Below are 72,089 nucleotides of genomic sequence, written 5' to 3'. Positions count from 1 at the left end.
TATTACAATATCAATATTACATGTATTTAAACATAACTGTCCATAATACAAATTATAAAATTAAAAGAAACGAACAGTTAATATCACAGATCACAGAATCTCACGTCCGTCCCTGATCCTGGGCGCCTCTCGTCCGAGTCTTCTCGGGTCCACCACTGGGTCCTTCGGGGTCTTCCTCGTCAGGTGGTTCCACGGTGACTTTTCCGGTCGGCATCTCCAGATCCGGACATCCGGGCCCAGGACAGACATGATGTCTAGAAAGACATCACGTCCACGACTCCGTCGCGAACGCTCAATCCCGGAACTGGCTCCAACGGATCCTCCTTGGAACATCAATGTTAATTAAGGAATCAGGAACATCAAGGATCGACCATAAGATCAGGGAAATATCCCTGAATAATTTAGGGATCTGCTTCCCTAACAGTAAGAACTAATATGTACAATCCAGCTAAATATAGCTGCACATGACTCCGCATCCCTCGACGGGACTGCATTCGGGGCAGATATATTGAGGCACTGTCTTAGCATAATCCTCACTGATCCCCACACACCTAGGATGAAACCAATCCCGGCAGCTGTCGCACTGCACCATTAGGATCTGACTGCAAACAGGCACAATACTGTCGGGTCTTAGTCCCCTTAGTGGCTTTAGGTCGTTTAGGTGGTTTGGGATTCTCTGATTGTTCTGCCTTTCCCGTACCCGTTTCCGGGTTCCCATATAAGGACCTACTGTTTCAGCCGATTTAGGGCTGACCTGAGATTTATTCCCACCTCCAGGATCCTCAGGACTTAATCCTGAGTCCGCGGTCCCTAGCGGCCTAACCACGTCGCGCACAGGAGAACTATCCCCATCTCGGTCTACTGAAAGTCCGGGCAACTTATCCTGATAGTTAACTAACCACTTAGGAATTTGCCTGGCCTCGCACTTCTTAAGCTTGTCATGGTGCATGACCTTGACCTCGCGCCGAGATTTGACTACAAATATTGTGTCCGTCTTGGCTTCAATTATGACCCCAGGACCCTTCCAAACTGATTCTACCTTTTTTACCGCATTGCGGCGCCAGTATACCAAATCTCCGACCTTGAACTTGCTGGTACGGATCTTAATGTCATGCGACCTTTTCATTGCCTTCTGTGCAACTTAAAGTTTCTTCCTGGCAATGTCGTGCGCGCTCTGAATTTTTTCTTCCAGATCTCGTACATATCTGTCCACCTCACCCTCCTCCCCATTTTGAAAAGACGTGGAAGACGGTGGAGCGAACATCAAGGTTGCTGGTATATTTACTTCACGGCCCAGCATTAAACGATTTGGAGTATACCCGGTATGGCGATTGACCGCGGACAGCAATGCTCCAGCCAATGGGCCTAGGTACTTATCCCATGACTTGGGCTGGCCATCGACGTAGCAGCGAACTGTGTCCATTAGAGTGCGGTTATAGCGCTCTACCTGGCCATTCCCTGACGGACGATAGGGTGTGGTCCTGGCTTTGTGTATCCCTAACATGGCGCAAATCTTACAGAACAACTCGCTCTCGAAATTACAGCCCTGATCTGTAAAGATTTCGTAAGGATAGCCAAATCGTGAAAAGAAGTCATTGATAGCGGAGCGTGCAGTAACTTCCGCTGTTTGAGACGGAAGCAGAATACATTCTACCCACTTGGTAAAATTGTCAACCATCACCATGATGTATTCGTTTCCGCTATCAGTTCGGGGAAGTGGCCCGAGAAAGTCCAAATGTACCCTTTCCATCGGGCTTCCGGCCTGATAACTCTTAAGCTCGGATCTGTTCGGCAATGAACCTCTTTTGTTTCTCGCACATATGTCACAAGTTTTGACATATAACTTAAAGTCCTTGGCCATGCGCCACCAGTAGAACTGCTGCTTAAGACGTTCTTTAGTTCTCTGGATTCCCTGGTGACCTGAGGACGGAATGTCATGACATAAGTGCATGACCTCGTTTCGGTGACTCCACGGCACTAGGAGCCGACGGGACGGATCCGAGTCATCGGGTTTTCGCCAAACGACACCTGACTCGTCGAGATAGAAACAGTCTCGTTCCAGAAGATAGCACTTCTCTTCCGGACTGCAAATAATTAGGTCACTTTCGGTAGGTAATGCCCCAGACTCTAAGTACTGTCGCAGGTATACTATGGCTTCATCGTTTTTCTGTTTCTGAGAAATATCTGCGGAACTGTAAGAAGATAGCGAAATCCCCGCAGTATCACCTGTTAACTGACAGACTTGAGGACTAACTGTCTCAATCATGGGATCGAACTCGACACCCCACTGACATTCATCTGAAAACTGGGTAGTGCGGACGCACTTGCAGTCAAAGTAGTATCTTCCCAAGAATTAGAAACAATGGCCTGACGGAGAGTGGAATCTTCGACCCTTATTCTCGTCGAGTACCCCTGGCATGAATCGGGTATGTCCCAGGACAGAGCGTCGACATTCACGTTTCTTTCTCGGGCGGTGTACAATCCGCATGTTGTACTGGCTCAGTTCTTCGAGCCATCGAGCGATCTAGTTCTGCGGATGCTTGAAGTTCATTAGCCAGACCAGGCTATGGTGATCGGTCCTGACCGTGAAATCGCGACCCAACTGGTAGTGGCGGAATTGTCTTGTAAACTTGATAACCGCCAACAACTCCTTACGAGTGGTGCAATATCTGCGCTGTTCTACGGAACGCACAGCACTCCCATACCCTATTGTGCTTTCTTTCCCACCCATGATTTGGCTTAATTCCCCGCCTACGGCATGATCCGAGGCATCAGTGTCCAGGATGAAATGACCTGTATTGTTCGGTATCGCTAGTACTGGAGGTTTGGTCATTAACTGAATGAGTTCCGCGAGAGCATTCTGTTGTTCTTCGCCCCACCGGAAACCGCTTTTTCCGGTAACTGCATACAGCGGAGCCGCAATTCTGGAGAAGTGAGGGATAAAACTACCGTGATAATTGGCGAAACCGAGAAAGCACTCTACGCCCTTAACATCACGCGGAACAGGCCAGTCACGCACTGACTCAATGCACTGATCCCCCATTTCAACTCCGTGCTCGCTAACGGTTCTACCAAGGAACTCGACCTTAGTCTTAAACAGTTCGCATTTCCGAGGCTTGAATTTGAGACCATACGCTCGGAACCGCTCAAACACTTGTCTTAAGTAATCAAGGTGATAATGTGCTGAAGATCCTAGAATTAGGTTATCGTCTAAGAAAGCTAAGGCAATCTTCCAGTTAAGTCGGTGCAATACCAAATTGATAGCTCGAGCGAAGGTCGCTGGGGCATTGCACAGACTGAACCCCATTCTCGTAAATTCGAACAAACCATACTTTGTTATGAAGGCAGTTTTCCTCCGGTCTTCCGGAGCTAATTTGACTTGCAATTATCTGCGTTAGCGTCAAGCTTAGAGAACCAGCGGTTTCCCGCTAGCGTGTCCATGCACTCCACGATGAGTGGCAGAGGGTACGTGTCCTTGACTGTCACCTTATTCAGTGCTCTATAATCCACGCACCAACGGACGCTGCCATCCTTCTTCCTGACCAGAACTGGGGCAGACGCCCAGTCTGACGAAGACGGCTGGATGACTCCGGCTTTTAACATCTTATCAAGATGACCTTCTTCCTCCCCTTGAAATACAGCGGGAGTGCGACGCATCCGCTGTTTGACAGGAGACGCGTTACCAGTGTCGATTTGGTGCTCGATCTCGGAAAAGTTTTCGAGATCCAGGTCATCTACTGCAAAGACGTCGGCAAATTCTTTAACGAGCTCCGCAGCCTGAGACCTGACTTCCACAGGCGCGGTCTTGCCTAACTGTTCTAGGAGTGGGGCGATATGCTTATTACTATTTCCCCCCTCGGCTGACATACGACGCACTGTGGGATCGGTACCTCTAACTGACAAAGCAGGAACGGCTTCCCCTACCTTGGTACCAGTCTTAAAAATATGGCTTCTGTCGGTCAAGTTAAGGATGCATAGCTTGGCTTTATTTCCTGAGGCATTGCATGTCCGCGAAGCTACTATAACAGGCGGAAATATGCTAGCTGGTTCCAGCATAAACTCTGGCATATCGGAAGCAAGGACGCACTCGATAACTTGGGCAGTGTGCGGAGGGACCCGCACTCTGCGGACTGAAACCGCATCGAGCACTGGCACTGTATCTTCAGAACTTAGGGCAAAAGGCGTGTCTGTGCCCTTAACCCTTAGAGTTCCTGCTTCGCATGAAACTTCTGCACCATGTGTGCGCAAGAAGCATTTCATCTTGCAAAGGGCCAACATAGAGCGGGTGAACAAAATCATAATCCCCAATGCGTAATTTGAGATTTCCGAGGTACTGGGCGGTCATACCAGCCCCCTCGCCAGCAAGCCTAACATTAGTGTCTCTAACAAATTCGGGCTGCGGCCTCAAGGACTTGTAAACTTCACTTGAGATTATTGTGATGTCTGCTGCTGTATCTATAGTCGCTTTAATATGCTGACCTCCTATGCATATTGGGATGCGCCACGCACCTGAGCCTATGCTATAACTACCTGATCTTACTGAGGGAATAACATAAGTGGCCTTTATAGTTGAAGTATCAGCAAAGGTCACTCCATTACCACTAGTCGAGCGCTCCTTAGTCCTTGTCTCGGCACATTTGTTCAGACACGGGCACAGGGACTCCGGGTTGCTCCTACGCGGACAATTCCGCCGTATGTGCCCCGGTTCTTTGCACTCATAACAAACAACTGCCCCTGAACTCTTTGAGCGCCCTTGACTCGCTGACTTCCCCCCTATAGGGTTACGTGTAGGGCTACGTCCCCTACTACTCTCCCTTGAGTCGCATGTGGAACCAGTCTTCCGCTCTACCGACTTATCTCGGCTCCCGGAGTCCGAGAACTTGCGTCGGTAAGCAGGCGGTGAGCGGGAATCTCTCCGACCCTCAGGGTCCCGCTTTGAGGAAACGGACCTTACAGCACGTGGACGACGAACCACTGCTCGGCGGCTTAACTGGTAAGTTTCTACCCTTTTTATTGCCTCCGCCAAAGTACATGGGGGATTTTTGATCAACTGTTGACCCGCCTCACCATCACTGCAACCAAGAGCAAATCTAACAATGAGCTGCTCCTGAAATATTTCAGGCGAAGTTCGGCCACCAAGGGCTTCTGGGCAGTGTCCATGACTCTATCCGCCCATTGTTCCATTGTTTCTTCTGGCTTTTGGGCTATCGAGCTAAATTCCAGCTGTGAGGCTGCCCTTAAGGAACTTTTCCCGAACCTCTCCTCAATTCGCAGTACAACTTCTCGGAAACTTAAGAGGGCCCCCCTGCGACGCAAAATATCAAAGTACTTAAGTGCTGCCCCCTCCAATGTCAAACTTAGGGCAAACAAACGATCGGGGTCACCCCAGTGGTGATATTCAGCAATTGTAGAGAACTTTGAATAAAATGGTCCCCACTCTACATCCCCATTGTATTTCATCCACTTTATTTCAGCTGGAATATTCCTGCTCACGCTACTCCGAGTTCCAGGGGGTATTAAACTCGGATATTGGGATGTATCTGCAGTAGTCATTAATGTGTGACCTTGAGGTACCCAAGACCAACCCCCTATTCCAGGTACAAATGACGGTGCTCCCCCTAGTGCCGCCGACTGCCTTACCAACCCACCATAGTAGCCAGAGCCCTGACTACCCAAGTTAGCTGCACTAGAAGACACAGATGCAGTTGGTGCCGTCACTGGCACACCCATATCCCCAGCAACATGGGCCCATGCTGGTATGTACAGGATGCCCCCCCATTCATAGTGTTCCCAGATAAGAACGAGCCAAATGATATAGTACTCGGCAAACCCGAGCCAAGACTACTCTAGTCTACTGAAGAAAGTGGCTGACCTTGAGATGCGGAAACAGACGTGACCTTAGGGTTATGGTTAGGAACAGATTCGGAACTAGGTAAACTAGCGAGGGGCTGCTCAACGGGAGGGCACTGCACAGGTAACGAACTAGGACCCCAGGGACGCCCCTGGCTACTAGTCGTTACAGACGGACTGGCAGTGACCTTGAGCTCCTGTTGCTCAGTTACTGACTGCAGTTTGTCTGATTTCATCATTCCCGCCAGCAATTGAGTTATTTCGCTTAACTAAGTCCCCATGTTTGTTTCCATAGACCCCATCTGAGACGTCATGTTAGATTCTAATGAGCCTATATCCCCCGCAGGGCTCCTACGTCCTGACCAAGGCTATCTACTCTGCTGTTTACTGAACCAAGGTCACCCTGAACTTGGGAAATATTTCCCTGAATCTGACCAATATTCCCTCGGAATTGACCCATTTCCCCTTGGATTCTGTCAACGACCCCCTCCAGGATAGTCTGTCGTTCCTGGAGCAGGGAATAAAACTGCTGGAAACCGGGCGTTTCCAAAGACCAAAGACCCATCAGCTCCCTGTGTAAGCGACATATCTCCGCCCTCATACCGGGTGACGTTCTCTGGGGCACCCTCCCCCTGAGGCATCGGTGTGCTACACACACCCGGAGCAAATCTCACGCTTCCGGGAGGCGGAACTTTCCGCGAACTGCGTTCTCCCGGGGTAATCCCCAGACCCGCTTGGTCATTTCCCCCAACATGAACGTCCCATTCTCCACTAGGCCTCCCTCCCCCTGCCACAGGAACTGAACACATGGTCCATCTCGCCCGGTATCCTCAAAACGGCAAAAATACAAACTTACATGAATTAAGCGGTTAATCCGCTAAACAAGAAACGCACGTATAAACGTATATACAAAATAAAATAAATACTGCTACATTACATCTCGGAGAGATATCCAAGATGGCGACGGGCACTAACACGTGCAGGTAAGGTTTACCCCGCAGTCAAACTAAAGTACCCTGCTCGTAGCGCCATTATAGCGTTTCTCTATATTATCTACTGTTACTCTAGTGATGGCGGAACAGAGAACACACTATGGTAAAATAATCCGCTATTTATTAGTGCCCGCAGTTATAATTACAATATACAATAATGGCGGAGCTGACAGAGACACGTCTGTTCTCTGCAGCAATACAACAGAAAAGAGAGCGAGGATAGGTATACGTCACGACAGGTGCTGTGACATATGCCCTGTGATCGGAGGTAGCAGGGCAATTCGTGCCCAGTACCTCCAGAACCACCACATATACATAATTTTCTTGCATGTTGACATAATTTTCTTGCATGTTAACATAACTTATCTTGCATGTAGGGGGCAGAAATATGCCACCATAGACTTCGATTGCCTCTGGAAAGTTGTTTTCCCTGTTTATTTTGTCCAAATGTCATGATTTGAAAACGAAAGTATATTGCAAATGGCGATTTTTATAGGGGTCTTGTCTTTATACATGCCATGCTTTAAATAAAAGCCATTCAAAGACCATTCACGTCCAGTTTGCTCTGCATTGATAAACATATTTCTGCAATGATGGTTTTCACTATTAGAATTAAGCAGGTGCATTTTTTTGATATATATTTTCTCGATAAATATATATTTTTAAATATTTGTTTTCAAATAGTACTTTCTATCTGTTAAACATGGATATATTTATAAACTGTAAAAGTTTTAACTTTATACCTCACATGATATTGGAGCTATTGTAAAAATAAATTGTTGGCCATGTTGATCTTTGATGAAACCTTAACCCAATACATTCTAGCAATGTTCATCTCTTATGTAAAGCTACATTGAGCTTATTTGAAAGAGGGCAGGCCGGGCAGCCTTAGGAAAAATCGGCTTACCTGAAAAAAAAATAAAAAGGGAAGGAAAGAAAGAAAGAAAACCAACGTCCAACAATTTTCCAAACTCGAAAATCCTATTTTTTGGGGGGGGGGGGTGTGGTGGTGGGTTCCAACTTCTTTGAGAACCAAAGTTTTTACTCACCTACCTACCTAATCCTTGTTGTCCCCGTGGCCACATAGGGCAAGAACTATCAAGACTTACTTCTCCACTTCTCTCTATCTTGAGCATGTCTCTCCAGTTCTTCCCTTTCTGCAATATTGTAGCCCTCTCCGATTTTTGTTAGTCTGATATTTTCTGGAGAGGACTACAATTCCACAGGATACGGCCGACTGCAGGCAAAATACATGCTTTGTTTTACATTTAACTTACAGATTATAATTAAGCAAATGTCGGAGTTACTAAATGAATGTGCTGTATGGAATCGCTAAACATCGATAAATAACACTCTTTTCGTAAACTCGAAACAGCGATATTTATGCCTAAAATAAGGTAATTCCTACAGAGATTCCGATACCTAGATTTCTACTCTCATCGACTTCCCAAAACAAAAACAATCAAGATCAGTAAATATGGTGGTTTTGTTTTGCCATAACTAGGAACGGGTGTTGCTAAAACGCGGAACGGAAAACGGAACGGAAAGCGGAACGGAAAACGGAAAATATTATTTTAGATTAAATCATTTAAAATATATAAATTTCTCAGAAACGATATATTTTATACATATTTAATCCCTCCTTAATGAATACAATTCTATTTAATCATTCTAAGTTTATTTACAGACGGAAAGTGTTGGAGGTTTCAATGATCATTTCTATAAAGGTTATGTCTGAAAAACATGGGGGGGGGGGGGGGGGGGGCAATATTTGCTATCTTAATGAATCATGGTAATTGGTGAGAAAAATAAAATGTAAGCAAAAATCTTCTATGATAAGATTACTACGGAAGCCCGTTGGTGCCACGTACGAAAAATATTTTATCTGGCGGCCGCCAGATAATTATGTGATGGCCGCCACTTATATATTTGGCGGCCGCCAAATACATGTAATAAGTGGCGGCCGCCAGATAAAATATTTTTCATACGTGGCACCAACGGGCTTCCATAATATCGTCCTTACGTTGAATGAAATTAAAGTAAGACTTTTTTTTGGGGGGGGGGGGTGCTGAATGACTACGTAAAACATTTAGAGTTTGTTTTTCCGCTCAGGTCTGATAAGTTGATACTACTTTAAGAAAAAATTAAACATGCTATTAAATTCCTTTGCAAGAAATGTTTTCTTATGGTGCAGCTATTCATATTTGAATTTCTCAATATGCATATATGCCATTCATGGATTTAGAGGGGAGCAAGACCACCCCCGTCCTTTTTGTGACCAATACATGTATATCTGTGTGACTGAGGGCACCTACGCTGACCCCAAACTGTCCCCTCCCTTTTCAAGATTCCCGGATTCGCAAATGCATTCATAATGCATATGTCAAAACTAGTTCTTTAAGTTTTTGTCTTTACCGATACACGTATGTATACGTACTAGTAGTTTTTTTTCCTTCCGCCTATTTCACAACAATTCAGATTCTTTTTGTTTATAAATGAACATTCTTAAAAAATGATTTGAACGAAACGTTTGACAGATGGATAATAGTCAGTACCAGGGACGTAGCATCCGGGGGGGCCTGCCCCCCCCCCCCCCACTTTTTTCCCCAACAAAACCTTTACTATAGTAAATGTACATTGATAGGATGGTTGTCCCCCCCCCCCCCCACTTTATAACCATAGTATAGTGATAGCAAGGATTGTAAGGAAAAAATTGAAAGTGATAGTAAGTTGGCTTTGAAAAAGTTGACACCCCCCCCCCCTCTACTAAATAGGATTTTCGAGTTTGGGCAACTTTTAATTTTCGTTTTTTTTTTTTTTTGCTTGTCAACTTTTTCAGATAAATAATTTTTTTTTTCTCAGGTTGGCCCCCCCACTTTCAAAAACGATGCTACGTGCCTGAGTACATACATAACACAGGATTATTTCATTGACCATCGATTGTACATGTTATGAGGGGTGCATGATTAACGAATATATATCATATTTTACTTTAATTTTTCATTAAATATGACTTTAACATATCAGGAATATTGCTTTTTTATGTCTATTTATTCATATCGAATCAAACTTCCTTTTCCGTTTTCCGTTCCGTTCCGCTTTCCGTTCCGTTTTCCGTTTTAGATAGAGTAAATAAAGCACCTTCACGGATTAAAACTGTTTCTATATAGAGATCTGTATTTGTATGGATGCTTGCAAGACAGCTAATAAATATATTCAAAATCAAAGGATGAATCTTATTTTTTCTTCATAAGAATTAAGTTAAACAAACAAACTTAATAATTAATGTTGAATAAAAACAGACAAAGCATAGAACAAATTATTTATTTTCAAGAATATTTATTTTAGAAATTGACTCGACTCCCACTTAATTTTCTTTCAACTATGCCAATCCCGAATAAATATGGCTCGACATGTCCAACAAGATTAGGCCGGAAATGGGTATCAAATTGCAGCTCCAGCCTCTAGTGTAACAAGAATAGATATGGGTTACCCCATATCCAAAGATATTCGACTGTTAGATTTAATATGTTTAACAGTGTTTATAATGACGTTAATAAAAAAAAAACTGCACTGTCTAATTATGGAACTGTTGTAAATATCGTGATTCCATAGCATTACGGTCACCCAGTCTCCTAACAAACAGTACACATAGGCCTACATGTACCTGTAGCCTTGGTCTACACACGTGCAATGGAGCTGTCACACGCATCCAGCGAGCTCGGAGAAACACGTTTTGTTTTGCCGAGAAGTTACGGTGTCAGACAAAACTTTTCTTTTCTTAATTAGATCATATAAATACGAATTCTGATTAATAAAAATTATACAATCCCTGTTGAACTTTATTACCGGCCGCCAGGAGGCGGTCGGTTATTTGATATGAAAGTTTGAAGTAGCTGTGCGTTTCTGCGGAGATAACAATCTAATAAAAATATTTAACATTCATATCGCCGGTGAATCAATATTAAACAAAGATTGTCTAAATGTTTAGGAAAAAGCACAATAATCGTAAGATTAAATTTTATAATTTTATACAATCCTGATTGATAAACTCTGACATAACTGAAGTGCGGAGAAAATTAGTACGAGTGTTAGGCATAGTCTAAAACAAAGACCGCGTTTTAAATCAACAATTTTACTATCTCTTTTTAAAACAGGATTTGCTGTATTTATTTAAAATGAAGTGTATATTTAAACATTACCTATGGATATTTTTCAAAAATATGATGAAATATTGATTTCTTAAAAGCACAGAATCTTATGACATGTTGGTCCAGGAGACTAAGATATAGAGCGCGTTTTACAATGTGCCAAACATTTTCCCGCCACATCTCAACATTAAAAAGAGAAATGTAGTGGTGGATCTAGAAGGAGTTGGGGGTGGGGATGGTAAACATCCTCTAAGAGAGAGCGAGGAGCCCCACATGTTATATATTTGTTGCGTTTTTTTTAAGGTAAAACTATAGCTAAGTTAAAACTTTAGTTTTGTACTTTTTTAATGTAAAAACTACTTAAACAGCAAACTTCCACCAGAGTTCGTTAATTTGTACCAAACTGAGTGCAGAGACGCAGAGGACTATGCATAGTTTAATTTCTTATACATTCAATATTGTACATGCACAATACATGAAGAAAACCGGCATTGTCGCATGCATTTTTTTTCATGTCACGAGGATATTTTAACAGATAAATATAAGAAATAAAAAAAAAAACAGATAACGCAAATTCCAGTTTCTGAAAGGAACTTCAACAATTATATAAATTGGTTTACGGCCGATTTTTGACGCTTGCGTCAATATGTTTCTTGTATAGTTTGTTCTAACATTTGCATCTGCAACAACTTGTGTTTAAAATGGCCGGGTTGGGAAAATCAGGACCGGGTCGGAAAATTCTAAACTGAAAACATGGAAAACCTTTTTTGTTTTGAAAATAACTGAAATATACTAATATATTTGTCGCAGAAATTACTTACATTATTCAAGTTCTATATATAATGGTATGCTGAACTTCAACACGAACCCGAATCTCCAACCCATGCAGTTCTCGTTTTGCCACACTTACCCTACAGTTTACAAAGTGTACACACGAGCAGGCCAGGGATTGAAAATTCCGTCATTTAATAATACACACACACACAGAATGATTAATTTTTTCTTTAAGAACAAATTGTATGATAATTAACGGACTATAAACATGTACTTAATACAATTGTTGATATAGTATTATCAATTCATTGGTGAAAAGATATGAATCGAAGAATGACCTAATTATTCTCTGTTATCAAACACGTAAAAAAAAAAAGGCTGAGGAGGGAGCGAGCGTAGGAATATTGATATTTTTTATTTGCATTTCGGGGGGAAAGTGACTTTCTAATGAAATTTTGACGTTATTTTTGATTTCTTTAACGTATGACATACACAACTTTACTCTTATCATGAACAATAATGTTGTATCTACTTATCATGATGGAATTATTTTGGTCGGACCAATATGTGTGAGCTGCCGCTGAATACAGTTATATATCTTGCAAAGATAGTATGCATTGATCGAATATATAGAAAAGAAGCAGAATCTATCGTCTGAAAACTTCACAGAAAAGTATTAACGGTTACAGGTAAGGGATCGTATCATTTGTATCCAAAAATTTGCTTATGATTGCAACTCATCTGCAAAACAATGCGCCGAGCGTTCCGGAAATACTTGCATATAAACAGTGGTAAAGCACTGTAACCTGGTAAGTGTCCGAGAGGAGTAACGTTACGGTTATGCAAGCCAAAAGGCTATTTTTAGCTTAAATTTGGGAATTTTCAGTTGTAATATCACACTTGGTGAATATGTAATAGAAGAAATATATATTTTGTTTAATTAAAAAAGTCAAAGTCTCTGAGAAACTAAGAAACTTTGGGGTGGAACATGGGGGGGGGGGGGGGGGGGGCACTAAGCCAAACTCTTGAGATTTTCCATTTTTAGCTCACCTGAGCCGAAGGCTCAAGTGAGCTTTTCTGATCACATTTTGTCCGGCGTCCGTCTGTCTGTCCGTCCGTCTGTCTGTCCGTAAACTTTTCACATTTTCGACTTCTTCTCAAGAACCGCTGGGCCAATTTCAACCAAACTTGCCACAAAGCACCCTTGGGTAAAGGGGATTCAAGTTTGTTCAAATGAAGGGCCACGCCCTTTTCCAAGGGGAGATAATTATGAATTAGAGAAAAATTAATGGCATTTTTAAAAAAATCTTCTCAAGAACCACTGGGCCAGGAAAGATGAAACTCATGTGGAATCATCCTCAGGTAGTGTAGATTCAAGTTTGTTCAAATCATGACCCCCGGGCCTAGGGTGGGGCCAAAATGGCCGACCCAAGTTTTACATAGGAATATATAGGAAAAATCTTTTAAAATCTTTTTCTCCAGAACCACTGGGCCAGGAAAGACGAAACTCATGTGGAATCATCCTCAGGTAGTGTAGATTCAAGTTTGTACAAATCATGACCCCCGGGCCTAGGGTGGGGCCAAAATGGCCGACCCAAGTTTTATATAGGAATGTATAGGAAAAATCTTTTAAAATCTTCTTCTCAAGAACCACTGGGCCAGGAAAGATGAAACTCATGTGGAATCATCCTCAGGTAGTGTAGATTCAAGTTTGTACAAATCATGACCCCCGGGCCTAGGGTGGGGCCAAAATGGCCGACCCAAGTTTTATATAGGAATATATAGGAAAAATCTTTAAAAATCTTCTTCTCAAGAACCACTGGGCCAGGAAAGATGAAACTCATGTGGAATCATCCTCAGGTAGTGTAGATTCAAGTTTGTTCAAATCATGACCCCCGGGCCTAGGGTGGGGCCAAAATGGCCGACCCAAGTTTTACATAGGGATTTATAGGGAAACCTTTTAAAATCATTTTTTCAAGTACTTCAAAGCTATGATTAGTGATATTAATATGGAATCAGCTTCAGGTAGTGTAGATTCTAGTTTGTTCAAATCATGAACCCCTAGGGGGGTTAAAATTTACCCCCCCCTCCCCCCCCCCCAAATAAACTTTCAGTTCTGATCTGATACGCGTTTTTTCCTAGCCAATGTGCTCAGGTGAGGGCTGTGGCCCCTGGGCCTCTTGTTGAATTACATTCTTTCAAGGAAAAATTCACACCTGTTCAGCCATTGCAAGCATTCTTATTATATTTTTGTTCAACTGAATCTGTAAATTGTCAGTTGATGCAGACTTGTCAAAATTTTTTAAAACACTGGTAGACATTTAAGTTTTAACCAGGTCCAGTACAATCACTAGATTTAGCTACGTAGGTAGAATTACTTACGGAGCTTTATTTACCTACGTCAGATAGCTTTATTTAGCTATTTCAATGTAACTTTTCAAAATTTTTCTTTTTATGTAAAAGAGACAAAAAAATCGCAATTAAATGACTATTGTTATTTATACTAGGGAGGTTTATAAAATGAAATTGGTATACAGATATATCACATGAATATCTAGGTCAAGTTCTGTGTTGGGTACGTTGCACCATTTTTGACAGAGTTATGTCCCTTGGACCTAGAAAAAATTCAATTATTTGCAGTTTCCGTTCATTTTCTTTGCAACTGTAGTACATACTGAAATGAAATTTGGTATACAGATATATCACATGAATATCTAGGTCAAGTTCTGTGTTGGGTACGAGCGCACCATTTTTGACAGAGCTATGCCCCTTGGACTTAGAAAAATTTCACATTATTTTAGGGGTGCAACGATACGCCTACCCCACGATACGATACGTATCACGGTATTCAGTTCACGATACGATACGTATCACGATACAAGACATAGTTGGTTAAAAAGTTGGAAGTTTGTCATTATATACTTAAAATTAAAAAGTTTTATCAAATGTTCATTTCACTAACACTAGGAAAGTGATAACATCCTTCGACCTGTTAAATATGAGACTGGAAACAAGTTTAACTGCTGTTCTGCAGTTTCATTGACCTCATGTTTCGTGCGGAAGCCATTTTTAAATTGTAAACAAGGAACCAAACAGATGATTCTGATAATTACGGACAGATTGAACCGAACAGTGATATCAGTTTCACATATCATGAAGTTGAACCGAACCGTGGAGAAATAAACTGCGGTATACCGTCAAACTGTTTATCGTTGCACTCTTACATTATTTGCAGTTTCCGCTCATTTTCTTTGCAACCGTTGCAAATACTTAGTGTTTTCCCTTTATTTCAAAGTAAAGGGTTACAAATAAGTTGTAACAGGCTAGGGGCTGAGGTTTATGAACAAAAACTCTGTGGACCTAACAACAAATTTTTATTTCAAAGCAGCATTTTTGTCAAGTCAATTGGCCGGTAGCCAGTTCTTAGGGAAAACACTGAAATTTCATTTCAGTATTACTGAAATGAAATTTGGTATACAGATATATCACATTAATATGTAGGTCAAGATCTGTTTATTTGCAGTTTCCATTCATTTTCTTTGCAACTGTTGCACCATACTGAGATGAAATTTAGTATACACTCAGATGACTATCTAGGTCAAGTTCTGTTTTGGGTACAATCGTGCCATTTTTGACAGAGTTATGCACTTTTCGACTTGGAAAAATACCAAATTGGGGGGGAGGGGGCATAAGCATTTTACAAACATCGCATGTTATTTCCGAGTCGGAGATAATTCGGTTATTGTTTTAAATTCTGCGATAACTTTGAAACGCAATTGATTTAAATTGTGTAATTTACAGGAAAGTCTTCTCTTTATATAAAGTAGCAAAACAAATAGAAAGATCTTTTTAATTTTAGATAGTCAGAACTTATCAAAAGTACGCCATATATCACTTTAAAAAAACAATCCAAAGCAGAAATAGGTTAAATATTGCTGCGTTTGGACAATTTAAAGCAAAACATGTAATTCCATTGTTTGGTTAAGTTAACTGTCCTCTCTAATACGTGCTGTGAGGCATGGCTGAGTATGATTACTTCACATTGTGCTGAATAATTACCGACCTATTAATGTGTTAACCGGAACTGGACTTCTTTGTCATTTCATTCAAGGAGTATTAACTGTCATACATAGCCCCAAAACTTTCAGAACTTTGATTGCCATTGCGCAGAAAAAGACATTTCTTCAAGAGGGAATTTTTCATGAATTGTTTTCGGATGAGTTCAAAGTTGAAAATGATCACTGCATCAAAATTATATTTTCTGCACACCCTGAGAAAAATGATTTTTTATAGAAATTAATTGATTTGGTTGCTAAATAAAGCTACCTCAGGTAGGTAAATAAAGCTAAGTAAGTAAATCAAGCTTAACGTAGCTAAATCTAGTGATTGTACCAGACCTGTTAACATGACACATATATTATGCTCATGAATGCCCTGTTTACACACACAGTAGTTTAACTTGAACCTGATGTTATTGAGATTATTATGGTGATTCAGACTGGATGTGTAAGAATATTCCAGTGAGTTTAATTTATTAAACTAAAGCTATTTAAAAAAAATAATAAAATAGACATTTAAACTGTACACAATGCTGGTGTGTCCAGGTTCCTTTAAAATTTCATCATTTTCCTGGCACTACAAGTCCAACAAATTCTTATTTGTAATATTTAAAATGTGAAATTATACTGTTCTTCCTCAACCAAGAAAGCAAATCTCCTTGAAACAATATTTTGGGCCAAGCTTCAAAAGTATTTTAAAATATACATGTATAATTTTTAAAAATCATGTTCAAAAGAAACAAAAAAATTAGTTTTTTTTAAATTACCTCATTTAGCTTTCTTCATACTGCTCTACAGAATTTAAAGTGGTATAAGGTTAGCTAATTTTCAGGCTGTACAGTAAATTTTTATTTTATTGCCATTTTCAACAAGTTTCAATGTTTGAAAAAATTTTCACCTCAGCATACCATTTTACAGTTTACTTCAAGATAGAAGACAAACATGGCCACTGCTTGTAAGGTACCTAAACTCTGCCTGGAGAAGTCCAATTCCGAACCGAAGGAATCGTGTTCTGGGGAAGACGAAACCCAAAAAGATGAACCTAAAACAGCCTTCCCTCCCACTGACGTCATCCTGGAGGTAGAAGGAATGGATATACACCTCAATAAACAGGCATTGGCAGATCACTCATCCGTGTTTAAGGCCATGTTTGAATCTGAATTCAGCGAAAAAAACAAAGATAGGATATCTTTACCTGGAAAGAAGTATGGAGATTTTGTGACTTTTTTACACACGTTTTATTACCCTGGCTTCCTAGCTCCTATTACTGGTAAGTTTTATTAAAGTTTGTTTGATAGCCATGACTTGACCCTATTGACAGCATTACCTGTCACTTAGAGCTACACTGCTGGATTACTTCTCTGTTTGTATTTCTGTCTGTCTGCTCATATTTCTAAATTTTTGTACATTGATGAAAGGGTAAAACTAGAGGTGCTGTGAGCAATGAGCTCACCAAATGAATAAATGATAACCCACCTCCTAAGGGTTATAATGGCACAGTCCATGTTTTGACATTTGCCCTGGGAGACCTGAAATAACTGTTAGATCAAAAATTAAAATAGGAGTTGGAGAACTGCATATTTAGAGTTGGGATAAGAGATAGGTACTCCAAAGCGTAACAGACAGACGTACAGATGGACAGACAGACATCCTGACTACTGTATACTCGCCTGCTTTTCATGCGGGAAGGGGTGGGGGATATAATAAGTGAAATAGTCTTTTAGTCTTTTGGGGACTTGACTTCCAGAGAAATTGCCATTTGGTAAAACAAACGAATCAGTAATTTTTTATCTTCCCACTCTGGTAAAGTTCCTTTACTGGCTTTAATTTTAAATTAGCAAATGAAGAGTGCATTACATAGGAATAGATGACATTTGGACCCTTTTGAGATTTATTTGGAATGAGTCTGCCATTGAAATTGACAGTTTTACTGAAAATTATCATTAAATAGATTAATAAATATCATAAAAATATTTAAGTAATATGAGCTGCATTTTTTGAGATTTTATTTTTTTTTTGCTGTTAAAATGTGCTATTTTGACAAATCTGTATGTAATTAAATGGTTTACAAGTGTTTTGATTCATGGAAATGAAGAATTGGTGATTTGTTTGACTTTTTTGTTTACTTATTTTTTTTTCTCCTTCATTCATAGTCATTAGCAGGGTTTCAGATTGAAATAAGTAACTATAGGACATATGGCATATTTACCAGAAAAGTTATAAGCCATTCTGTCCTAAACTTCATAAAACTATAGGCCAATAGAAAAGTTCAACTTACTCAGATTTCTCTCAAACTTTTACAAAAAAAAAAAACCCATTTATTTACAAAAAATATTCAAAAATGTTTATTAATCCTTTTTTAATAAAGTGGAAAATTATATTTTGGTTCTTTTTTAAACAAATCAATTATTTAATTTATTGAAACAGAATGGGATTTTTTTAAATTCCATTCAATGGGTGTTTTACTGATATTAGTCCTACCTTTCATTTCATTTATTTCTTTTTATTTTATTACAAGTTTTAAAAATAGTTATCCAGAAATTAGACTTGTATTTCTCATTACATGTATACATGTAATTACATTTACAGATTGCCTGGACAAAAAAATGTTTTCCTTTGTATAGTAAATTTTGCATTATTGTCGTTTCCTGCTATTAGGCTATTAGTCCGACCCTATGTTCAACCATGGCGGTAAAAATATCAACATGACATGGATCCCTTCGATGTTTTAAACATTCATCACTACTTTTATGCTCATTACACTTGGATTTGAAAATAAAACAAGAGTATTTTTTGTCAAGATCTAATACCCAAATGTCATTGGCTGATTGAATATGCAGTTGCAGAAAGTAGTGAAAAAAACCCAATCTGATCTGAATGGGGAACTGGCCTTTACATAGAGAAGTTAATCGGCCATTATGTCTGTTCAATGTTAAACTTATAGGCCATTTTGGCAGGTCAATTTGATTTTTTCCTGCCATTTTGAATTTTTATCGGCAAGTGGCCGATGGCCAACGCCAATCTGAAACCCTGATTAGTTTTGAATTAAACTTTAACTTAGGTAGAAGTTAATTTCAGCTGGCCTAAGCAAAACATCATATGAGAAATTTCATTATTATACTTTCATGTTAAATACTACAATCTGATTGGTTTAGATGCAGTTGACAATCCGTTCTATTACCCTCAGCCATAGCAACACACCTGGCAATGGGTAACACAACAGTAATGTCACATGCGTGGAAATTATGCGCGTACGGTTCACCGTAGAATTCTCAAAACGTCAGTTGCGCGTTTGAAAGAACCGGAATAAACTTGACGTCAATAAAAGCTTGCGTCCGATGTAGCTTACTTGAAAACAACAAACGACAGACGAAACATGCTTGCAAGTGCAAGAAATAACGAACCTTTAGATGAAAAAGAACTCTTACATTATCAAATTAACAATAAAGAGGTCAATAAATCTTTTTCAATGTAGCGGGGAGTTTGAATGCTTTCTAAACGTGAACGTAAAGACGATCGACGATTTTTTTTGCTGACATCCTAAATCAAGAAGACATTCAGTATAATAAAATAAATGGTGCCTGTTTTGGAGGGTAACAGTTGAAATTGACACCCCTCAAAAACCATTGTCAACCTCCGCTGACCCGTCAGTTGACAATGGTTTTCCTTGGGGTGCCAATTTCAACTGTTACCCTCCAAAACAGGCACCATTTATATAATGTTACACTCAACTACATGCAATACTTAGGCCAAGCTTTAAAAATTCTTTATTTGCAATTGCCGACCTATAATTTACAGACTGGGTCGGTAGGTAGGCATTCTTTTTTTTTTTTTTTGAAAAAAGAGAAAAGAATATTTCAGATTGTTTGTTAGATAATAAATAATAAAGCTTTTCATAGGTCTACTAAACACGAATAAGCTCCACTATTGTTATAAACCACTGAAAAAAAGGAGTCAAAATTAGAAAAATGAAACAGTTTCAATATCCTGAAAAAAATTCAAAAAAAAAAAAAAAAAAAAATTAATTTACTAAAGGGTTAAAAAAAAGTTTGGGTCAGGTACATTTTCAGTTAGTCAGTAGGCAACTGCAAACAAACAAATTTTTATTTTAGGTCTTATGTAATATTTCTGATGATGTAGGGCAACTAATTAACTTCGCCTCAAAAAGAATAGACAATGTTTATTCAGCCTCTACTTCCTTTTGATTTATTAACAGAACAAAATGTACTGAGGATAGCGTGTCTGGCAGATGAATACCAAATCATTGACGTCAAAGAGAAATGTGAATCATTTATTCTGGAAAACTGCAAACGTGCATGTGTGGAGGTAGACTATCGCATTAAAACAGAAACGGTTGTGGAGTATGCTTCGTATGCAGAGAAACATAATATGAAGACTGGGGGTCTTCCTTTGATTATAAAACTTTGTTCAAAGTATGGGACAGAAACCTTGAAACAGGCCAATTTTGAAACAAAAGTTACAGCTGATACACAACGAAAAATTCTGGAAGTACGATGCAGTTTCCTGGAAAAAGAATTGGCATCTACTTTAGAAAAAGGTAAATAATTCATACATATACAAGTTTTAATGTTTCGAATGAAGCATGTTATGTGTAACTGGATACAAATACATTTCTTGATTAAAATAACCTGACATTAACATTAAGATCCTCACTAGGAATTCTTTTGCCTTTTTCAGGTGATGGAAATATTTTAAAATCACTGGAACTAGCCTGGGCAACTCAAAATGAGGCCAAACTGGAAAAATACGAAGACAGCCTTGTGTCCACTTGCAGACAAATTAACGTAGAAACTGTGGAAGGTCTGAATGGGACCATTAGCACGGGCACACTGTTAGATTACATCATTGCTGCAGAACGATTTAAATTGAGAACTCTGTTATTCCTAGCTATTGAGCTAGCCTCTAAATGTCCAACTTCAATGTTAAAAAAGGAATATAAATACATAAAAATTTCAAGTCTAACAAAATCTAAAATAGAATCCAGAAGGCTGCAACGACTAGAAAGTAAATGTTAACCAAAAAAAGGAAACAGCAAGTTATGAATAGATAACATTTCTAACCAATCCTAGGTAGCGAGCAGCAATTTTTGTCAAAGGATCATTCTGTTTGCAACAAATCCTTTTTTTTTGTACAATTGAATCCTTTCTTCTGAAGTGGAGAGTCATATCTCCCAAGATACTGTTATGCAAAAAAGAGAATGTAGTTAAATCACTTCTCTATTTTTTTTTTTTTTAAGAAATCACAAAAGTATGTAAAAGCGTGATTTTGATGTATTGATGTTTGCTTACAAAGTCTAATACTGTAGATTTCAAAGGCTATAGGGGGTAAGCTTTTTCAAATAGAAAAAGGTAGGGAAAACTATATTTTTGATACTAGTAACTATGTGGAATTGTAGGGATAATTTGTAAACATCACTAGAATATCTTTTGTTTAAAGCACATCATATTATGTTTTAGATTTTTTCATTAAAAAATATCAGTATTTGTTCATTTCATTACTTGTCCAAAGTCATTCCTTTTGATAGGATGTAATTAGGTCACCTGAGTCAATTAGGTGACCGATTTACTGCTCTCTGATTTTGTCAATCATCATATTGTTCGTTGTTTGTCGTCAATTGGTCGACAACATTTGAATATTTTTAGCTTCTTCTCTTGAGACACTGAATTTGGACATGTAGCATCTATGGATGAAGGGGTGTATTCCGAGTAAATTTGTGAAATTCATGGACCTTACCCCCTGGGGCTTGAGGGGTGGGATTATAATCATCAACATTAATGAAATCTCAAAAAAAGTATTCTTTACTCCAGGACATCGAGCAGTCTAACTGTTGGTACGACTGTAATGGGCATGGAGCTCTCTACAAAAATTGTGAATTTTAATGGCCCCAGGATCAGAGGTACTGGTACATTTAGCAAGACTATAATGATTATATTGTGAAAAGGCATTAATTCTTCCCTAATCTTCTCTGTTCTTGCGTACATGTATTTTGCCGATTAATGAAGTACATAGATATGATATAAAGTAAAAGGCCGTTTCCAAAATTGTGAAATTCATGGCCTCTCCATCAGGGGTTCTGGTGAGGGCTGGGTTAAAATGTTTATTTGGTGAAAATGCATTAATTTTTTTTTTAAAATCTTGGTGTCAAACCAATGAACTACTAGAACATGTGTACATAGTCATGATGAGGAAGGGTGCCTTCACAAAAATTGTGAATTTTATGGCACCTGAGCCAGAGGTACTCATACAATTGCAAGGCTATAATGATTATATTGTGAAAATGCATTAATTCTTTGACTGAATTCTTCCTGGGTATTATGCCGATAATCTAAGTACATAGTTATGATGAGCAAGGGTGCATTTTTCAGAAATGTGAATTACAAGGCTATTAAAAGGGATAGGGGGTCTAATGATTATATACTGAGAATGATTTTAAAATGCTTTGAAATGCTCCTCGGTATTAATCAAACATTTGTAATGAGCAATCAGCAAGGTTGCTATTTCCCAAATTGTAGAATGTGTGGCCTGTGGGTCAAGGGTTGTTGTCGGATTGAGCATTACTCAATTCAAATGATGACCATTTTTGAACCGATTTCATGATACGACGGGTGATCAAAAAGTTCACGAACTAATTGAATAACTTCCATAAAGGAAACAATATTTGGTTTCTGTGTTGATTATATTTTACATTAGTCCTCTCCAACATTAATGAACATCAGCCACTGTTCTGCTCATGTGCGAATCACGTGATATTTGTGGTCACGTGACCCCCTCCGTAGCGTTCTGTCACAAAAGTTGAAAGATTTTTCCGAATTTTATATTTCTGTCCATGTCAGTTAATTTTTATAACAAGAACAGTTCATTCGTCAGAAATCGTCAAATCTCGGCAACAGAATGGGTGGATAAGAATATCCTTTCCAAAAATAAGCATGGCAACCATTAAAAACACAAATCTTCTGTTTTGGGAGAGAGGTTTATTCAAGGTGGATAGCGAATTGGTGCCTCCTTTTTATCATATCTAATATGTTTAAAATCTAAAGTAAACGATATCTTGGGTTTTTAATAATTATATTTTTGTTCAAATATTCAACTATTTTTCAAACTGTAATTTGGAGGTCTTTGATAGCAAATTCCTTAATTAAAAACACATATCTTTTCAAACTTGCTTTCACTGGGCAACATGACAGGTATCATTTTTAACCATCTGCCTTCCCTCACTAAAACGATCAATCCAATCATTGATTGAATTTATAGGAAGTAATTGGTCTAAAAAATTGTGTACAAATTTTTATATGCTACGGCAAAGGGCTTTCAAAGATATATAATAAATTGTACAGTCGTTTGTTGAACGAGTGAAACTTTGACAACCATTTTTCTTCACAAGTGACCTACATATTGACGTCATTTTCATATTGTGACGTCACAAACAAGGAACAAAACTTTATTCGGCATATATTTAAGAAATAAGGTATCATTTTTTGAGTGTTATTGGGATGTAAAACGGGTTGGTCACGTGATCAAATCCCATAAAGCCCGAAGGGCTTTATGGAAGATTTGATCATGTGCCAACCCGTTTTACATCCCAATAACACTCAGAAAATGATACTTTATTACTTATATTTACATTTGTGACTTATTCATACTTTAGATTTGCCTGATTGTGACTTTTAACGTGTGAAATGCATTATTTTTCAAACCCAACGGCATGTATGTAATCCACTGAACGCGCGTCGACCCTTTATGACGTCACTGAGAAATTACGTCGAACGTTTATCCATACGAACATCTATGACCTCTTGACCCCGTACCTGTATTTATACAGTTATAAAAACGCTTGCTTTCAATAGTATTATATAAAGGAAAACATTTGCAAATGTAAATATTATTTATAGAACTTGTGTATGGCTATGTGTGTACCAAATTTTATTCTAATCTAAATTGTGGTTTTGTAGATAAAGAAATAGTTCACGAACTTTTTGATCACCCCTCGTATATTTACGCGAGTTTCATTTTTGGAATGTACAATTTTTGTTGGTTAATTGTGTGACTTTGCCTTACTTAAAGACAACATTCGTTGAGGTGAGCTCTGTAATCACTGATTACCTATGTTGAAATTTTAAAGAAATTTGAGAATTGTTTGTTTATAAAATAATATTCAGTGATATGTGTGCATTACTGAATAGAACTTACTGTTGTCCTCATAAGCATGACCAGTCAAAAAAGAACAAACTCGTAAAAATCTGTTTTAATGCAAGGGACGTAGCCAATTAAATTAATGTATATTCTTCATTCTCATTCATACTATTTTTAACGTTATTGATAACCATTTCTCCCAAGAAGTGCGTAGTGGAAATAACTCAAATAATGTAGGAATGAAAGGGCATCGCAGTTAATGAAGATGAAATGCACCATTTAAGTACAACATAACATTTTACAAAAAATCATTACCTAAAATGTTCTTTACCTAGGGATACTTAATTCCGAGTTTCGTCAAAATTGACGCAGTGATTTTAGAGCATAATGTGAGGATGCTAAACTAACGACTTATTGGACAAAAGAAAACAGAGAGATTTCATTCAGAGAAGTTGAATTAGCTAATGTAAGCAAACATACAATATTTTTCAGTTGATGTTTTAATATCTCATTTTTATATCTTAAAGATTTCGGCTTTGTTTAGCAAGATAGAGACTAAATTAATTACATCTCTATACAATTCGCTTACTATTTCAAATTACATTTTTAACATGCATTCAATCATCGCCAACAACCTCAAAAAATAAATAAGGAATTATGTCTCATTTATTATTATGGTTAAGTTAAAGCTTTTCTTAAAATTAATAAATGTGTTTCTATATACTGCGCCATTCTCTATACAAAGTACAAAAAATATATACTGAAAGGAAAAAGAAACGCAGGGTAAACCTTTGAGGTGAATTAAATTTGTTTGTCTTAAAATATGTTTTAGTTTTCCTATCTAACTTTTAAAATCATCTTTCAAAAAGATATAACCAAAGTCCAATTGATTTTGTCTAATAATTCATGAGTTATTGAAGCTCAAATGACGATACCCCCCAAAAGTGAAAATCAAAAACTCTCATTATCTTCATTGTCTCTCGAGTGCATCTGTCAGAGCTTTATTTCTCCTTTGCATGGAATTTCATCAGAGTGTTTATCTTTCAAACCCTGGCTATATATGGCATGAGTAATCACGCAAACAAATAAGTCAAACGACGTGCGCATGCGCCAGTGAGAGGAATACAACAGTAAGTTCACTGGCTCAAAAAACCAAATTGCGGAATTTTTTTCTTTCAAACTTCGTATGAATGTAATGATTATAATCGTCTACTGTATAATTGGCTGTTTTTGTGGTAGAAAGGTGGCGATTTAAGAGATGGCATGACGAAAAACCCGCTCGTAACAATAAACATGGCTCAGTTTCGCGTTAACGTCATCGTCACGGTTGATTGAAAGCCATTCCAGACCCTCTCTGACAAGGGGTAACAAGTTTTATGGGGGAAAATTTAAAAGAAACTGCATAGTAAACCGTTGTTGCCTTTTTCATTAATTGGGCAATTCGAAAACAAGACCCCATTGAACTTCCGTAAACTGTACCAAGATTTATGGCACGCCAAATTCACAAAAATTAGATAAACCTAGTTTCACAATTGATAAACTAGGTTTATCGACTGTAAACTATAGTTTACAAACCGTAAACTATAGTTAACGATTCGTTAAGTATAGTTAACGATTCGTTAAGTATAGTTTTCATCTGTAAAACTATATTTAACGGTCGTTAACTATAGTTTACGAATGCTAATCTAAATTTATCTGTCTGAATAAAGCGTTAACAATAGATTTTGTTGATAAACATAGATTCACGTTTGTAAACTATAGTTTACAATCGTAAACTATAGTTAAGAGTTGTTAATCATAGTTTCACAAATCGTGAAACTATATTTATCATATCGTTAACTATAGTTAACGGTTTGTAAACCATAGTTTACAAATCGTGAAACTGTATTTATCAGATAATCTATGTTTTGCAATCGCAAATGATTGTTTTCGATGTTAAGTATAGTTTACGGTTGTGAAACGTAGATTTCCGCGTTAACTATGGTTTACAGATGTAAAATATAGATTAACGTTGTTAACTATAGTTTACAGTCCGTAAACTATAGTTTACAACCGATAAACCTAGTTTATCGACTGTGAAACTATGTTTTGCTCATTTTTGTGGATTTGGCGTGCCATAAAGATTGCAAGAAATTAATAATGTCACTTGATATTGAAAAACGATATGCATACCTCATATGCATCAAATAATGCAACAAGATTTGTTGACAAACTCGTCGTTATCGAAGAAGAAGGTATGGTTTCCATACAAATTTTGCCATGTGATTTTCTAAAGAATGAAACTGGTGTATAAGTTGAAAACTCATGCTTTTTAAATAATTGAAATTCAATGCAGAAAAATCATACAAGTCATTTTTCTCACATGTGTTTTTAAATGCTAATTATGACGTCATAAACATAAGCATTTTCCCGTATTTTCTTAAAAAGTTGCAGAAGACACCAATTTTCAATGGAATTTTCTTTCAGATAACATTGTCCACAGGCATCGCCCACAAACATCTTGAGATATGTGATTTGTTATTGAATTTTGCATAAAATATCAAAAAATTAACGTGGGCGACGGCTGTGGACACTGTTTTCTAAAGGAAAATCACCCTTGAAATGTGCCATTTTGAGGCTTTTTCTGTTGAAAATAGAGAAATGCTTCACATTAATGACGTCATATTTGCAGAATGGTAAACCTTCATACCATATTCTTTCCTGATTTATCAGAATCATTTATTTAAGTAATATTTAAGCCAGTTTCAAAACTTTTTGATGTCATTACATTTTTAGGGCGCAATAAAGCTAAAACCATACCTTCTTCTTGCACGTGTTTTGGGCTTTTTAGCGTTTTCCCTACGTGACGTCATAAATCTTAAGGTTGAGTAATTCTGAATACTGATTTTGGTGCACAGGAACTAAATTTCTCTTCTGACCAATTTTCGTAATTTTCGGTCATGTGGTCAATTTTTTTTTCGAACATTATGCTACCCTGCGTTTCTTTTTTCTTTCAGTATAGTTTTTAATGTATTTTCATACTACCATGTATTTACATTTGAATATATGTACACTATGAAGTGATGACTACTAGTATAAAGGCTGCCTTAATGAATTATAGAAATAATTACATTTCTTTGCCATGATACTTATATCCATAGTACACCGCACCTTTGGCCACAACTAGGTCGGCATTTTTTGGTATTACAACAGTTCGCAATTTAAACTTTTTTCGCACCGTTTTCTGCACTAAAGGAGAATTCGCATATCCACCAATTACACACACGCATTTAATTTCACTGCCCATGTCATCTTTGAATTTAGTATCGATTGTTTTTTCAGTGATATCCAACATTGGTTTAAACAATAATTCCATTACTTTAACTTTCAGACGTAGATAAAATTCGTCATCCTTATTCACACAAGTGATGGAATCAGTAGAAGTTCCTTTACCTTTAAGGTATCTTTCTATTGAATCTTTCAGAGGAAACTCCTTTTTTATCAATGTCTTCAATCCCGAGGGTATATGTAATTCCACATCTTTATTACTGAATGTGGACTTGTGTGTCTTTGCACGTTCAAATGAGAGAAATAAATCTTGAAATTCTGCATTGTGTTGTTTCTGAAAATTTCCCATTTCATGGTGCCCAATAATTATGTTCATCATATCACGGAATTCCTGGTCGACCCCTTCTTCTTTCCATTCCTTTCGATATTGATTTCCAACCACACGGTCTGGCTCTTCTTTTCGTGAAACAAGAACAGTCAATTCACATGCAGCTGTAATTATAATTCTTATAAATGTTATTTTCATTCTTAAAGAAATTTCCAAATGCATCGAATTCAAAACAGAGGCACGTACACATAATCGTAAATTCATGAAATCTGCTTAGAAACCATTTACAGAAAGGAATAAACAATTGTTATGCAGTACATGTATTTTATCTTGCATATTGTATATAATAACAATTTTCAGGTGAACTTTATCAAAATATTAGCAAAGAAAAGAGCAACTATTGATTAAAAATCTACTTATAAACCGAATTCATATTTATTTTTAGGGAAATAATATACATATTCTTAAGAAAGTAATTAAAAGTGAAATTCCTGAATGATTAATTAAAAAATATATATGTCGCTAATTATAGAAAGATTATTTTTTATATACTTACTGGATCCTATATCCAGAACAGCATACTTTGTTTTCTCTTGAAATGATAAATGGTCAACATTGAAGTTCAGACATAAAACATCCGCCTTCACTTCATGTAAGAATGGAGAAACCACCTCGGCTTTGGTAACTATCGTCCAATTTTTTATCTATGTAAATTTTAAAATATCTTTTTATTAACTATTATATACTTAAAATTTTTTCTTCTACTAGTTGATGTAATATATTAAAGTTTTTTTTTATCTTACAGAAAGGGGAAAATGAGTAAACAGAAATAAATTAAATGTAGACGAAAAAGAAATCTATTTATCTATCCCCCCATTTATTAAAGTATGTTGTTTAAACCATTTAAAATTTGTTTTCAGTTTCAGTATTTTATGATGTGAAAGCAAATAACCTCTGAACTATTCAAGGATGTTTCAAGTTTTTCTTCTAAATCAGCACCTTTCCAATAACTTGGAATGGTAATGAAATATTCAATTTCATCTGGTTTTTTTGCATTAGCTGCTTTCTGGTGATTGGCTTCCTCATGGACTTGCTTTGCCACAAAATTTATTATTTTGGAATATTTTTCACTATCACTGAATTTAGGATTTGCTTGCAAAAATTTTATAAAAATATGGTAAGTTTATTAAGATTTTATGAACATATGCATTTTATGAAAAAAGTTACAAAACATTCAACTTACAAATCGATAAATTGCACTCCCTCTTACCTCACCAATCTGTTCCATTTTATGGATAAAAGTGTAGTCTTTAGCTTTCATACTTTCTCCTTTTTCGGTGAATTCCCTGATTGCATCGTAACCAAAGATTGTTTTTTCTTTTTCTTTTTTCAAAATAAGAATAGATGTTGGCTGTTTTCTTGTGGGGTTTCTCTTGTTTTCATATGTCTGAACTCTCTCGTCTCTCTCATCCTCCTCAGCTTCCTCACATTGATCCTCCCCATTAACATGGACAATTCGAGTATCTTCTTGATCTTGTACAGCCCAACCAAAGTACGATGAACTAATTTCTATTGAAACAATATATTTTTTTCCCTCACGGAATTTTTTATCTGAAAATATACATTTTAGAGATCAAAGCCATTAGAATAAAGTTGTACACATATTCTAATCGAGCTCTTAGTACTTCAAAGATGTCGACGGAAGTTTGAATGAAAATTTTGGGTAGAGTACCTGCAACAACAAGAAAGCATATAGAAACAAAGTGATTATTTTTTTTTTAAATATATATGACTATTGATCACTTCTAGAAAATACACCTCCTTCCTTTAGCATTGCATAGTTTCTTCTCCTTAATTTTACTCCTATTCTTGTATTTCAACTACTGTGTACTTTCAATAATCTCCAATACCCTTTGTTGCCATATAATATCAGTTTCAAATATTTGAATTTCCGACAACCATATTTGGTTAAACTAAAATACGGCTGTCAGGGGAAAATCCTGGTTAGAAGAACTAATTTTCTATCTCTGAAAGTGGGGGATGAAGGATATGGAGACAACGAACAGAATTCAATATCAAAGTCCATAAAACAATACAAAAACAGGAGTAGAGCAAACACGGACCTAAAAACATTTGAGGTAGGATCAGGTGCTATGGAGGAGTGAGCATCCCCTGCCAACCGGTCACACCCGCCGTATGCTCCTTGTTATTATCATGAACGGAAAATGATAAATTGTATTTGCTGACAAGGTCATTGTATCGACCATAGAACTTACGAAATGATGACTGTAAACGCGATTGCTGATATTCTTGTCGCATCAACTTGCTTGTCAATAATTTACCTCGTTTTAGAAATTGTTCATAGTAGAGCATGCACTTGCGTGTCGAATCAACTGAGAGATATAAAGGATACCAGGATATATCGTATCGACGTAAGAATGGAAATGACCATTGTTAATTGTTAATACGTCGTCGATATATCTAAATGTTGAGTTGAAGGCCGCAGTGTTTTCTTCTTTTCAGGAATAAGATTTTGCATAAACTCCGTTTCATATGAATACAACAATAGGTCTGCTAATAAGGGAGCGCAATTGGTACCCACGGAAATTCAAATAGATTGTTGAAAGATCTTGTCTCCAAAAACCACATAGATATTGTCTATCAGAAACTAAAGCAGCTTTTTGATGTCAACATCCCAGTATTGTGTGTGCAATCAGAATGTGTATTTTTTTTTCTTACAAAATAATTTTGCAAATGACGATGGACAAGGTAAGTTAATTTACGAGTTCCATTTTTATTGAAAAAGCAGCTGTCAAAAAGACAAAAAAGCCTGGGGCCCGTTTCATCAAAAGTCGTACGCCTAGTAAAGTCGGGACTAGCACGAAGATTTGCATTTCATTAAAGAGCGTATCGTTACGCCTGACTAAATTTAGGCCAAAATTTTACGTCTACTCATGGGTAGGCGTAAGTTAGGGCGTAAAGTTAAATTAAAGCCTTTTTATTAATTTTAAACAATTTAGCGAGTTCTAAAGAAAAAGTGCGGTTCTAAGAAGAATTTAAAATGCAAACAATGCATTATTTAATTACACATATTATGAAAAGTGGGGGGGGGGGGGGTCTTACAACTACTTGGGGACATAGTGATTTGAGTAATAACGTATCTTAATATTTTAATAAATTTCTGATGAGAAGAAAAGCTTGTCTTATTAGAGATTTTTTCGATCACCATTTGTTACGTTTTGACAATGCATTCATACACATTTGATGGTATTGTATGTACAAGGTATTGTAATTCAGTATACATGTACATACATGTGTATATAACTATATTTCTACACCCCGCTTGAAAAGCGGGAGGGTACATGTAAATACTATATAGAAATCGGGATGTCCGTCCGTCCATCTGTTACACTTTGGAGGTACCCATTTCTATCCGCAACAAAAAAAAAAACAAAAAAAAAAAAAAAAAAAAAAAAAAATCGGTTTCAAAAGCATACTGATCCTCTTTCTGATAATTTTCTACATTTAAGAAAAAGTTTCAAAAAAAAAAGATTAACCCATCTTAAAACCAAATATTTTTTGTATGTTTGAAGAGACTCGTCCATTTCTTATTTACTTCTCGTCCACATGCGTGGATCTAGAGGGGGTCGGAGAGAAGTTTCAGAACCTCCCGAATTTGCATTTAACATTGAATGTACAGAGTACTCAGTTGAGGACGAAAGTAATAATTTTCTAGGAATCTGGGACAAGTGAAGTTCCCGGCGAATCTAAGACGGAACCCAGGGAGGGAGGGGGCATAAACAATAAGAGATTTTAAAATGGGGAAATATATTATTGCTTTTATAATATCGATGTAAGACGGTGATAATTACACAGTTAAGTTCAAGAATGAATTATTCCTAATTTTTTTTTCTAAGACAAACATTGAGGCAGAATACATCTTTAATTTTCATGATTTTGTTTAGGATTAAATTTTACATACATTGTAGTGTAAGATAATCTGAGCGCATATAAAGCACATATAAGATGAAAATATATAGTTTACATGTTTTTGATTTCCTGCATAACTTACATTTTTAATGAAAACAAAATAAAGAGCAGCTGTAACTTTATTTTAAAGACAGAGACCACACAAGCAGAGAATTTTTTTTAATATCTTTGTAGTCATCCTTCTCTCTCTCTCTCTCTCTCTCTGCGTACTTTTAAAACTGTGCATTACATTTAATCTGCAGACAGTAAAGACTTTTTTCTATAACTGCACGACCTAGAGTCTAGTATTTTGTAATTATATGATGAACCTTTGAGTCATTTTAATAAACAATAACAATTTATGTTATTATGATCTAAATTGACAAAAATTTAATAAATTTAGAGAGGATTAACTTACATGTACCTTAGTAGTAAACGTGTAAAATTTATTTCTTGACTCAAAATGTGTACAATGTACATAAAATTATGTAAACCGTTTGCATTTTGTATTAATTATTTTTTGCTTGCATATACACTTCTCATGAAAATTTTAAAATCTTATTCTGTCTCAAACTTAATTTTTAGTATTTATCAGTAGAATCAGCATTTATCTAAAATTGATTATCAAAGGCGAAGTCATGAACCTGAATCAATTTCGGGAAGAGAGGGAGATTGGCTGTAATTAAAATTCCAAAATAAATAGTTTTGCTTAATTCCAAAATAATGTACGGTCCTTTTCTTCCTTTCAATTTATAAGACTTTTATTATTGAAATGTTGTAAAAAAAAAAAAATAAAAAATAAAATTGGATTCTTACATACGTGTCTCCTAGATGACACTATAACCCCATGCATGTTTCAATTAGTGCAAGTATTAATTAATCTATAATTTGTGTTATTCTGTACTTTTACGTGCTAAAATTTATACATGTTTGTAAGCATTGGGCAATGTTTATGTTTTTGCGCATGCGCAGTGCTACGTTGTCAAGGACTTAGTCCTGTGACTAGGCGTATCTTTTACGACCAGACTTACGCCACTTGGTGAAACGCAAATTACGCCCGACTAAATTTTGGCGTAAGCCCCGGAAGTACGCCTAAGTTAAGGCTTAACTTTACGACTTTTGATGAAACGGGCCCCTGGACTTTAATTTATCGTGGAGAATGGTTGTGTATAAACTTAAAGAGTTGTAAGTTTTAAAGCTGTTGATTTTGGTTAAATCTTGTGCCTTCAAAACTGTCCAAAAGTACTTTGGAATTTTGAAGTATCCACACCTGATTCACACCACTTCTCGAATATATTGTTGCACAGTACTCTTGAAGATTTTCCTTCACTACTGTCAATATCTTAGTGAGGAGTAAAGAAAGAAGCTTGGTAGAACATTTACTGGAACCCGCTATGTATCTTTGTTTGTAAGGATGTTAAATTAGGTTTGTCTATTCGTCCGTCTGTCTGTTTGTCTTTCCGTTTGCCTGTAACACTTTCGTTCCAATGCAATATCTACGAGGGGTTATCAAAAAGTTCGTGGACTGAGGCTATAAAATTAGTACTATGTAGTCTGTGCTTTCAAAGTTTATATGGAACATAAAACAAATAAAAATAAAGAATTGTTGAAATTTTTACCTTGATACGTTCATTATTTGCCAAATTATTATAAAATAAAAACGACATTATATGATCACCCGGCGCTGTCGCCGTTTCGTTTCATTACGTCCGAAAACGTCATTGATTTTCAATGTCCGCTTCTTCTACCTCATGCACTTATTTTAATGAGATACCCTGGAGCTGAGTAAGGACTTAAGCCCGCCTTGTTTATCATATGACTTTACAAGGTAACAGCGGCTTTTAATGAATATAATATTCCAAATTTATTTATACATTGGGAGAAACCTTCGCTTGATTGTGCCAGCATATTTTCCTCTCGGGAGTTCAATATCTAGAACACTTGATCAGCGTCATTTTTTTGACGTGATTGATTTTTCACACCTTGACTACAAATTGGTATTAACTGTGCATCCCTTTTCTCTCTACCTTTTTTGACATTAAAAGTCAAGTACTCTGGATGCATATTATTTCTTTGTAGCCAGTTTAAACATTTCTTAGGTCTATACCAGCTTTTTCAGGGGCAAATCTTTATAGAATGTTGGAAAAGGAAACCCCTCCCCCTTTTTACGTCATTTTCAGGGCCTTATTTGTTTGGAAACTCCAGATATAATTTACGATAACATTTCATAGAACTTCCAGAATAAAGTAAAAATTTCATATTTCGTGGAATAGTTGTGTCCCAACACTTACCTGAATTAACGGGATATTTGGATGTCAAATGTTTATACATGTATCAAAAGAGTTTCTCTCAATTATACATAGGTCGCCAAAACGTCGTGTTCGAGGTTGCGCCGCCTGGACATACCATTGCTTACAAAAATATTACTTACTTATCAAATAATTAAATTTATGATTTATGGTTTATTTTTAAGATAGAAAAGATGATGCTTACTAGATATTTCAAAATTCATTGATGTACCTAAAGCGGTTTTAATTTTACGGCGCTAGCCCACGAACTTTTTGATAACCCCTCGTAGAGAAAAGTTATAGAGCTTTTGCGATGAAGTTTTACACAACAAATCCTTAAAACCTAAGAAAGATCCCTACTGATGTTGAGGTCAAAATGTCAAGGTGGAAAACTCATATGTCTGTACGCGTATGTGTGTTAAACTTGTAAACTAACTTAAGTATTTTTTTTTTTAGATATCTTGTCTTTGTTCTTTATATAGGTCAGCAATTTGTCATTGGATGGCTTTATGATACTGAAGAAAAATTGACTCTTAGTGGTTTAATACCCTACTTATTTTAATGATTTTTTAGCTAGGCCTATGTAATTACGAGTTGATGGACATCAACTCAGTTATGTTCTTACAAATGTTGACCTAATTTTAACCAAATAACACACCTCGTTTATTCAGTTCCTTCTACGATAAATTGTATCACATCTTGAAAAACTCTACATAAATAAAAGCGAACATATATATTGAAGACATGTCAATGTTTCTTTTTTGAAAGGAAATTTATTTTAAGTATAAACAATAAGATTTTCATTGACATGCCTTATTGTGTCGGTCCGACAAAAAAGATAGTGCATTTTAAACCGCCGAAGAATGAAAGTGTATTTCGTCACTTCTCATATTCCTATATGTGTATATATGCCTTGTCGATTTTTAAAATTTTTCAAACTAATTGCATAAAATATTGGTTAATTTTTCTGTGCCAAGTTCGTTGGGGTTTATACAAATGACATATTAGGCCTAACATAGAGATCGAACTACTTTTTCATATTCATACGCACCATGCTACTTTGTTTTGTAAACAAAAACACGCAAAATCGGCAGCACAACAGTGACTTCAAAAGAAATTGACGGGACTGTGGAGGTTTACCAGGAAATTTTTAGAAGGTACGTAAATGTAAATACATGTACATTTAAGTATAGTTGCACGTGTTGCTCTGAAATATAAACTTAGCCAGTAGTTTAGCGCCACCTTGTTTTCGCGGCTTCAGGGCCCTGATTCTATATGATTTTTTCTTTTTGTTTTGTCCGCATAAGTAGCTTCCATTGTGGTAATGAGGCAACTGCCTCACTAGAAATATTATTTCAAGTCTTTGAAAACACACAAAACACCAGTCGTGCGACAGGACATGCCATAGAATTTTCGACTAGATTTCCACTTTCTTGAGAGAATCGGTCATGTTTTAGTGAAAATCGAATGAATATTTTTCTGCATGCAATGAAACTAAACGAAATTATCCAAGATAATATTTCTACTTGTTGTATTACACGAAAAATACGATGAGAACGAAGCATCTGTTGGAACGACGCCATTTTTATTTTAGCCAGGAGTGGATCAAAATCCACCACAAGCACCTGTTCATAATAAATCTGGAATAAGTTATTCTAATTGATTTATGTTTACTCATATCGCTTCAGAAAAATATAGACAACTTTTTTAATGTAACTTAACAGGGTGAAACTGTCTTATTTATTAATTTTCATAATAAAATAAAAAAAAATATTCATAAATGGGAATATGTGAAAAAAAAATTACACATGTTCTGGATGAGTACAACGGCATCCTGTGTCATAATACTGTTGAATTAACAATTTGAGATGTAAAAAAAATAAAGATCAGATCGAGATTTTGATGATCTTAAAGATGATTATGTTGATGATGTCAAGGGCTCAAAAAAAGAAAAAGACAAAATTTTCTTGAAAATATCAGGTTCAAAGAAAAATTGTCAAAGCAAGTCTCAGCTATTTCTTGCATTGCAGCAGATATGCATCAAGCATCAAACAATTTCTCAGAAGATAGTAAAGGTAGACAGTGTACGTGTTGCTACTGCACTTGTAAGCATTTTGTATACAGAAGTGATTCGAATTCCTACAGAGGATTGGAATTCAAGTGATCTTAATTTATTGCTTTGGAAAGATGATGATTTACATTTAAGATGTTATAATAAATAAAATACCTTTCAAATCTTCCATTTTACTTCTATTTTATATGTTGTTTTAATTAGAATTTAACATTTGTTATTTTTCTAGAAGTATAAACCACAAGGGTCAGAGCATAAAGGTTCCTGGGAGGATTTGTTTACGAAACCTTTTTCACTGTTTCTGGAGGTTTGTTGGTTAATTTCTCATTCCGGAGAAATTTAACTTCATCACTACCATGTTTGGGGTTCCCTAATGCCAGATGACATCTCCAGGACAGCAAAGAGGTACTTTTAAAATGTCATAATAAATAAAATACCCTTCAGATCTTCAATTTTACTTGTTATTTATATGTCGTTTTAATGATAATGTAAAATATTTTATTTTTCTAGAGGTATACACCACAAAGGCAGAGCATAAAGGATGGCTGGGAGATTTGATAAACTTACTGTTGTAGGAGAACAATTTCAAGCATTGATATATATTAGAAAATTGTGCTGTCAGTCTTTTGTATGTTGGAGGACAAGCTTCCCCTTGAAAACTGGAACAAATGTGAACTGAAGAATGTGTACATTCATATTAAGAACTTTTCCTTGTAAAATTACCTCTGGGAAAAGTTTATTTCATATCAATTTATTGTGTTCATTATCTGGTTTAATTTTATATTTGTAATTGTTTTGAAATTGCATGGCAAAACACATTTTTGCTCACCTGAGTCAAAAGCTTAAGTGAGTTTTTTGATCCGATTTCTTTGTTATCTGTTGTTTTGTAAACTTGTTACAACTTAATTTTTGTTCAAATGATGCCCCTTTCCCCCTGGGAGCTTGAGACCATTTTTAAAGTTAAACTTTTCAAAATGGAACTGATATCTTCTTTTTTTCAATCCGAGATACTCAGGTGAGTAATGTGGCAGACGGGCCTCTTATTATATTAGATATGTACATTGATTCACAAGTATGTACTTTGTAGCGACATCAATTAGAAGCAATATCATTTTTAAACCACAGTTTGATAGCAGAAATTTTATTTTCAAGAAAATGTTGGAGGCATATGTTTATATATATTATATTAATTTCATGTTTGTGAATTTCAAAACCGATTTTAGCTACAATTTACATTGGAAAAAAATGCAGTTGTCCATCTTGTGTCTCTATTGTGTGTCATGAAAGAAAAATCTTACAGCTTTTTGTGATATGCAACAAATATTTCACCGTGATCATGTGTTTTTGCAACAGTTGTGAAGTATATATGCTCAAGAATATAATTATTAGTTTTCTCCTAACTGTCTCAAAACTGTGTTAGTACTTTGATTACTGTAGCATTTATTTGTAAATCAGGGTTCTGTGTAAAACCTCTGATTAAGATTACACAAATTTTCATTCCTAATGCTCGTTACACTTGTGAGAAAATTATGAACAAAATTGTGACAGCGACTTTCTCTTTCTAAAAAGAAAATCATTTTCTTGTATTTTACTGTGTATTGTGCTTTTACACATTCAAACTGGAAGACTGCAATGTTAAAAAAATCTTATATGATAAGTATAACAATAGTAATTGTCAAATTGATTATGAAAAAAATTTTTTTTAAGGGATATTACTTTTGCTGTATCCACATTAAGGACATTCAGATACTGTTGTACCATGATAGTTATGAAAGAGCGTTTCATTTCATTTGTTAAAATAGGGTAGTAATACACAATAAATGTATAATTATAATGTAAAAAGAAATGCTTTTCTTATTATTTCACATAACATTATTTGTTTATGGAATTTAATGATACAGTGCATCATCTCATGGAATTGACATCAGAAATCAAATGGAAGTCTAAATTTCTGCTATTTTTAAATGGCAATTTCATTTCTTTATCAGTAAAGCAGTGTTCAATTTATAAGCTTGAACAACCATCAACTCGTATCAGTACTTTGATTTTTTAGTATAAACTTTATCATATATATTTTTTGGACGGTATTTGAGATCTAATCAATTTCTCATGATGTGTTGTCATTTTGTTGGCGATGGAGAAACTGTTCATTTAGAATCTGAATTTTAATTTTCCACATACATGTACACAGTAAGCCTACCTTATATCTAAGATGCATCTTCTTATCATAAGGATGTTTGTATTAAGACCAGTTAGATCCCTGCTATTATTATTATGAAACTTTTAAAAGATTTTTATTCAACTTATAAGCGAACCCTTGATTTATTTCCACCCAACTTTCTTCTTTGGGAAGAAGATGACAAAGTTGAGTCTTTTCTTTCACCGTGACATAATTGAACAAATATTAGTCTACATTAAGATTGAACACCTTCACACTTAAGTTTCTTTTTTCACATCTAGTGAGTTTTCAGAGGAAAATAAACGTATGTTGAGCTTTTTTCACTGTTACTGACAATTTTTTTTCGAAGAAAGGAGTTTGTTCCTTCATCAATAAAATAAATTAGTCAATAAACCTACGGTAAATATTCTGAAAAGAAATAAAAATTGTAAAAACTGAAATGTTAGGTGGTAATTGAAGACTGTTAAGGAAAGATTTCTTTGAATCAAAACAGAATGCATGGATAAGATATTGCAAAGTCTTTTCAGTATGAGTAAAATACGATAGGAACAATATGAGTAAAATCAAAAACAAACACTACATTTGTACCCTTTTTAAATCTAATTGTTTAACTTCTTCTTTTAGATGATGTTTTTTTATGATCTTATGAAGTTTCTAAAATGATCTTATTCTCAGATGTATCCAATTATCCATGTTATAGTTTATTTTCTTTTGAAACCCGATCATAGTCAAAAGGCTAGTTTGAAAAGAAATTATCTTACAAATCCGAAGAAACTTGTGAAACTTGTCATTTTAATAATGACCCTTTCTGCTTTTCGGATGAAAAGAAATTAAGATAAAATAATAATAATTTTACATGCTAAGCTTCTGCAAATCAAACTGGTATATAATGATTTTGAAATGTAAAAATCTCTCTCTTTATGTCCCCATGGAACTGTGCAAAATATGGCGAAGAAAAACATTTAATTTTTATACTTCTCAGGAACTAAACAAAAGCTACTTCTGCTTGAAACAGTGGTATTGTTTTCTCTTTTTTGTATCATGATATTCTTAGATTATTCGTCAATAGTAAAAAAAAAATAACAAAATTTAAACTATGCCTTATACATGTACACATCAGAAAATAAGGAATCGATTTTATAATTACACGTAACTTAAGAATTTACATTTGAAGCGAAAAAAAATACTTAAATAAAACTTAATATATATCTACCTTTTTTCATTGAAGACTCTGGAAATTCTGCATCTTTATTTTGTGAGTGGTATGACTCACTTTCTTCTTTTCCTGCAAAAAATATTCCAACATAAATGAATACCTAAAACATTTGGCTCTAATGATAATTAATATCAATCGATAATTTAGTATACAACACTGTAGTTATTTTTTATATATCTTAATGAAAAAGGTGGAGGTAACTAACAGTGATCGTTCTCAAAATATCTATAAACAATAAAAACCTGTGAAGAGTTCATTAAACACGAATCCTTGGAATTTCCAGGGGTGGGATCAGGTTCTATAGAGGAGTAAGCATCCCCTATTTACCACACACCCACCAGTCGAGAGCTCTTTGTATTGGTTCGGTGGAAGGAACATTTCGTATTCATATTCAGTGTAAAAACAAAGGCTTAACACTTGTTAGACAATATCTATGTTGTTTTTGGAGACCAGGAATTCTAAAAATCCATTGGAATTCCAATGGGTACCCATTGCACCCCGTAATTAGCAGACCTATTTTTGTATTCATATGAAGCAGACTTTGTGCAAAATCTTATGCGTGAAAAGAAGAAAAACCTTTGCTGGGGCCTTCAATTCAATATTTAGATATATATATCGACAACATTTTAAAATTAACAATGGTAATTTTCATTCTGATACCGATACGATATATCTATCCTGGCGAGATTAAGGTAAAAGATACTACAGAGTCTGATACATCTGTTTCAATTTGGATATTTACTTGAAAAAGACGTTAATGTTAATTTAATAACCAAGTTGAAAAAACGTGATGACTTTAACTTTTCTTTCATCGACTTCCCTTTCTTATGCAGCAATAAAACTTCATCACCTGTATGCGGAGTTTGTGTATCTCAGTTGATTCGATACGCAAGATTATGCCCTAAGTATGAACAATTTCCAAAATAAACTTGACAAACAAGTTGATGAAACAAGAATAACAGCAGTCTCGTTCTATGGTGGATACAATGACCTTTTCAGGAAATACAATTTATCACTGAGTTAAATGCTGACTGACGTTTTTCATATTCCGGAGTACAGTTAAGGTGAGCGATGGAAATATCGACAATATTTTGTTATTAAAAACGTATTTATAATCGGGACGGAGATTATTTTTAGTACATTATTAATATCGGATAATTGTAATTATGGTTAAAAACAATATATTAAAGACAATAAGATTTTATATTTAGACTTGTCACTTGACGCGACAGTCACGTGATTTTAGTACTTGCAGTAATGATGTTACTTTTAAATTTCACTTGTGCAAGGGCATAACCAAGTTAAAATTCCAAGCTTTGTTTATGAATATTTTCAACACGAATTACAGTTTATGAAAATTGCTGCGATCTTATTTAAGTTCTGCAATTTCATTGTTAAAATTATATTTGTATGTGTTTTTTGCTGGTCAACGGCATAAAAAATTGATAAAATTAAATTATTTTTAAGATTTCATCAAGATCACATTAATTGTCAAATACTTTAATACTTCTAGAGTTGAATTGTAAAAGCTTAATATGATTCATTGAGTGTATACCCTTGCACTAGATCGATTTATTTAGACCCCCACATTACCCTCCGATGTCCTTGCATACAAATATACGGCACAGAATATTTATCAATAAAATCGCGAAGAAGACATTGAATCCAAGTTAATGGCTTAAAGAATATCTGTAAATAATATTTTATCTAATTATAAAATACATTATTTGTTGAGAAAATATTACTCGATCTGCCTCTCACTGCATTGTGCATTATGTATTGTGCAATCATAGATACAAACTGAAATCAAAAGTCAGTTTTATGTTGATATCTACTGTTAATTATAGACAATATGATTATGGTGCCATTGAAGAAACAGGTATCACAATAATTTGAGAAACTGTATTTTGCTTATTCTTTCAAGATTATTTATTATGAAATGTTCATTGTGGGCCATGCGCACTGTAAGCAACTTTTAAGACTAGGAATTCAAATTTGAAATTATAAAAATCCCATTGAAGAATAATGCCTTGTACTAATTGAGTATCAATATAATGTATGTAATTTCAATCTGTATAATACGTCAAAAGATGTTCTGAATATTCCAAATTCTTGTCGTCAACACCTTTTTTTCTTTTCGAATCTTTTTTTCTTTCTGCAAATACAAAACAATTCTGATGGATAAAAACCAGATTATTTAAGTTAAGTATTATACGGTTTATATAGCCGATTCTAAAAAAAATGTGAAAAGAACAAAGACCATCACACCTTATAATGCATCTGTCTTTAAATTTGCATAACCCCAATATTTATAATGGAAAATATTGAATATAATCAAAACTATGAAGTAAAAGATCAACAATTATACCATATTTTAAATTAATTTTTCATTTATTTTTTAGTACTCACCTTTTATCTTAATTCTCCGAATCATATAAATTACCAAAGCAATCAAAATGAATATCAACACTATCGAAACCACAGCAACTATCTTCCACGTCAACTCTGTATTATTGGAAGTAAACTCTGCAATCCCTCTACAATAAAAATAATTTTACTATTTGGTTCATAATGAAACTGATATCCCCTAAACTTCGATGAGTTCCCCAAGCTTTGTCTGATCCCACTTGGTTAGTCTTAGGATATGTATCAATATTTTTATAGGATTCATGAAATTAATCATAAGTAAGTGCATTCTTCTTATTATCTATCTACTAGTATAATTAATTGTTATACCAGTCTTTCTAGGAGGAATTATCTGCACAATAATAATTGAATTTTTAGTAGCTTTTGCATTAATACCAAAATGTAGTATTTTAAATCACTTACCTCTGGTAATCTGATGGAGGAATGCATTGTGGGCATTTTTTGTCTCTTTGAAATTTGCAATATCAAAACATGACTGAACTGTAAAACATTAAAAGATATAAATAATTGCTGAAAGGAAATGTTACCTAAGGTTCATAAACCCTCTGCTAACTCATATGAAATTTTTTCTTTAACTTTTATGATTTTTCAAAGGAAATGTATAAACTGAAAAAAAGACAAACAAATATTGCATGGCCTGCGGGGCAAAATTTAACAAAAAAGGCACTTAACCTTGACAAATTTATAAAGGAATAATAGACATTTGTGTCAATAAGAGTTATCTCTCTTATCAGAGTATCAATGTACCTTAATAGATATACTAATTGCTGCTTAATATGATCATAATTTGATAAATGTTTGAAATAATATTTGCATTTGTAAGCATCCGTAGACTTGTAAGTAAAAGGACAGCAATCTGAACAAATGCAGTTATAGTATGGACTTTCCTGTATCAAGCTTCCTCGCATATTGAACTCCACACATCTATGTCTTATTAATAGAAGTTCATCATTATCCGTAACAAAATAGCAGATATAATGTAATATTAAAAAAAACATAATTCCGTCATATGTTATAAAGCAACAATAAAAATTTTAAGTTTATTATAATTTTCAAAATTTAGTTCAATCAATTTATAATCGCCATGATATCTTCCATCTTGAATATTTTCTTCTATAGTATCAACTTGTTCTACTTATAATACTTATGACGCAAAATGATATCAATCTGATGAAATTATGTTTTAAGCGTAAAAAGTACATCAGAAACAATTCATTACATCTGGAAAAAAATTAATAAATGCTAAAGAGGTTGAATTTTATATCTTAGTTACTAAAGATACCATTAAAAAAAAAAACAATTACACGTTTCTCAATATGTGACTTCTTTTATATTTTTTTATTGCGGTAATGAGACTTTATGTGCACAAAAAACTTAATTTTTACTTTTTGATGCACTAGGTGCTGCAAAGTTAATGTCGGAATCTTTGTCACTAAGTCATAAATAATTTTAACAATTACACGAAAAGAACGTTTATAAACATTTGTTGTTCATATTTGCAGTTGAAGAACTTGCCTGTAGCAAAATGACATTATCATTGTATTATACAATATTTATTTCTTATGTAATGCTTTAGATTCCATTGTAAAGAAATATTTCTTCTGAAACAATTCACATACAGACAGAAGGACGGATGGACAGGCATTCCGATTACTATACACCCTTTTCAAGCGGGTTTATAATAATAAACTAACAATTACATGTAGTATGAAAAACGTCAGTCAGCATTTGACTTAATCATAAATTGAATTTGCTGACAAGGTTATTGTATTGACCATAGAACTTACGAAATGATGACTTAAAATGACACTGCTGATATTCTTGTCTCATCAACTTGTTTGTCAATAATTTACTTCGTTTTAGAAATTGTTCATACGTAGAGCATGCTCTTGCTTATCGAATCAACTGACATATATAAACTCCGTATGCAGGTGAAGAAGGTATATTGCTGCATAAGTAAGGGAGATTGACGATAGAAAATTTAAAGTCATCACGTTTTATCATAAGAGCTTAATTGTTAACACCATTAACGTCTTTTTCAAGTAAAACATCCAAGTTTGAAACAGATGTGTCAGACTCTGTGGTATCTTTTTTCTCAAGCTCATCAGGATATATCGTATCGACATAGGAATGGAAATTACTATTGTTAATTGACAATACCTCGTCGATATATCTAAATATTGAGTTGAAGTCCACTGCAAGTGTTTTCTTCTTTTCACGCATAAGATTTTCCACAAATTCTTCCATTGTTATTGAAAAAGCAGCTGTTAATGATATCGAAAAGCCTGGAATTTAATTTATCGTGGGGAATGGTTGTGTTTAAAGTTGAAAAGTCAGAATTTTTTTAGCTGTTGATTTTTGTAGAATATTGTGATTTCAAATTGTCCAAGAGTTTATTGGAATTTTTTAAGTATCCACATCTGATTTACACCTTCTTTTGAAAATAGTTTTGCACAGCACTCTTGAACTTTTTCTTTCACTACTGTTAATATCTTAGTGAGGAGTAAAGAAAGTGGCTTGATTGGAACCCGCAATGTATCTTTGTTTGTAAGGATCATATGCATCATATTTACAATTAACACTGCTTATTTGGATCCAAATCAAAACAAAATCAGAGATTATTTAAAGTAAAATCTCGACTTATAAACTGGGTGTAGAATACGGAAATACATATGATTAAACTGTATCTCCAGATTTTTGGAGTTGCATATTCATTTCCTTTATTCAAATTAGCTCCAGGAAGAAATTGGCAATTCAAAAAATATTGTAAAAAGCAAAACTCCATACCAAAAACCAAATAAACCCCTTTCAAATGCAATTTCCTCTTAGAATTATCATTTTTAAAAACAGAATGTACATTCTAAATAGTCGAGAAAAAAGTGTTTTGCGGTGGAAAGAACGGACAAAATTGGTTTTAATCAAGAAAATAAACCAGTTTTGGACTTTCGGGCAAAATGAAAACACTTATATTAGATCTAATAGGTCTTCTTTTGTTAAAGTCTTTGCTAACTTTTGCTGATACAAATTGTGACGGGTAATAATATAATTTATAATTTTTTACAAATTGAATTCTTGTTGAAGATATTCAAATAACCGTTTCTATCTTTTATTTCAGAATAGAAGGTTTTAGATGTTGTTCTGGATATAAATTGGACGAAGAGTATGGCAAATGCGTCTGTGAGTTTTTTTTTCTTTTGGGCTAATTTTATTCTTTCTTAGATCCAAACTCTCCACTTTTCTTAAGGGTACTTAACACAAACAAAAAATTGATGCATGGATTGATATATGTATATTTTTAACTGAATTTGATTTGAAATGACATAAATGATAAATCCCTAATATATAGAGAAATCATAGATTTTCTTTGGTGCTTAGATTTGAGACTTCGTTTTGCTCCCTATCTAATTCCATACAAAATTTTGCACAAATTTTGAATTTTATGACAAAATCTTATAAAATTTTCCCATTTGACTTGGTAAACATCATTCAGGTTATCAATTCAAAAGTAAATCTGTGAGAATTAACGCTGATTTCTGAAAAAAAAGTTTTTATTATTTATCCTTACGTAAAAAAAGTTTGCTTAGAGTAATTATAGAGAGAATATTATTAAAGCACTGAAAAACAATTCCCTAGTGGACTTTTACGAGAAGCACTGACTTCTACAGATGACATTTACTTGGACATTTAAACTTGTATCATGTACGGAAGTAGAGAATTGATAATGCATAAGAAAACCTTTTTTTGTGGTCATAGGTATGGTTTTAGGGGCACTTACATGTGAAGGCCTGGAGTTGAGGGTAGGGTCGTTGTCGTTTTCTTCAAGAACAACTTATATGTGCATTGAAATAACCCGTTATTTCCGTTTAATTAAATGTTGGGCTAAATATTTATATCGTAAAGGATCTACCGTACATAACCCTAGTGTAAAAGTAAGCGTCAACTGTAAAAGTCAGCGCTCCTCGTAAAAGTCCAGTACTAGTAGTTGTAAGTCTATTGCAGCATTAAAGAATAAACCATACGCAATTAATGTAATATTGCTTATATTATTAAAAGATTAAACCTCAATTGAAATATTTCCCTTCATAACTTATATTCATCTAATATGCAGTTCAGAGATTTATATGCAAACTTGATTTCCTCTAAAGAATGCCTAGCCGGATATTTTGGATTTCATTGTTCTCAAGTTTGTCGTTATCCAACTTATGGAGAGAAATGCAGTCGGATGTGCACATGTGATAGATATACATGTGATTTTTCACGTGGATGTGTCTCTACTTTGGGTATATATAGTCTTTCTCTTTGACATTTTGTATTCCTTTATCACGATATCATCAATGATTAATAAAGAAAAGAATATTGTATAAGTTCAGTATCTTTTATCACTACTCAGTACATCGTATAATTCATGTATTTTAAAGAACCATATGGCAATACAGTTATAGAAAACAAATTGCTTTCAACAACAGAAGCAACCCCAGAAAGATCAATAGGTATTTATTCGTAATTTATTTAAATTTAACTCCAAATATGCGATTGAACTATTATTTAAACTTTCTATATTTACGGATGGGAAAATCATTCTTAAAGTTAGGAACTTTGCAGTAAATCAAAATATAAATTTTTTAAATTGCACATACTTATAGTAATTAAAGTGAATCAAGAAGTTTCGTCTTTCAATTCTTGTTACATATTGTCCTCAATTAAAGAGAATTTTGAAAATTCAAAATTCTGTAAATAAATTCATGTCATTATTTCTAACCTCAAATGACTCCGATTTTTAGAAAACAGTCCTAGCAGTACCCAGTTTACTTTATCAGCTAGTAGATTAACATCAACCACAGGCATCGGATCAAAAAGTGACACACTTACTTCGTTATTCCTTGATTCAATCAAAGCAAGCGCCACACACCAAATTTATTCCACTTTGCCAGTCAGTAAGAAATGTTGTGACGAAAAACAAAGACAGGTTTCACTAACATTTGTATTGCAGATAAGTACGGCTTCAATTGTTTTTCTTTTTTTCTTTTTTCAAATTTTGCGGTCAGTTTGGAAGATTATTAAAAGTTTGCGAGCTCCTCGAATTACTCTACATCGACCAAGGAAGCCGTCAAGGGATACTGATCATTATCATTGTTTGGAGGAATTTGAGCAAACTTTCCCACCTTTAAATGAGGAAGAAAACACACTTTTTGATGGACCTGCAGATGTGAAAATCAAGGTAAACAAAGACAAGAAGTATTATTCAGTCACATTTCAGACAACAAATAACGAAGGAAGGGACATCTGCTTAAGCCCTAGAAAAAAGATTTATGAAAATACACATGAGGCAATCGACAAAAATGACAAATGTGCATGTGACATGATAAACGAAAACGCAGCAGTGGCTATCATGACTCCAAAAGGTATAATCCACAATGAGCAAGGGCCCTTTAGTCCTCAGTCAGGTTATATTGAAATGAAAGCTAAAATTCAAAGAAAAGAATTTGTGGATCCATACTTACTTGTAGTAAACGGTGATTAGCATATGGGATCAACGACAATAACGTCATTGTTAAGATATCAGTTGATATTTTTTTTTCAAAATATCTCATTGTAGCCATTTTAAACCATGTATAATCATAGTTTTTGCATGCGGAGAAAGTTTTGAACAAATATGTTTTGAACTTTTCCTTATGAATCGTACGATTTTTTCAATTCTTAAGATCTAAGTCTTAATAAAAGGCTTATATGTACGTATGTGTCTCATTTATCAAACACTTTCCAAATAATTTAAGCAAATATTTTTAGTTGTCCAATTGACATAGTGGCTAGAGTGTCTGCTTTAGAGCCGAGGAGAAAGGAGTTGATCCTTACGTCGCGGATTTGAATCCCACTGTGGGGCGTGGAGACCGGTCCTTCGGATTAGACCGTATTAACCGAAGTTCTGTGTCGCAGTAGGTGCTGGCACGAAAAACATTCCTATAGCCCTGAGTGCCGAGTATAGGACAAAATTTGCAGCTCTCCATCGGCAAGTGGTGGCGTCTTCATATGAGTGAAAAATTCTCTAGAGGGATGTTAAACAATAAACAATCAATCAATCAATCTATTTAATATGAGAAGGCGATAGCGGTTAACTGCTCAATGGCCCTGGCTATGTGCCGAGCATAGATCAAAATTTGCAGCTCTCCACCGGCAAGTGGTGACGTCTCTATATGATTGAAACATTCTCTAGAGGGACGTTAAGCAAAAAACAACCAAAATTTTTGATTCATTATTACATGTATATGGGAAGAAAACAGCATCAATTTAGATGGCATTGTCATAGTAAGTAAATGATTTCGTCTATAATTGTTATGAATACCTATGGTGTCTTCGATTATTATATTGTTCGTTCTTTTTAAAATTCTTTCGTAAAGACACTTTTAATCCTTGTGATAAATATCAATTCTAAAGATAATATCTAAGGACTTCTGTGGCTTTCCCCATCCCGGCATGCTATCTTTATTTAAAAAAAAAACTAATGGTTATTATATAAAGAAAAAAATGCACAAGCAGAATTCATAACACAGCAGACCTAAAACTAGAAATTCGGAGGATATGGAGCACCAATTCCATTCTTTATGTACGGAACATATCACTTTCACAATGTAACTATCAATAACCTTATTTTTAGTCAGAATTTCGTAAATTCTGTGGTCTTTATAATGGCCTTATTAGTAAATATAAGTTGTAATATTATATTTTCATGTAAATTAGTTGAATCTGATTGGTCGAGAAACATTTGTTGAAAAACACTTTTACACATGTACCTGCTAATAATGAAGCCATACCCTCCAGCGTAGCAGCAGTCAACATTGCTTGACGACGGTGATATTCCAAAAAATAGCGACTGCGCAGAATTTATGCGCGCGGTTCACTGTTATATGTATGTGTATAAAACACTCAGTATAATATAATAAATATTGCATGTAGTTGAGTGTAACATTGAAAATTTTCACCCCAAGAAAACCATATATTGTCAACCGAGGCACAGCCGAGGTTGACAATGGTTTTCTTGGGGTGAAAATTTTCAATGTTACACTCAACTACATGCAATATTTATTATGCAATATTTATAAAAAGAGCCCTTTTTTGACTGACCCGTTTCATGTCGGTCATTAGGTCCTTGCTTTTAATACTCAATTAAAATTTTGAGCATGGAATATTCAGTTTACTTGGTATATTCAATGGGCTCACTGTGCGTGTGATCGTTCAAAAGGGGATGGCACCTGATCCCACGTCTGGAATTTACGGGATTCTGTGTTTATGCCCTGTTATTGATAAACATACTTATATATATTTTTGGAACAAGGAAGTTAGTGAACTGAAGTATTACAAGTACTGGGCACTGGAAACTTCAGAAACAAAAATCTGCTTTCATTTCCGTTCATAAAATTCGATGAAAAATATTCCAAAAAACTAATATCAACCTTCAGAAAATATCTATATATTTAGAAGGTTAAATTTATCAATAGGAATGTGCTAATATGGCAGTTGTTGCTCTGGATGTATTCAGTTTTATCATTTTCGTAGTACATTTTACGTGCCTTTCAATAATATTTAAAAGAAGCAATTAGAAAATTACATGAACATTGTAATGGCCGTATCAGCAAAAACAACCCATGCTCCGTCGTATGTCATCATTAAGTCAAAATTAATGCTGACTGACGTTGTTCATACTAATTATTAGGCCATTTTCACACTGAACTGTCTACGTATTTTCCGGCTTTTTTTTCGATCATGACAAGGAGCACATAGTGTTGTGATCGATCGACAGGGGATGCTAACTCCTCCATGGCACCTGATTCCACCTCTAAATTTTGAGGTCCGTGTTTGATCTGCTCCAAATTTTGTATAGTTTCATTGGACTTTGGAGATAGAATATTGCTTGTTGATATCCTATATTTCATTTGTCGGCAATGTATGAGCACCATTTTTTCAAAACTGATTTGACTGGGAATGACTGTTTGCCAAGAATTGATTTAATATGAAGATAACGAACAGTTATCAAGCTCAAAAGTCTGCTGGAACAAGACAAATTGGGCAAGGTGTAAACACAGAGCGGAAGTTTTCGTGAGTTTTCATTATACATCGAAATGCATTGGACATATATTAAGAATTCCAGCTAAGAGGGTCGTTTTGCATTACGACACGATCTTTTTTGACAAATGCACCCTGTAAAAACAATTCAGGCCCCCGTTTCTTGGTTTGTCAACTCATTTTATCACCATTAGCACGGAAATAGTCTGTTGAACAAGCAACCATTCAGGGATAAGAAGACACTTCCAGTCATAAAGCTTGAATGCATTTAGGAGGCATGTACCATACTATTTACGATAGTGCAGCTGTCATCATAGGTTGTGACGAAATGCAAAACTGCACACTTAAATGGAATTGATAGTAATGAAGACTACAGTGTACACATAAAAGGCTGTTCAGTTAATTCCATCAAATGTGTCATCAGCAAAAAATATTCCCTATGAATATATTGCTTTTTGAAAACCTATAACATACTTCATATAACAAATTAAAGTAAACATACGAATGTCATTAAAAATTCATAGACAAGTCCCTTTTTCTCACATTAAAATATCAGATGAATGATTAAATCTCCTATTAAGAGATTGGGGCGCTACATGAAAACCATATATTTGTATGTATTCAGAAGTGAAAAAAGAGTTAGATATACTACATGATCAACACGTGCTTACCCTAGCTTACAAAGCGATAACATCACTGATTTTGTTTGTAAAGCACATTATTTTAATTGTATTTTAGAGAAAATCTGTGATTTGATTCTGCTAGTGATAGTTCAACTTGTATCAATACCTCCCTTTCTATGGTGAAAATTCTTGAAGATCATTTGTCAGTTTTAATTATTTTTTATACTTCCAACAACAAACAGTATGAATATGAATTACCATATATGTACTGGATTCCTAATCTTAATTTTAAAAACCTTACAAAGATACATGGGGGGATCAGTATATGTTTTACAAAGACCCTTTCTCTACACCTCATTGAATTATTAACAGCAATGACGGAGAAACCTCAGGTGAACTGTTCAAAAATATATTCGAGAAATGGTGAAAATAAGACGTGGATATCGGTCTTGTATTGAGGGCTCTCCCCTCTAAAATCTTACCCCCGGAAACTGGCTTTAAATCCCTCAGGGGAAAATGACTCAAAAGTAGGAAAATGACCTTAGAGTAGAATATTAGATTAATTTTTGTGTGTGGGTATGTCGGGGGAGGGGGTACCATGCTTTATAGTTTTAGAGTGCAACTTGCCCCAGAGTCAATTATCCCAATGAAATATATGGTTGTACATATGTAGGAAAGGGAGGGGACTGCACATTGTGTCTCTAATTCAAATGGCTACTAGTTCCATTGAAATAAACGATAAATGATACAAACAAATTTCTCAATTAATAGTCCACTAATTCTTTGGCATTAAAATCTTATATTAATTTTTAATCTGTTCAAACTCAGTTTTGTAAAATGGTTCAATGAATTCCTTTGAATCAAAATTTTAACTCAACCAAATGACCACTGACAATATAAGTAAATTTACGAGTTCCATTTTTTTAATGAAAAAGTAGCTGTCAATAATTAATAGTCAGCCTAATAATCGCGATACGAGTGCTGGGCACAAGGAAAATGCGCGGGAGGATTTAAACGCACAAGAAAGTACAGAACGTAGGATTAGCAATGGAAACCAGTATTTTACATGCACACATAAATAAATGTATTATATGATAATGAGAAAAGAAGAAAAATGAGAAAAGGTTGGAATTCATTTGTTAAAATTGAATAACAAGAGGCCCAGGGGCCACCTCATTCACCTAAGCCACTGGCTAGGTTAAATCAAAAATCAGTTCAGTATTGAAAAGTTTAAATATAAAATTGGGTTCAGGGTAAGGGGGGATTTGAACAAACTTAAATCTACACTTCCTAAGGATGCTTTTGAAATAATATGACACATAATGGGTTTGTTGTTTATAAGATAAAATTTATTATGGGTAAAGTCTTTTTATTCATTTGTTATGATCCACTCAAATGGCTCCTCTATTCTCCCAGTTGTCACAATGTGAACAAATTCAAATTTATATTACCTTTTTGGTGCTTTTACGATGATGATCAGTCACGGCTTTGTTGTTTTTGTGAAGAATTTTAACTATTTACTATGTATTCTGACGTAAAACCTATTGAGGCCCCACTCTTTTCCCCGAGGATTATGATTTCATGAAACTATTGAATTTTCAGTACCTTTTTTGATGCTTCCATATTATAATGACCAATCATGCCATTGCTGCCATTGAGAAGAAAAAAAAATTTCTATGCAATTTCTAATTGATCTCCCATTATGGCACAACCTTTGCCCCGGAGGTCATGATTTGATTAAACCTGAATCTACGATATCAGATTACGCTTCAATACATCTTTGACCAACCATGGAATTGCTCTTCTTGAGAAGAAGGTTTTAAAAGAGTTTTCCTATGTATTCGTATACAAAATTTGGATCCCCCAATGTCTCCCGATCATACCCCTCGGGGTCATGATTTGAAAAAAAAAACCAACATGAATCTACAATAACAGAGGGTGCGTCCATATGGTTATTACCAATCAAGGCTTTTTTGTTTTTCCAGAAGAAGATTTTAAAAGATTTTCCTATATAGTCCTGTGCCAAACTTTAATACCCTGTTGTGACCCCACAATAGCCCTGGGATTATTATTTGAACAAATTTGATCTTCACTACCAGAGGATGCTTCCACAGGAGTTTCATCTTTACTGGCCAAGTGGTTCTTGAAAAGAAGATTTTTACAGATTTTTCCTAAGGATTCTTATCTTAAAATTTGATACCCCATTTTGGCCCCACATTACCCCCGGATATCATGACCTGAACATATATCTACACCACATGAAGATACTTCCACATGAGTTTCATCTTTCTGGCCTAGTGGTTTTAGAGAAGATTTTCAAAAGATGGCATTAATTTTCGCTTATTCACAATTATCTCCCCTCGAAAGAGGGCATGGCCCTTCATTTGAATAAATTTGAATTCCCTTCACTCAAGGATAATTTGTGGCAAATTTGTCTGAAAATGGCCCAGTGATTCTTGAGAAGGGAATGAAAATGTTAAAATTGTACGACGACGACTGACAACGGACAAATTCTGATCAGAAAAGCTTAAAATGTATTGTAATAAACGTTCTGACGAGCAGCTTTCCATATATCTGAGTTTAAGGCGAGGGTCTACATAGGCCTTGCCTGTTGCCCAATCCTTATTGAATTACTCAATAAAATATGTTTAAAGTATATATCTGAGTTTGTTATCATTTCAATGTATTTATAGATAACAGAATAAAGAGTTTAATCAATTCATTTTCGGACGAACGTAATGAGGGAGAATATAAATATGAAATAGTCAATCTTACCTCAAAATTGTACAGAAGATCGTCTAAAAGACGATCCTTATTCACCAAGTACGGAAAACCCAAAATGGCGTCATGTGTAAGATGAATAAGCGAAATTAGATATACCCACATAATGTTCATGTTAATAACAATATAAAAGAAATTTTGTGTTCCCTGTTTTACAAAATATCTTCAACTGCTGTTAATTTATGGACTGTTTTTATGTAAAATTACTAGTAGTGTATTCACAATATGATCTTGCGGTATTGACAGATCGCGTGACATACTCCCGGACAACATAACAGGAATGCATAACAAAATTTGTTTAATTATAAACGTTAGACAAACTATTATTATACCATTTGCTTTAAAAATGCGATGTGTGAGAATGAAGTACCATTTGCTAGTTAAAAAGGTACGTCGTAATAAAAACATTTTCTCCTTACCTAAAATGGAATCCATGGACAATTGCATTGTAATTCATTTTCTTTATTCATTTCATCCAGATATTACGTGATGTTCTGAAGTTTGCAAAACGTCTTTAAATATCAACTTTCATTCAGACAAGAGTAAGTGCACCGTTACCTATTTTTTTTCCTTTATACATTTTTAACTTTCACCTACACCTTTTTTATTTTAAAAGTTTTCATTGTAGTGTCTGAAACTGAAACAAATCTTTTCCACTAAAGCTTAAGTGCTTTGAGGGGAAAATTTGGTTATTGTTTAAAGTAAAGGTAAAATGTTAGGCATAACTCATGTTACATAACAATACTTTTATAGAAGACCTTGTCCGAAGTATACCTATCTTTCTCCAAAACAAAAATCAGACACAATTACACAATTAACAATAGAAGACTGATTCATTAGTCTAGATTTATTTTTGTACAGAGACACACAAACATAAATTGTGAACGAATTTAAATACTTAGGGGTTATCATGTCCCGTAGTGTTTTTTTTTTTCAAAAGTGCCAAAACACACTTAACTAAACAAGCTTCAAAAGCAATGTATGGAGTACTTAGAAAGATAAGTTATTTTGATTTGCAAGTGATCTTTTTGACAGAGTTATAAGCCCAATTTTGTTGTACGGATGTGAAGTATTGGGCAACGAAAACATAGATATCTTAGAAAAGGTACACTTAATATTTTTGAAATTTGTTAAGTCCAGTACCCCAAATTGTAAGGTGTATGGGGAACTGGGCGATATCCTTTAATAATACGTATAAAGGTACGAATGATCACTTACTGGGCTAAACTTTTGATGTCATATGAGAGTAAGCTGACATACAGAATGTATTGCTTTCTTTATAAACACTTTTCTGAAGGATTATTTATGCACCCATGGTTGAAATGTATAAGGAATATCTTGAATTCATGTGGTCTGTCTTATGTGAGTTATGTGTGGATGAATCAAAATTTGATTAGCATGACATGGTTTAAAATCTATTGTGAAAGAAACGTTGTTAAATCAATTTTTACAAGACTGGCATGTGAGCATAGCAAATTCATCTAAATGTTTAAATTACAGGATTTTCAAAAAAAAAAAAATTATTGGACCAGGGAAATGTACTGAAGTAAACTTCCTAAAGACTGAAGAATTGTTTTAACAAAATTCAGAACGTGTAACCACAAACGTCCACTTGTTAATTGAATATTTACTGACCATAGACATACATTGCAAACTAACAATTATATTCATATACAGAGTAAGCATTAAGGAAATAATCGTATTTTGACCATTTTTCAAATTATTGACTCGTAACTTATCAGACATTTGTCATCCATGTATCAAATAGTTGATTATCATTTCACTCTAATTGCAGTGGTTATTATGAGTCTAAAAGAAAAAACAAGAGGTACTGTGAGCAATGAGATCACTAAATGATAACCCCTCCTCCCCAAAAAGTAAAATAGAAGGTGCACAATGGCAATATGTAATAAAGATTCTGTGAAGGTTTCATAAAATTTCATTCAGTGGTATGAGAGGAGTTGCGGATAAGAGATGGGTACCCAAAAGCATAACAGACAGACAGACGGACGGACATACCGACAACTATATATCCTCCAGCTTTTCAACAGGGGGAGGGGGTATAATGACAAATCGTTAACTATAGTTTACGATTTGTTTACAGTTGATAAACCTAGTTTATCAATTGTGAAACTAGGTTTAGCTCATTTGTGTGAATTTGGCGTGCCATACATATTGATTACCCCTGTAGTGATTGGTATACAGTAGGCCTTTTAACTAATTTTTCAAGTTGCACATATGGTAAAAAACATTGTATAGATAGATTTATAGGTACATGAAATTATCAAAAAAGATAATAACTTATGCATACTTTTAATTACATCATTAAAATGTTTAATCATTTATAATAAACTTTTCCGATGTTGTGTTTAAGGACAGGTAACTCAGGTGTGAAAATTGACCAATTTAGTGCCGATTTATGAGTTATCGTTTATAGGAATGACATATAGGCTGCTTCAGCATTGGTATTGTTATATACACAAAAGGATTCCTTACATTGTTTTGTACACAAAAAGTTTTGACCAAGAGAAAGAGAATGTCTTCACTCTACCTGAAATAACAGGGTCAAATGAATGGTGAACAGACTATATTCAATAGTTTTAACTCTCTTTGACGATTATTATGAAGAAGAAAATTTAATGTCATATTTTTTGTGTTCGCGCTTTTTCGCTTCCTATGTAAATATGTATTTTTTTTACAAGTAAATGCAACGATTGATCATATTATTTGTGTTACTAAGCACGAAGGGGAACGACCGAATATAAAAATTTAAATAGGTTAGAACTGAGAAGGAGGGTAGATTTCACTTTTTATTTTAATTAAAAAATTTAATTATATGCAGTAAACCGGTGTCCGCAACTATACAGTAAATAAGTTTAACATTGGTGCTAAATTTTAAAACCACTGGATTCTACTGAGAGTAAGGAAACACTTGGGAAATGCTAAAAACTGCCTTGCGTGTAAACAGTTAGATACCCCGAGCCTGCTCTAAACAAGTTTCAGCAGTGAGTTATCGTTCATAACACCGACCCCTAGTGCTCTCCAAAACGTTAAAGAAAAAGTTACAAATTTGACAAAACAAGATGGTTCGATTTATTTAATAAATAAAGTCCTTGTTTTCGTGAATGTTGTAGAATAACCTCCGAGGTCGATAAATGTTGTTTAAAAGATAAAAGCCGAGGCTTTTATATTTCAAAAAACATTTCGAGACCGAGGAGGTTATTCTGCATCATTCACGACAACAAGGACTTTATTTCTATTGTACCATGTATGGTACAAACGCTGAATTATTATAGAGAAACGAATTAGGTCACCATGTCTCGATTACGCTGTTTCATTTAACACCAAAGGTAAAACTTGTGTGCTTACCTGTGTATAGAATGCAGACGATTTGAGCTTTCGTTACATTAAAAATAGCCTTTTTAAAATTACAAATATGTTCATAATATGTATTGATCAGTTAAAATGAATATATGTTCCTGTTTTAATGCTAAAATCACGTTGTTTAATGTGTAGGGAGGTTCGTGGAATAGCCCCGACAATCATCAGCAACTTGATGCAATTTTCAGTGTTTATACATGTACTGCAAAAGACGACACATCGATGCGGTCTAAACAAGTATTTCATTCTACAGCCAAACATGCATTTGAATTGTTAAGATTTAATACGTGTTTCTGATCTGATAATTTTTTGATGACGTTCGTGATTTATTGGAGAATTATGTCCGGCGGTTTCCTTTGATGTTTACAATAATCGTGGTAGAATTTGAATTAAGGTCCACAGACATCTGTGAATTACGAAATACTTGAACAACTAAATTTTTTTAAGTTACAACCAGGTGAAGATTTGGTATATATACATACTACAATTTATTTTAGGATCTCTGCGTTGTCAACTTGATCCCACATCTAAGCTTTAGTATTTACATGTTTTTCTGTTTATTCTATATAACATCCAATATACATGTATGAGTACAAGGACCCCATTGGAGATAAGCCATTGGCTTTCATGGGTTATCCTTGGTATACAATTGTTATGTGAATTATATTCATGTCTTTCGAAAACTAATTGATTCCGATATATTATCTTAATTCTACTGTTTAGTGCCAAACTTTTATATATAATATATATATAATTTAATATATATTTAATTTAAAATCATATTGTCAAAAATATATTATAACAATGTATATATAGTATACCAAATAAATATCTATCTACATGTATCTGTGTGCTAATTGTAGAAAAGGAAATTTACTCAATAAAACACTATACTAGACACAGGTATACTACAGTTAGCTGAATATTATAACATACATAATAGAATTTGCAAAATGTTGACGAAAAGAATGTTGATATTCTTGTTTCATAAACTTAATAGCTTGTCTCGTTTTATAAATTTGTCTTACGTAGAGTATCCTCTTGCGTATCAAATAAACTGGTAAAACATAAACTCCATATGCAGGTGATCACATTATTTTGAATTGTTGGACTACATCATATCTCACATGAATTAAAACTTTAAAAAAAATGAAAAAAAATATCTTTTTAACATAAGATTATGTGCACGATTTAAACTTCATGGAGATATTATAACTAAGATTGACATGGTCTGCAGATTTTTCGAACAGCCCTCATACAAATTATTTACGAAAATTCTTTAAGTTTTTTTTTTTATATCTAAAATATAAGGTACAAAATGCATTTTTCGTATAATTGCTCACTTGTTGTTTTCCAGTGGTTTTTTAAATATAGTTTTTTTATCGGTATAAATGTAAGCTTTTGCATATACCAGATAACTTGGGATGAATATCACATATCACGGGCATATTCCACCTAGATTCAGTACTTTTGGTATGTTGTGCCTAGTTTTGATTTGCTTTAATGGGCTTCCATATTTAAAAACCTGTAAACCGTAAACATTCCATTGACTATTGCAAAAACCAAGAAAGAAAGAAAAACAACATGGCTACTGAATCGGAGATCCCCTGTTCTGTACAAGAGGAATACGAACTCCAGAATGAGGAGCGTAGAATATCATTCCCTCCTACTGATGTAATATTGGAGGTAGAAGGAACAGATATACACCTCAACAAACAAATGTTAATGGACAATTCTCCCGTGTTTAAGGTCATGTTTGAGTCTGACTTCAGCGAAAAACACAAAGATAGGATATCACTGCCAGGAAAGAAGTATGCAGATTTTGTAAATTTTTTATATACTTTCTACAACCCGGAACTGTTGGCTCCATTAACCAGTAAGTATTTATCTAGTGTTAATGATTTCATAAACTTTGCAGAATCGCCGTGAGAAGAACTATTATATTGTATAAATCTGTATTGACTGACTGTCCGACTATCACATTCTTAGGTATATTAACTACAAAAGAGGCTAGGTATGAAAATACTTTATACTGGGAGTATCTTTTCAAAACCCAAAATATCGAAGATAATTTACATAAGGAAACTTAAAATTGTTTGATTAGGGGAAAAAATCATGAAATATTCTTTCTTATCACACAGTAATATTGCAGTGTAACTGTTTGTAGATTGATGCGATGATAGCTTTACATGAAAGGTTACAATATCAAGATGATTCTTATTTTATTTTACCATTTAAAGAGAAAAACGTACTAGCAGTTGTATCTCTAGCAGATGAATACCAAATCATGAACCTCAAAGATAAGTGCGAATCATTCATCCTTGAAGATTGCAAACGTGCTTGCGGAGAGGGAAATTATCGAATTGAAACAGAAACTCTTTTGGATTATGCTGCTTGTTCTGAAGAACATAATTTGACTTTGGTTCTTCCCTTGATTAAAGAACTTTGCTCAAAACACAGTTTTGAGTCACTAAAAGAGGCAAACATAGATACGAAGGTTACGGCTGATATGCGGAGAAATATTTTGGAAACTCGATGTGCTTTGATGGAACAAGAGATAGTATCTTCTTTAGATAAAGGTAAAATGAAACTGTAAAATTTAATTCATGATGAACCACATTATTTTTTTTTAAAGAAACGTCTGTCTTCTTTGTTTAATCATAATTTCTGAATTTCTTTTTTTTCCAGGAGAAAAAAATATTTTAAAATTAATGGAACTAGCCTGGGAAGCTCAATATGACTCTAAGATGGAAACATGTGAAAATCGCCTCGTAGCTAATTGCAAATTGTTTATCAAGGAAGCTAGTAGCAAAATAGTTGAAACATTTTCAAAGGAGACAATTATTGATTACATAATCGCTGCTGAAAGATATGAACTGAAAAATCTTTTGTCATGTGCGGTTGAACTAGCATCAAAATGCAATTCCACTGGCTTTAAAAATGGCTGTAAATATAACGAAATTACAAGCCTAACAAAGTACGAAATAGATACTAAACGCCTTAACTTCCTTGAAAAAAATTGTAGAATAGATAACAGCTACAATTTATTTCCACAATGGGGAATGTTTTTATATCACTGATCCTAATACAACCACATCCCAAGAAAAATTCCAGGCATTTTGATATCATTGACAAATGCTTTTTATTTTAAAGGAACTCTATATATTATCTATATATACGTATACTAGAAAGATCTATACAAACATGAAATGTGTACAATACAGCGTGCGTGAGAAAAATGAAAGAAACGATGAAAAATGACAGTGTCATAAATCAAGCAATCAACTCTATCAATAATAAACCCAGTAGATTCTCATAGCTTAACTACCGATAATTTATTTTTAATGTTTAAAATTAAATAATTGTTCGGACTCAAAAACTTTTGAAATTTGAAAACTGTAAAGCACTTGTTCTCAAATACTTAAATATTGCCTAGATGTAAAATTACTGTTAGTGAACAATTCGTAGATCTTTCCTTTACTCGATGTATCACAATTTGATTTCCATTTTTGTATGAATTGATCAATGGGTGTTTGCTTCATTTTAATTAACAACCATTTTTCATTTTCTACATTGTGTGCCATCCACACATAATTTAAACCACATTCTTGAAAAATGTTTTGTATACATTCAATCCATTTAGAACTACAATTAACATTGTTGTACATTGATGAACTCTATAAGACATTATATAAAATATGCATAATTTTGTTTCTTTACATTTCAATAGTTTTCCCTAAAACTGTATCATTCTCATTTAATATTTACACTCTATGGATATCTACCAATCTTTCAATAAATGGAGTAGATGTCTTAAGATGAAGTATGAGATTACAAGATTTTAATTTAAGTTTATCAATAATGTTAACAATTTCAAATCCCCATATCTCGCAACCATAAAGAAGGATAAGGATAACCATTTTATCAAACATATAAATTTGACAATCCATGGACAGATTCAATTCTCGTGCTTTCTTTATTATGGCGTACATAACTCTGGTTACTCTTTGCTCAGTACATTTTCTTGTACTATAAAATGATCCAGTTCTTGAGAAACACACTGCTTAATATTTAAATTCTTTTAAAATTTCAATCTCATTATTATTGTAAGTAAATACTACGTTGGAAGATTGTCTGCCCTTACCAATAATTAAAATTGTTGTTTTATCAACATTCACATTTAATTTCTATTTTTCACAATAGTTTCGAAAACAATTGAGTTGATATTGAAGATCATCCTTAGTTTCAGACATCAATACAGTATCATCTGCATAGAGCATAATCATAATTCTTAAGTATACATCTAGCTTTTGTTCAATTTCTTCAGACAGACTATTCAATCAAATAACATTTTTTTTATGCCCCCGTAAACGAAGTTTCGGGGGAATATAGTTTTTGTCGTGTCCGTCTGTCTGTCTGTCTAGCTGTCTGTCTGTCTCTCTGTTTGTCCGAAAAATCTTTAACCTTGCCCATAACTTTTGATTTAGTGGAGCTATGACAATCATATTTCACATGTGTATTCCTTGTGACAAGACCTTTTTCGGGGTACCATCAAATTTGACCTTTTGACCTTGACCTTGGAGTTTGACACACTTTTACACAAAAATTTTGAATATTTACTTTGGCCATATCTCTTGAACAGTAAACACCAGAACATTAATACTTGACATATATATTGTTTGTGTAAAGACCTTTCATTTGATTCCAACAACCTTGACCTTTTGACCTTGACCTTGGAGATTTTTGTACTTATAAAAAAACTTTAACCTTGGCTATAACTTTTGAACAAAAAGTGCTATGGCATAAATACTTCACATATATAATCCTTGTGAAAAGACGCTTCATAAGATACCAAGAACCTTGACCCTTTGACCTTGATCTTGGAGTTAGACCTACTTTAAAAAAAACAACCTTGACCATAATTTTTGCAGGGTTATGACTAGGGCTTTCATACTTCACATATGTATTCCTTGTGACAAGACCTTTCATTTTATACCAAGAACCTTGACCTTTTGACCTTGACCTATGATTTTTACCCACTTTTACACAAAAAATCCAAACTTTTACTTTGACTTACTTTTATCAATTCTTATTGGCAAAAACTTTCATTTGAAATCAACAATTTTTACCTTTTGACCTTGACCTTGGAGATTTTTGTACTTACGAAAAACTTTAACCTTGGTCATAACTTTTGAACGGTAATGGCTAGGGCTTTCATATTTCAAATGTGTAATCCATGTGACAAGACCTTTCATTGGATATCAAAAACCTTTGACCTTGGAGTTTCATCTTCTTTTTACAAACTAAAACCTTGGTCATAACTTTTGAACGGTGAGGGCCAGCGCTTTTATACTTCCCATATGTAATCTGTGAGACAAGGCCTTTCTTTAGAAACCAACAACCTTTACCCTTTAACCTTGACCCCAGAGTCTGTCCTACTTTAGAAATGTTAACCATGGTCATTACCCTTGAATAGGTGATGCTAGTGTTTTATATTTCACATTTGTATTTCTTGTGAAAAAGGCCTTTCTTTAGGTACCAACATATTTGATCTGCATTTGAGAAAGCTTAACCTTCGCTATGTTGCCATACGGGGGCATCAGTGGTTCACAAACACATCTTGTTTCTATTAAGAATTCTTCTAAGTCATTAAGATACAATGCAAAGAGAAGAGAAGACAAATTTTCACCTGGGTCAGAGGTACTGCTACTATTAGCAGGGCTATGATGATTATATTGTGGTAATGCAATAATTCTTTGTCTGGTTTCTTCCTTGGTATTATGCTGATAATCGAAGTAAGGACGCATTTTTCAGAATTGTAAATTACAAGACCATTTATTGGGTAAGGGATACCCTGGGTAGGGGTGGGGTGTTAATGTATTAATGATTATTTACTGGAAATGATTTAATTCTTTGCATGAAATTTTCTCCTTGGTATTAATCAAACATTTATAATGAGCAAATTAGCAAGTTTATTATTTCAAAAATTGTAATTGTGTGGCGCCAGGGTCAAGGGTTCCTGAGGGATGGAGCACTACTAATTTTATAGTGGAAATGCATTTGTTCTTTGTTCCTTTGCTCTGCCTCTAGGTATCAAGTGAGATTTACAGACAGTAAGCTACATTAATAGTAGTTTTCATCATCTCTGATTTGCGACAGACGTTTTGATCAGTATTGTTAGCTGCCTCTAAAAACTGACTTCTAAATCTCTCCGTAGAGAATGAATGCTGTTATTTTCATGAATCATTAAGGTTTTTTCTCATATAATCACCTAGCTATAGAGCTCCAAATGCCACATCGCTCAACTATGCACCGGTAAATAAAAAGAATCCTGAGAAACGATTAAATATTTTTTTATTTAGGAATGAATAGCACTTTATGGGATACCAAAAGAAATAGTGTGCTAAAAATTCAAGCATCTGCTGTGAGTAGTTTCTGAGAAAATTTTCACGAAAACTTGGTATGGACAGACGCACAGATAAAGAGAAAATTGACATCTGGATTTTAGCAAAAAACACCATTTGTCATAACAAGACAAAGGGTGTGCTAAAATTTCAATCATCTTCGATGAGTAGTATTGAGAAAACCAAATGACGAACAGACGCATAGCGACGAGGACAGGCGATCTCTCTCTCTCTTTTTTTTTTTTTTTTAGTAAAAAGTCAATTAGATGCAAATATATACAGCCTATAATTAATACTGGGAATTAAAATTATGTACAAGTATGATTATTTATTATTTTCATGGGATCCTTGTCCTTGTTTGTTTTTTTTTATTTGAACACCGGGATCTACAAGCCGAGGTTCTTTGTTACCAAATACTACCTGTATGATTGGGTTCCCTGCACCTGGTTCCGAAACCAAGTTCTTATTGTAGTGTACTCGGTACCTCACCCTTATTCAGGACTACTATACGTAAGGGATACAAGACGAAGATGGTCTAATATGTAAGATACGGGACTGGAACAAGGTGCGAAGCACCGAGTCTCAGTCCCGTTTCTGACATAATAGACCATCTGAGTTTTGTATCTTACTTAAGGTCAGACGACACGTTCCTCAAAAATATATAATTTTTCCTAAGAATTTGTCGTTGATTTAAAGGTACTTAAACAAGTTTCCTCACAAAAATTTAGGGTACCTTACCAGGCATTTGGACAAGATACCACAGGGTCATATTTCTTATATAACCCTTATGAGTAATCTCTTGAATTGTCTATATCACAATTTTGGGTGTACTTATTACTAAAAACATTTTTAAAACAATGTAGAAATCAGAAGAGAATGACAAATATTAATATTTTTTGATATAGTACCAAGAGAAACAGGACATATGTTTGAGGAACGTGTCGTCTGACCTTAAAACATTTTTTCAATGCACTTTTGTATTGCTATTGTCATAATATGATACTTGTGACGGTGACCAAACCAGATGGATGGGGCGCTTAAGGGTTTCAGATATTTCTTTCAAAGGGATGAATAGATTTTGATTTAAAAACCTTTATTGAACCCCAATCATATATTATTTATCATTGCGACACTCTACGGACGCATTAAGAAGAGCTGAGCAACTTCATGATAATAAGCGATTCTGAGAGTATTGTGAAGGATCTTTTTTTAACGTGTGAAGATTGTAAGTGACCATTAGGCAAATAAATTCCAGGAATTAAAGAGCCGTTTTTGTCCCTTGGATATTGAAAGCACCACATCTTTACGTAAACGAATTTGGAAATATATTGTGAAATTAAAATTTCCGGTAAAAAAAATCAGAGTTGTACGGGATATATTAACAGGTCGAGTGTAAAATTGTCCTAATGTAATGTTCTACAATGAACCACTTTACGTGGATTTATTTGGATGTGTTTTCGGAAAAATCACAAGTTTAAGATAAGTGCTTCAATATCGGTTGTTTCACAATCAGTGACCTGTCTGGACGGAGTGTAAATTCTACTGGATTTCTGAGATACTCCTATTTTGAAGTTTCGTTGCATAAATTGGTTTCTTTAAAGTTTAAACTGGATTACGAGATGTTGATTGCTCCATTGCTTGAATTGGATTACGAGATTGTTGATTTCTATATAAAATGCATAATGTTTGTTTATTTTCTGCCTTATTCATTCGCTGTGCAAAATCCTTTGTTTCACACAGTCCAGTATTATTTTGGAGTACAATATTAGATATAATATTGTACTCCTGACAATAATATTGGACTATACCTAGTACCCTCTTTGAAATACGAGACTGTAGAAACAAAAGAATGACGTCACAAAAATGTTTTTACTTGCACTACACTACAATTTCTTGGCTGACCATTTACCGGCGCTCTGTACCCTAGCCTTACTTTTATTTCACTATTTTAATTCTTCTGTTCTAATATTACCTCTTATCTTCTTTTCAACTTCCCACTTCTTCCACGGGTTTCAGAATGAACGAGACTGCCTCTGCAGCCTTTTATATAGCCAAGGGCTATACCATTCGAACAGGGGTGAACAGGCTCTTGGACTATTCAGGTATAGGCCCATTGCCTTATTCATTACTCATTACACATTTATGATTTTCAAAAATATATGAAACTCATCTAAGTACAATTTAGTAAAAAGCTCTCGAGTTTGGTGAATATTCTAAAAGGGGTTAAACTCAAAGGCCCAGGTCAAAAGATAAAAAAAAATTCCACGGAATGGTCTCGGCACGATAAATGCACATTTGACGTGTAAACGTTCTTTTTTCTGTCTTTGAAATAATTCCAATTTTGAACCAAACTTTGTAACATGAAAGTTGCAGCTCATATTGTTTAACATGTTTTGGGTTTTACAAGAAGTTATTCACAAGTTTTGTTGCTGTAAGCTAAACAAGTGCATGCCGTTTTTAAACTACCATCTCGAGCAGATATATACTTTTCTTTTAATAATATGGTGCTTAAAGTGCAAATCAATGTTTTCATGGAAGGTTTATCTTTTTAATGCTAGTAAGAAAGTTATCTATATATATGTATACTAAATCAACATTGAAACTTAGCAAATCGTGCATATAATTCTATCTGTACTGTCGTTAAATAAATAAATGCATGACAACCTTGATAAATAAATCCTGTGCAGAGCCCCGTTTCCGAACCGGTATTTCTATTGATTTTTTCAGTTCAATGCATTTAGAATCTTTCTACCTTTACAATACACGAAAAGCTGGAGAAAACATGGCCACTGAATGCAAGCTCGACTTTGAATCGGAGGATTCATCTCAAAGCACAGAAATCGAAGCTCAAAGTGAGCCACCTAAAACAGCCTTCCCTCCCACTGACGTCATACTAGAGGTAGAAGGGGTGGATTTACACCTCAATAAACAGGTGTTAATTGACAATTCACCCGTGTTTAAGGCCATGTTTGAATCCGACTTTAGTGAAAAATACAAAGAAAGAGTGCCACTGCCAGAAAAAAAGTACAGCGATTTTGTGAATTTTCTATGCACTTTTTATAACCCTGAATGTTTGGCTCCTATAACCGGTAGGTGTTGTTCTTGTTTACCTGGTTTTTATTTATTTGTTTGTTTGCATCGCCTTTAAATCGGAACTGTTTTTAAAATAAACTTTTCTTTTATCTGTATCTTCGTCCGTTGTATTATGACATGTAAAAATCTGTATCTCTTGCCATCTACTACACACTGAATGATATTATTTGCAACACAAACTTTGAAATACAACCCACTGTTACTTCAGTTCTTGTTTACCCATTATCAGATAACAAATAACAGTTGATTGAACATGTGCAGTTACGGGTTTAATAGATTTTAGGAATTTAATTTAACTTAAGGTAGAACCTATGTCGGAAATGTTTTTGTCACAAGATTTTTAAACTTTCCAAAATGATAAATTAGTACTTGCTTATCAATCAGTTAAAAGCTCATGATACCTTAATTGCCTTGTCAAGAAGAGAATATGAACAATCACAAAAATATCTCTCAAACATCGTCGTTTAGATTTTATTAACTGAACAATATTAAGAAACATTTCTCAAGAATAATTTCTTTTTATTCAATTGACATAAAAGATCAGTCCACATTAAAAAAAATTGGCAAATATACTCTGTTTTTTTCAGTCAATTTTCCACCTTTATTTGTAAATATTTTCAGAAGTCTTTGTCACAATGTTTTCAATCTTTAATATGATAAAGAACATACCCAAAGAAATTTAAAAAGTGATTGAAATTTATACCTTTTGCCTCTAACTAATGAGAGAGAGGCTATTTACCGAGGCTAATATTCTTGGCCTTTATGCACTTACATGGGATTTAATTATTAAATGACTGTGTGGGGTTACTTTAAGATGAAAAATGTTTATCAAAAATTGAAATTTTTATCTAAAAAGATATTTTATAGAAAAATTGTAATCAAACACCAAGAATATGAATAAGTAACAAATAATTATGAAAGGAATGCACATCATTTCAATATAGATATCACAAAAAAATCACACATGGAACACATCTACAACACGTACGACTTCATCAGGATATTACACTATTAAGTTGGCAACTGAAGAATTCTTAGGATTTTTACATTCCTTCAAAATAGTTACATACCATTCACATTATTACAGTAAATGGTAAACATTGTACATGTAAGTTAATTACACAAAATAGTTTTGGATTTGTCAACTTTATTAAGGTCAAGATCTAGTAAATGAAAGGTGCCTACAGGTTTCTCTAATTTCATAAATATATTGTCATTAAGCATTATAAACCTAAAAAATATGAATTGAATTAAGATTATTTCAGCATGATTTTAAATTGAATTCCACCGTGAATTTCAAAAGGTAGTATTATCTTCCATTTCTATTGAAGCTGTAAAGTACGGGAAAAAGTGACATTGAAATAATTATGACGTCATAATGGATCTAGTACAGGCTAAACACATTCACTAGTTATGATGTCATACGACGTTTTTGTGCTTTTGCAATTCTTTGCAGTCTTTGGTTGCTTTTGTCAAGTGCATCTTATTGTAAATTTGTTTTAGTTTAAAACTATGGATTCAAATTTCATAATCTCTTTCAATTTAAGACAAACGTGGATAAATAAATTTTTTGATTTTTAAATATTGTGTTTAGATATTCCTACACGCTGTCTTTTTCACTCATTTTTCAAATGATAGGGTGACCATTGGGTACTAATCTTTTTTATTGTTAAATCTTTCTTTGAAATAGTGTAAACTACTCCCAAAATAATGCCTTTCAATTTGTTAGGTGTCGAAATGTCAATCAAACATCATTGATAATTTGTTGAATTTTGGCCAAACAGAACATTGGTTGTTTTAAGTACTTGTCGCCAAGGACGGTACCATTTTTGAAGCTCATTATATCATTTTTGTTCATTGAAATCCATCTGCCCATGTTTCTATAAAACAGACATTGGTTTTGTAAATTTCACATATATCAGTAAATATTTCTTTCGGATTCTTAACGAGATTTAAAATAGCTTTAATGAAGCGCTTAATTTCAGTCTAATTAAGGTCTTCCGTTCTTCACGGAAGACCTTATAGTGATTCTATTGTTTCTTATTATTATTATTCTTTTTTTTTAGACAAAATTTTGTGCAGGCGATTTCTCAAAAATTATTCGGCGGATTTCAATGAAAATTTCAGAAATTATAGGTCATTATATGAATTTTATATAAAATTCCGTTTGTTGGAAACATTGCTACCAGTGCTAAGTTATGGGCAATTTCCTGATTTTAAAATGCAATTTTGTCTTTAAATGTTCTCGAAAACGGCTCAAGATATTAACTGGAGACTTGTTAAGAATGATAGACCATGAGTTATAGATGTGCAATTTTGACTTCGTTTGTGTCGTCAGTACTTCCGGTCGCTACTGGAAGTGAATTCAAAATATGTACTTTTTCAATTTTTTTTGTTTTTCAATATTTTTTCTTTTATATAATTAATGGTAATTAAGACCCTGCTGGAAATGCCTAATATATAATTTATTTAAGAATTGATCAATCCACACACTAGATATTCGCATTTAAAAATCTGAGGCGTGTCAAAGATGGCGGCGGTCTCCGTAAACTCCGCCATGAAGCAAGTCGGGTTCTAGAAGGTCAGCTGAGCGTTTAGATGAACGAAACTTCTACAAAAAGATTTATGAAATGTAAAGGATTCTTTAGATTGCTACATCGCAATTACGTTGCACTGAGTATAGTTTTAATATGAGGTTTCCTCAAACGTCTATTGAAATTGCTTTTGCCTGCATCTCAAAGTAGAATACAACACTACAGTACAAGTGGAAATACGATAACTACAACCTTTTCTTTTGCACCAGGGAAAACTTATCCTAAACCATGGTTATAAGTAATAGCATTTCAAGAAACTTGCCTTACTTAACATTCACCATGTTTCTGAAGTATTACTTGACTTCTGTTTATTTTTCCACTCCGGCTTGTGACATATTAAATGAATAGAAAAAGGCAAAAATAAGAAGAACAGTTTTTTGAAAGATTGTTTATTAAAGGTAATATAAATATTCTTGTAATAACTGCAAGTTATGGAACATAACTCGTATCAAATTCCTTGAGCGTCAGAGGGCGGCTGACTTTTTTGGCAGTGAAACATTCCAGTCTTTTCATGAACGTGTAGCTCATCTCCACTTTGTGGGTAAACACGATACAAAATTCGTGGAGAATCTTACCGAATTCATTACTTTAGTGTTACTTGGCCGTATACGATATCATATTTGTACAATGTGATAAATATACTTTCTAACGCTCGAAATTCCGGTCATAAGAACATACATTTCTAACAGTATCATAGATTATCTATCTTAAAAATTACTGTTAAAACTGAAGTAACAAATTCCGATGTGATCATCTTGAGCAAAGTTTAGCAAGCTAGCTCTTATTTTATAATTCAAACTGAATTTTTTTTAAAAAATGTAATTTCTGTTGGAATCAAAAAAGCAATCTCGCGATAATCGAATGTTAAATTTGAAGTGGGTTCCCATAGGTGTAATGGGTACCGCATTGGATGGCGACCCCGGTTCGATCCGCCGTGTGTCCGATTTATAAAATCACTTTTTTCAGTTTGATTTTAATTTTTTTCTGAATCGGACGGAAGACCTCTCGTTGCTCGCAACGAGTTTCTTTCTAGTTTTACTTTACTTATTCTTTTCCATTTATTATTAATGCAGTGTCTCGAATAGTCCTTGTTTCTAGCTTCTCACAATGAAACAGTGTGATGAAAAGAGCTCACATAAACCGTAATCAATTCATTAAAGATTCAATAATGAGAGGTCAAGCTGGATGTCATATAATTTCTATGTTGTATGTCATAGAGCTCAAGACATTATTTATTGAACAGCCTTCGTATGTTACAATCGCCTATCAAAAGTTTGAGGAGCAATACAAAAACCTTCTATCCTTCTGTATTCAATAATCCAGAAGTGAAAAGGAATAAAATTTACATATAGATTACATGATCAGTACGCACTGGTAAAGCAGGTAACATTGTCTTCGTTAGTAGGCTCATTATAGAAATTGTATTTTCGAAGAATGTGGATTAAATTCTACAAGTAGTAATCTAGCTAATACTCAAAGTTCCCTTTCTAATAACGAAATTTCTCAAAATCCTATGTCAGTTTTCAATATTTTTTTATATCCAAAGCAACCAAAATGAATTTTAGTATATTTGTATTGGATTCCGAAACCACACAAAAATCCTTACACAGTTACAATGCGGGTTCCAGTAAATGTTCAACCAAGCCTCTATCTTTATTCCTCACTAAAACGTTTACAGAAGCGAATGAGAAACTTCAAGACCAGTGTGTAAAAATATATTCGAGAAGCGATGTAGAAGCTTAAAAATTCCAAGGAACTTTTGTCAAATTTGAACTCACAGGATTTTAACAAAATCAACAGCTTAAACATTTACAATTTTCAACTTTATATACGACCATTCCCCACAATAAATTAAAGCCCTCGTTTTTTGATATCATTGACAGCTGCTTTTTTTTATGAAAACGGAAATCTTAATTTAGCCATTCCTTGTCTTTGGTTATTTGCAGAATTATTTCGTTAAAAACATTCTGATTGTACATACAACTACTCTGAAGTTGACATAAAAAAGATGCTTGAGTTTCTGATTGACATGTGTGGATTTTGGAGACCAGATTTTCCAACAATTCCATTGGTATCAATTACGCCCCCTTATTAGCAGACCTAATTTTGTATTCATGAGAAGCAGAATTTGTTCAAAATTTAAACTTTAAAAGTAGAAAACACCCTCTGTGGCCTTCAACTCGACATCTTAATATATCGACGACGTATTGGCAATTAACAATGATAACTTTCATTTTTATGTCGATACGATATATCGAGCTTGAAATAAAAGATATCACAAAGTCTGACACATCTATTTCATACTTGGATATTTGACATGTAAAAGACGTTAATGATAATCTATAAAGCAAGATCTATGACAAAGGTAAAGAATTTTAACTTTTCTTTTCTATCGTCAACTGCCTTATGCATCAATATACCTTCATCACCTGCATACGGAGTTAACATCTCCCAGTAGATTCGATACGATATATTCCCGTACACTGAGACAAAATTTTATATATCTCAGTTGATTTGTTTATCATAGAGCATGCTTTACATATGTGCAATTTCTAAAACGTGATAAATCATTGAAAAGCAAGTTGATGAAACAAGAATATCAACAGTCTCGTTTAAAGTCTTCATTTCGTAAGTTCTATGGTCGATACAATGACCTTGTCTGCAAATACAATTTATCATTGCGTCAAATGCTGAGCGACGTTTTTCATACTAATTGTTAGTCCATTATTCATATACTGAATTGACAACGGATTTTTTCCCGTTATATGCTGATCATGACAAGGAGCACACGGTGGGTGTAACTGGTCAGCAGGGGATGCTCACTCCTCCATGGCACCTGATCCCACCTCTGATGTTTTGAAGGTCCGTGTTTGCTCTGTTCCTATTTTGTATTGCTTTATGGACTTTGATACTGAATACTGTTCGTTATCTCCATATCCTTCCTCTTACTGAAAAAGATGTTAATGTTGATCTAACAACCAAGTTCTTTGATAAAATTGTTGACTCTAACTTTTCTATCGTCAACTTCCTTTACTTATGCAGCAATATACCAGCATCACCTGTATACGCAGTTTATTTTAGCTCAGTTGATTCGATCCGCAAGAGCATGCTCTACGTATGAAAAATTTCTAAACGAGGTAAATTATTGACAAATAATTTGATGAAGCAAGAATATCATGTAAACGAGCAGTCTCGTTTAAAGTCATCATTTCGTAAGTTCTATGATCGATAAAATGACCCTGTCAGCAAATACAACTTATCATTGAGTCAAATGCAGACATTTTTCATACTAACTTATTATTGGTCCATTACTTAAACATTTAATTGACGACGGATTTTCCGTTCTTTCCTGAACATAAGGAACACATGGCGGATGTGACTGGTTGGCAGGGGATGCTCACTCCTCCATGGCACCTGATCCCACCTCTGATGTT

General features: G+C 34.4%; 5 protein-coding genes and 1 long non-coding RNA gene across 7 annotated transcripts in view; 4 read left to right on the top strand and 2 right to left on the bottom strand.

Moving 5' to 3' along the window:
- The first annotated feature begins 12,400 nt into the window (after window positions 1–12,400).
- On the top strand, window positions 12,401–20,949 carry LOC134252317 (kelch-like protein 3). Its single transcript, XM_062734758.1, has 4 exons — window positions 12,401–12,456; window positions 16,744–17,095; window positions 20,042–20,383; window positions 20,524–20,949. The coding sequence occupies exons 2-4, from the start codon at window positions 16,768–16,770 to the stop codon at window positions 20,859–20,861; spliced, it is 1,008 nt and encodes a 335-aa protein (XP_062590742.1). The 5' UTR covers window positions 12,401–12,456; window positions 16,744–16,767; the 3' UTR covers window positions 20,862–20,949.
- A 6,081-nt stretch (window positions 20,950–27,030) lies between these two features.
- Window positions 27,031–28,730, bottom strand: LOC134252315 (heat shock 70 kDa protein 12A-like). The gene is made up of 3 exons (XM_062734756.1): window positions 28,524–28,730; window positions 28,128–28,275; window positions 27,031–27,735 (listed from the first exon to the last, which is right to left on the bottom strand). Exon 3 carries the CDS (start codon window positions 27,620–27,622, stop codon window positions 27,083–27,085), a length of 540 nt encoding a protein of 179 aa, XP_062590740.1. The 5' UTR covers window positions 27,623–27,735; window positions 28,128–28,275; window positions 28,524–28,730; the 3' UTR covers window positions 27,031–27,082.
- A 12,635-nt stretch (window positions 28,731–41,365) lies between these two features.
- On the bottom strand, window positions 41,366–42,201 carry LOC134252320 (uncharacterized). Its single transcript, XR_009988950.1, has 3 exons — window positions 42,124–42,201; window positions 41,704–41,831; window positions 41,366–41,449 (listed from the first exon to the last, which is right to left on the bottom strand). It is a non-coding gene; the product is annotated as an uncharacterized LOC134252320 (long non-coding RNA).
- Window positions 42,202–45,730: 3,529 nt separating this feature from the next.
- Window positions 45,731–47,242, top strand: LOC134252319 (uncharacterized). The gene is made up of 2 exons (XM_062734761.1): window positions 45,731–46,001; window positions 46,503–47,242. The coding sequence occupies exons 1-2, from the start codon at window positions 45,824–45,826 to the stop codon at window positions 47,240–47,242; spliced, it is 918 nt and encodes a 305-aa protein (XP_062590745.1). The 5' UTR covers window positions 45,731–45,823.
- A 10,862-nt stretch (window positions 47,243–58,104) lies between these two features.
- LOC134252316 (uncharacterized) lies at window positions 58,105–60,180 on the top strand. Of its 2 annotated transcripts, XR_009988949.1 has the most exons (4): window positions 58,105–58,440; window positions 58,805–59,143; window positions 59,253–59,777; window positions 59,810–60,180. XR_009988949.1 is itself a non-coding variant. In XM_062734757.1 (3 exons), the coding sequence occupies exons 1-3, from the start codon at window positions 58,149–58,151 to the stop codon at window positions 59,642–59,644; spliced, it is 1,023 nt and encodes a 340-aa protein (XP_062590741.1). In that variant the 5' UTR covers window positions 58,105–58,148; the 3' UTR covers window positions 59,645–60,180. The 2 variants fall into 2 exon arrangements, 1 of the variants encoding a protein (XP_062590741.1); XM_062734757.1 differs by having other exon boundaries at window positions 59,253–60,180.
- Window positions 60,181–65,750: 5,570 nt separating this feature from the next.
- Window positions 65,751–72,089, top strand: part of LOC134252318 (kelch-like protein 3) — a 13,747-nt gene continuing 7,408 nt past the window's right edge. Inside the window, exon 1 of the mRNA XM_062734759.1 lies at window positions 65,751–66,057. Coding sequence (XP_062590743.1) covers window positions 65,751–66,057 — 307 coding nt within the window. The remainder of the gene's footprint in view (window positions 66,058–72,089) is intronic.

This window comes from Saccostrea cucullata, unplaced genomic scaffold (assembly GCF_032062105.1).
Source record: "Saccostrea cucullata isolate Sc308-1 unplaced genomic scaffold, CSIRO_AGI_Scuc_v1 ctg1688, whole genome shotgun sequence".
NCBI classification, from domain to species: Eukaryota; Metazoa; Mollusca; class Bivalvia; order Ostreida; family Ostreidae; genus Saccostrea; species Saccostrea cuccullata.
Note: the sequence above shows the minus strand (reverse complement) of the source record. Positions and strands in the feature narration are given on the sequence as shown.

What these genes read in the sequence shown, in the direction of transcription:
- LOC134252317 (XM_062734758.1), top strand. Translation starts at nt 16,768, where the DNA reads ATGGCCACTGCTTGTAAGGTACCTAAACTCTGCCTGGAGAAGTCCAAT. An exon ending in CTTCCTAGCTCCTATTACTG is followed by an intron (nt 17,096 to 20,041) that starts GTAAGTTTTATT and finishes ATTTATTAACAG; the next exon opens with AACAAAATGTACTGAGGATA. An exon ending in GGCATCTACTTTAGAAAAAG is followed by an intron (nt 20,384 to 20,523) that starts GTAAATAATTCA and finishes TGCCTTTTTCAG; the next exon opens with GTGATGGAAATATTTTAAAA.
- LOC134252315 (XM_062734756.1), bottom strand. Translation starts at nt 27,622, where the DNA reads ATGATGAACATAATTATTGGGCACCATGAAATGGGAAATTTTCAGAAA.
- LOC134252319 (XM_062734761.1), top strand. Translation starts at nt 45,824, where the DNA reads ATGCAGTTCAGAGATTTATATGCAAACTTGATTTCCTCTAAAGAATGC. An exon ending in TGGATGTGTCTCTACTTTGG is followed by an intron (nt 46,002 to 46,502) that starts GTATATATAGTC and finishes TCCGATTTTTAG; the next exon opens with AAAACAGTCCTAGCAGTACC.
- LOC134252316 (XM_062734757.1), top strand. Translation starts at nt 58,149, where the DNA reads ATGGCTACTGAATCGGAGATCCCCTGTTCTGTACAAGAGGAATACGAA. An exon ending in ACTGTTGGCTCCATTAACCA is followed by an intron (nt 58,441 to 58,804) that starts GTAAGTATTTAT and finishes TACCATTTAAAG; the next exon opens with AGAAAAACGTACTAGCAGTT. An exon ending in AGTATCTTCTTTAGATAAAG is followed by an intron (nt 59,144 to 59,252) that starts GTAAAATGAAAC and finishes TTTTTTTTCCAG; the next exon opens with GAGAAAAAAATATTTTAAAA.